The following is a 72,089-nucleotide window of genomic DNA, read 5'->3' on the forward strand; positions in this document are numbered from 1 at the left end:
CAATATCAAACTAATTATAAAAAATTAAAATATACAATAATAATTAATAATATGTTATATTTTTCTAATATTGCAATATAAAAAAAATTATATTAACCTAAAAATCTAAATTTTAACAATTTCATTCAAATTTCAAATATTTTCAAAGAAATTTCAGTATTTTATTTTTAAAATTTTCATATTTTTATCATATTAAATATCTATATAAATTTAAAACACTTATTTATTAAATATATGATAAAAATTAATAATATGTGATATTTTTTCAAATATTACAATAAAAAATTATATAAACTTAAAAACATAAATTTTAGCAATTTCAACCCGATTTAAAATATTTTCAATAAGCATATATAAAGAAATTTCAATATTTTATTTTTAAAATTTTCATATTTTTTATCACCTTAAATATTTCTATATAATTTTTATTTAATATACTAATTTTCCCCCCATTTTTATCTCTATAAATTAATTTATAAGGAAAATATGTAATACTTTTTTTTAAAAAAAATATTTTTAGAATACCAACTTAATTATAAACCATTAAAATATACGATAAAAATTAATAATATGTGATATTTTCTAATATTGCACTAAAAAAGTATATAAACTTAAAATTTATAAATTTTAATAAAGGATAAATATATTTTTTAAATAAAATATAGAATAATAGATAGGATAATAGATTAACTATAAAATGCTATTTTTTTTATGATAAAGGTTAGTATTTATTAAATGCTTTTATTATTATGCACACCGTTCAATTATAATCACTTAGTTTGAGAATTATGTAAATTTTACCTTTTTTCATGATTTTTATCTATTATAATTGATTTAGAGAATAAAAGAATAGGGAAAATCAATATAGATCCGTCATAGCAATCATTAAAGAACCTTATATTTACAAGAGAAAAATGAAACCCCATAGCGGGAGAGAGAGTATGCATATAATATCCAAACAATGGCTATTGTATGTTGGAAAGCATCAAAGTTAACAGCCCTATCAGAAAAGAGACGACCCACTACGCAAAATCTCCATTCTCCGTGTTGCCCTACATTAGTATTGTCATCTCCCTCACCAATAAGGACCTTCCTTTGTAATTCCGCCTGATCTAATTGGCTGTAAGCTGTATGATCAAATCATTAGCACTTGGTGGTTGAGCCAACTAAATGTGGCAGGAATCAAGAACGCAAGCGCAATGGCAAATTTAAATGATCTATTTATGTGGTTCCTCTTTTTGGACCGAGTATATAGCAGGCAGCTGTGACTTCAGGTCGAGAAAGTGTTTAGCTTTATTTCATTACATGAGGGCTTAGCATGTAGTCATATTTGGTGATGCAGTGTTTTTCTTTCATAGCTGGGAGATTTGCAGAGGCTCACCTGGACAAATAAACCAGGATTGTTTCTTAACAGGTTGGTATTTGTATATTTTTATATAAATCTTTGGTTATCATCTGTTTAAGTTAAATCTTTAGCCTTCTTGTATTTCTTAAGACAAGTAACAGATGAGATTTTTTTCGTATAAACTAGTATAAGAAAACTCTCCACCAGAAGATTTTTGGAACTATGATTTTACAACGCTTTGTTGTATATATGTACAGCAGGACAACATTCTCAATGAGATTGCCATGTGGCCAACTCTCATTTCAGATAATAAAATATATCTTCTGCCTTATTATGTGTTGTATTTCCTTTAATTAATTATCATACTTTAATTAGTAAATATCCTTTTTTTTTTCTCTTTTTCTGAAACATACTGAATCTCTAGTTCATAGAAGGCCAAGTGTCAGTACAAGAATGGGCCCCACTATTAAGCTTCTGAAAAATGTTATACTTTGTAATACAAAAAGGTCATTTAATAGGCAACAAATGATGAAAGACCCCATCTCCATAAGCTGAGAAAATAAGAAAAAACTTCAATATTGGAAGATCAAATCTAAAGACAACAATGAATTTCGGTGAGGAACAGCATCTATATAAAGTTGGTGAAGCTTTATCTTGGTATTTTCCACATATATATATTCACGTAAGAACTAATTGAATGGAGTGTTTAATAGCTGAAATTAACGAATAATTAATTAATAAATTTTTAAAATTATTTAGAATGTTTAATATATTTTTTAAAATTAATATATTAACTAATTAGTAAATCTTTTTCTTAAAGATTAATTAGAGACAATAATATTTTATTTATTTCACATACTACTAATGATTTAAATAAACTGTATTTACATTTGTCCACCATCAATTATGAATTCAAGGGCTAATATATTTAATTCAAGTATGAATTGTGAAATTGAAAATTAATCTACGTGACTATATAACTGATATTGCTCGGTACTATGTTCACTCAAACTATAGACACGAGTCGCTCGTAATTTCCAGTGATAAAATCTGATTTTATACTTATCATTTAAATCAATGCTTGACATCTGGATGATAATATTTAGATTCGGATCAATAATTTTTCATTCGGATAGAAACACATCATTTAGAAAATATCATTCAAACGTTAACTCTTTGACTATCTTATGAATAACTAATCAATATTAACCTGTTAATTATATATAGTGGTGAACAAAGTGAGTAATATTCAGTTGAAATTAAAAAAATTGATTGAATTAAATTAATTTAAAATTTTAGTTTTATTTTTTATGCAATTCAATTCGGTTTGATTTTTAATTTTAAAAATTTTAATTATTTCAGTTCGATTTGATTTTAATAAAAAAATTTAAAAAATTAAATCGAACCGATTAGTGATAATAATACGTTATTTTCAATAATATAGAGAAATTAAATAATATTAAGATTAAAATATTTTAATTAAATTTTAAATACTAAAAATAAATAGTAAAAAATAAAATATTTATTAAAAATTAAAACTGATCAAATCAAATCGAATTGAATTGAATGAGATCGATTCAGTTTGATTCGATTTTTAATTAAAATCAGTTTGATTCGATTTTTATAAATACTAAAATTTTAATTTTTAATTTATTCAAATCGATTTGATTTTAAATCGAACCGAATGAATAATCATCCCTAACTATATGCATATAATGTTAATGAGGATATTTAGTTTAACTTTTTCACCTAGATAATACATTTTGAAAGAGCTATTTTATCTGTTTGGTAAACTCTTTGAAAAGGCAGCTGATTCATTTTAGAAATTTTTTTTATCAGACTGATAATTAATTAGACCTTATTTTTTATTTAAATAATATTATTCTTTTAGTATATATTAATTATAAAATTTATATATTTAAATAAATTATTTATAAATATAAATATAAAATATTATAATAAATGTATTAACGGTAATCTTTATTTTTTATATAATTAAAATATTTATATATATATTTAAAATATTACTTATTGAAAATATAATAAATTTAATATGACTAAAATAATTAACATACAAAAAATTATAAAAATAAAGTCACAAAAAAATTACTGAATTAACTAAAATACTGAAGAATAATTTTTATAATCATCGCAAGGACAAATTGATACTTTTAGCTATTTTTTGTACGTTCATCACTCTCTTATAAATGAGGACAAATAAATTTTATTATTATTATTATTATTTTTTTCACTCATTTAAATATGAAGAGATTTTTTTTTAATTTTCTTTCTCTTCCCATTTCTATCCAAACAAAGTGTTAATTGGGAAATTTTGTTTTTAACAAAATATATTATTAAGGCACAAATGCAGATGGCTACAGAAATATTGACAGGCAAAAACCGCTCCTTCAAAGCTCGTATGTCCCCTGGTGATAGCCGGAGAACTGCCCAATCTCTCTCCTCCATGCAACTGGCGAGCAAACCAACAAAACCACTACACTCACCAAAACCATCGTTTTCTCTTTTGAAATCTCTTTCAGGGAAAAAAAAAGAAAAAAGAAATCTCTTTCTTTCTCCTCTAAAACCTCACCTGCAATGGCTTTCTTCTCATTTGGGCTATACCATCTCCAACCAACCAATTTAAGAAACAATCCGTCCGCTTTCCTTCTTCCCTTAATCTGTCTTCACTTCATTCTCAGTTTTGTTTGGCTTTATCTCCACTTAGATTAGGTTCAAGATTGCTTGGCAGTGGTCTTCTTGCAAGAGCTGAAGATAAACAAAATAGGTACTTTTGGTTCCTCTCTTCGCCATATAGTTTTTGCTTTCCCTCCCGCGATTACATTATAGGTACTTTTGGTTCCTCTCTTCTCTCTCTGTTCTTCCTCTGTGTCTGTATCTCCCTCAAACCCTTCGATTCGATCCAATCTGAGAAGCCTATGTGAATCTTTATCGTAATTTGGGGAAATCTAGGGTTTTTGCTTCTGAGTTTTGTTTCATTTTCTCGTGATGTGTTGGTAAATTGTTGATTGGAGATTGTTTTTATGATTGTTCGGGCGTTAGGGTTTGAGGATCTGAGTAAGGTTACGTGTTAAGTGGGCGTTTTTTTTGGTAAATTCAAAGATGTTTTGGCGTGGCGTCGCCGGTGAGTGCTTTTTTTTTCTTTTTCATTTCTTGAATTGTTTCTTTCATTCTTGATTCGCATCACGTATTTATGAATGCATCTTCGTGTTAGTTTAGCTTTTTTGTTTCCTTATTGTCCCTTTTTTTTTTCCTTCCTGGTTGCTGGGGAGTGTGGAAAAATAGAAGCAAATGGATATTTTGAATTCCAGTGGTTTACTGTGTCTCGGACCCATCGTAGACTGAAACTTTTGTCTGATTCATATGTATAACGTATTTCCCTTTTCTTTAACGGAGGTGGCGCTGGGTGGGGAAGGTTGATCATACATTTTGAATTTTTTTTAAGGCAAACTAATAATTTTCTTTCACTAGATTTGTTAAAACGAAGAAGTAGCTACTTAGGGGGATCAGGTGTGCCATGTTGCCCACCTCATCCATGGGTAGCCTTCAACGCCCAATGTAATAATGGCAGTAAAACGAGACCAAATCAACTTGAAATTCTTTTTATCCAATGCATTCACACGCAAATGTTTTGGATGTTCTAGGAAGAAAACTGTGTTTCTATAAATTGTTGACACTTTAGACCTTTTGCTGATAGAGTTACACGTTTTGAAGTTGGTTTTCTTGGAACATGCTTCCTTGAATTTCTAAGGTTTCCAATTTCAGAAATTCATAATGTGATGCTGTACTTGTTTAACGACTTTGAAATTTGAAGGCATTATAATTGGAATATTGGAGATTGTACCTTCTTAAAATCTTAATTTATTAGCGGTGTGCATCTGGGGATTGTAAAGTCAGCATGATGAAAAGTCAAACTGCATTACTCTTTGTGATCACAGTATATGGGATAAGACCTCTGTTGGGAGTCACTATCATTTGTAAATTGTTATTGATCTGCTAGTGCTAACCACAATATTCATGTCTTTGCTGTTTGGACTTAAGTCTCACGCTCTCACTTTTGGTTGCATATCTATGTATAACATGGATACAACTGATTAACCACCTCTATCTTTTGGCGTGTGGGGGTGGGGGACCATGCTTGTGTGCCCACGATAAAAAGAATACTATAGAACTTCTTCTGTTATCCACACACACAGGAGTTAGGATATGGCGGTCGCTGGCACTTTGGGTGTGCTCACCATTATCTACTTTTGACATCTTTCTCTGTGTCTTATGTTATTCAGTTTATCTCTTCTGAGTGATGTAATTATCAGTCTGCCTGAGTCAACTCTGTGAAACTTGTGTAATCCAATGTCCTTTTTGTAACCCTAAATGCTTGAAAGCCCTTCTTGCTCTTAACTGTGAAGTTTGGATGATTGGATCCCTTGTTTTGTTTAGTATTATGAATTTTGGTTTGGCTTTTGTAATTTATTTGATAGTTGCCTAATTTTCTGTACTTACCATTTTATGTTTGGATGTGTTGTATAAATGCAAAGGGTGAGTCTTAAAATTTTTTTGTTGGATAATTTTGTGAATGTTTAAGGTGGAGACAATTTTGGACAAGGACAACTTTACACTCGAGGAGCTGCTTGATGAGGATGAAATTATTCAAGAATGCAAAGCTCTAAATGGACGTCTTATCAATTGGTAATGTCTTTTTATGGCTAATTGCTCTGTGCTTCTCCTTGCTTTTTCTATAAAAGTTCTCTTTAAGAATTTTGTTAATTGAGGAGATTTTTGTAATTTATTTATTGAAATTATATTTAAATAGAATTATAAATAAGTAAAATAGAATTATAAACAAGTAAAATTTAAAATTTAAATTAATCAAATATATTTAATTAGAAATTTAAATTTAAATATTTTATATAGTATACTTTTTTTAATTTGAAAAAGAGCGTTTTAATTTTTTAATGACTCTGTCTTTAAACAATGTAAATTTAAATTAATCAATATATTTAATATAAATTTAATTTTATATGAAAATAATTTTAATAACTATTAAATTTGTATAAATTAAATTAAAATGAATATATGAATTTAAATTATAAAAAAAAACTTAATTTAATTATTATCAAATTTATCTAATATTAAGTGTAAGCTCTATATATATTAAATGGCTCACATTAGCAAGTGATCCAAAACCAATGAGTTTTATCTTTTTAATATACATTAAATAAACGCAAATAGAAGCCAATTAGAGATAGTCTAATTTCATCTTTTTGTATTTAAAGAGTAGAGAGCAGGTGCTTCAGTGTACTTTTTAGGGCTAATGGTATAAAATATTATGAACTTTGCACGCTCTGTTGATTGTGTTGCTTATGTGGGGTTGAGAACTTGAGATGGAATACAAGTAGACAACACAGACTCATTTGTAATTCCTTTCTCACTATTGACACTTGATATAATGAAAGTTGTACAAATATGGCAAGTACATAATAGATATGTGGGTTGTAATTAATATTGCATGAGAAGAACTTTATATTGGTATAATTATTAGAAGCATTGATCTGAGTTGAAAATTGTGTTTGTGATTGAATGAAGTTTGGGGGTTAAAGGTTGAGAGTTCATTGAAGTGAAATTTTATTATTCATAGATGGAATTAGAACCAGTTTAGGATGGAGACTCTAGAGTATTTTTGGTAGGAAAAAATGTCATGAAATACATGACAACAATTAATTGCAAAAATAAGAGAAGCACCACGGAACGTGACATCTCCATTTCGGTTAGTTAAATAATCTTATAGGGGTGTTGCAGTTAGTGGTATTAGAGCTAACGTTTAGGCCGTTCTAGGTATTTAGGAGAAGGAACAAGTATAAGCAAATGTATATACCTTATAAGTTAAGGTCAGGATACAACTCTACTATAGGTTTTTGTAAGTTGTCTAAGAATGTTATTTGACATTCAATATGTGTTAGAAGATAGAGGTGATAGTCTAAAGTCGTGATCGCAATAATCTATTCAATGTTACAAATGTGTGTATTGTAAGCTGCAGATTACATTATGGACATTGGAGCATTGAGTGGAAATTGTGTGCATCGCTTTTAAGAATCTGCTAGGATATGGTAGATGCCTTATATCTGATGCAGTTGTATCATGACAAGTTTCTAATTGCTATAAAGTGACTTCTAATAAAAGTTTATATCCTTTTAAAATAAAATACTAGAGACATCAGCAATAAGGTATAGGAAAATTCTACGATAGCGACAATGAACTCGAAAAACATAATTGTTTTTGTGTTGTTTCTCATTAAAAAGAGGAATTTTATAAACATTATGATATAAGAGAAATGAAAAAAAGGAGAGCCATGATTAGATGAAATAGGCTAGAACATGTCAGTGACCAATCATCTTGTTCACTTTTTACTGTAATGATTGTTTGATATCGAAACATAGTCATAACCTTTGAGGGAAATAAATTTGGATTATCATAATACCAGATTGAAGGGTTTTAAAGAAAGATTAATTATTTATAGGATTATAGATAAAAATAAAGCCACAAAAGAAATCATTGAATTAGCTAAGATATAGGAGAACAATTTTCATAAAGGGACCATGAGTGAATTAGATCCTTAATATTGTCAAAACTTGTCTATAACTTAGGATAAAAGCATACAGAAGTACCTAAAATGAATAACTTGGAAAGCTTGTCAAAGAAACGGCAATTAGCATGCTAATAGGTGCAATTTATGATATAAAACAACACTTGAAAGGCAGTGTCACAGTCTAGATATAAAATGCAAGTTGGCATTTAAAGTTATAAAGTATAGACGAAGTGTCGCAACTACCCAAAATCCTCATTCACTAGCGGACTAAATGAAATTGTTGTTTGAAAAAAAAAAGGATAATGGCATAAAAAAATCCGAAATTTTATTGCTTGGCACAATAAATTAGGATTTAAAATATTTAGCGATTCTTTTCAAATTTGAATTGAAAGTGGGGAGCATCTGTCGGTAGCAAGCCACATTGTATTTTTTCATTACTTGACGGTGGACTCTATGCTACACCTTGAATAACCAAGGTGAGACATTAATTCTCGTCCTTCGCACAAAAAATTAGTCTTCTCGCTTCACTACCATTTTGGCCTCAAAAAAGGAGATATTGCCTTCGTTCTTTCTCCTAACTCTATTCACCTTTCGATCCTTTATTTCTATATCTTCTCTCTCGGTGTCGTTACCTCTCCTTAGAAATCAAATATCTTTAAACCTGAGATTCTTCACCAAATTCAGCTGTCGAAACCTGTAATTGGGTTCGTCACGTCGAATGGTGCTCATTCAATTCCTAATCTCAGAACAATCATACTCGACTCTCCCGAGTTTGAATCGCTAATGATGAGTCTAGCTCACTGTGGAGAAATGGAAGGAAAAAAGGTTTACTAATTGGACCCTGTGACGATTCTCTATCCTCACGGACTACTGGTCGAGTTAATGGAGTGATTTTGACTCATCGAAATTTCACATATATGGTGGCTACAAGTCATGCGGTTTACACGACTCGGATGGCAGCTGCAATTTCCTTTTTCCCGTTGCCTCATTTTCATGTTTATGGTTTGTGTTATTTCGTGACTGCTTTAACTATAGGAGCGGCGGTGGTGTCCATGGTTAAATTTGATATGAAGGCAATGTTGACAGTAATTGAGGAGAGTAAGGTCACTCACGTAGCACAGACTGCACCGGCGGTGGTGCTGATGACTAAGGATCCTAGGTTGTTAGACGACTATGATTTGAGCTCTCTAGATATTGTAGCCTGCAGAGTTGCTTCGCTTAGGAAAAGCGTACTTAAACTATTTCGGCAATAATTTCCAAATTTGACTTTAAGTCAGGTTAGTTAGACACCAAACTTGGATTTTTAGCATTAACCGGTGGTTAATTTCTCACATTGGTTATTCAATGTGTAGCGTATGATCCACCGTTAAGTAATAAAAAAAAATATATAAGGAACGTCACGTTAGCCACCGGCAAATGCTCCCCCACTTACATTTCAAATTTGAATTGAATCGCTAAATGTTTTTAAATTCTAAGTTATTGTAGCAAGTAAAATCTTTTTAATTAAAATGCAAAAAATCTTTAAAGGTTTAAATTTTTTATGCCATTATCCAAAAATATATTAATAAATAATGTGGTCACTCAATCCATTATTCCTTTCTCATTGTTGACACTTGGTATCTATGAAGTGTTGATTTGAGTTGAAAATTGTGTTTGTGGTTGAAGGAAGTTTAGGAAAGTTAAGATTGAGAGTTCACTGAATTGAAATTTTATCATTCACAGATGGAATGAGGACCAATATATAGAGGAGACGGTGTCGAATTTTCGATAGGAAAACACCTTTTGATTAAAATTTAAAATCCTCAAAGATTTGGAATATTTATGCCATTGTCCCTAAAAATATTACTAAACAAGACACACTCATTCGCGATTCCGTTCTCACTATTGAAACATGACATAATGAAAATTGTACAAATATGGCATATACATAATAGATATGTGGGTTGTAATTAATATTGCATAAGAATAATTTTGTTTTGGTATAATTATTAAAAGCGTTGATCTGAGTTGAAAATTGTGTTTGTGATTGAATGAAGTTTGGGGGTTAAAGGTTGAGAGTTCATGGAAGTGAAATTTTATTATTCATAGATGGAATTAGAACTAGTTTAGAAAGGAGACTCTATAGTATTTTCAGTAGGAGAAAATGTCATGAAATACATGATAATAGTTGATTGAAAAAATAAGAGAAGCACCACCGAACCTGGCATCTCTATTTCGGTTAGTTAAATAACCTTATAGGGGTGTTGCAGTTAGTGGTATTAGAGCTAATGTTTAGGCCGTTCTAGGTATTAAGGAGAAGGAACAAGTATAAGCAAATGTTTATACGTTATAAGTTAAGGTCAGGATATAACTCTACTATAGGTTTTTGTAAGTTGGCTAAGAATGTTATTTGACATTCAACATGTATTAGAAGATTGGGGTGATAGTCTAAAATCGTGATCGCAATAATCTATTCAATGCTGCAAATGTGTGTATTGTAAGCTGCAGATTACATTATGTACATTGGAGCATTGATTGGAAAGTTTGTGCATCACTTTTAAGAATCTGCTAGGATATGGTAGATGCCTTATATCTGAAGTTGTTTCATGACAAGTTTCTAATTACTATGAAGTGACTTCTAATAAAAGTTTATATCCTTTTAAAATAAAATACTAGAGACATCAGCAATAAGGTATAGAAAAATTCTATGATAGCGATAATGTACTCGAAAAACATATTTGTTTTTTGTGTTGTTTGTAATTAAAAGGAGGAATTTTATATATATTATAATACAAGATAAATGAAAAAAAGGAGAGCCATGAGTAGGTGAAATAGGCTAGAACATGTCAGTGACCAATCTTCTTGTTCACTTTTTAGTGTAACGATTGTTTGATATCGAAACATAGTCATAACCTTTTAGTGGACTCTACACTACACCTTGGATAACCAAGGTGAGATATTAATCCTTGGTTAGTTAAGTTAAAATTCTTAATTGGTGTAGAAAAACATAAAACGCTCTCTTCCATGCCGTCACTCTCTGTCGAATTTATTTTCCCGACTTCGTCCTTCGCACAAAAAATTAGACTTCTCGCTTCACCACCATTTTGGCTTCAGAAAAGTAGATATTGCCTTTGTTCTTTCTCCTAACTCTATTCACCTTTCGATTCTTTATTTCTGTATCTTCTCTCTCGGTGTCGTTAGGTCTCCTTAAGAATCAATTATCTTTAAACATGAGATTCTCCACCAAATTCAGCTGTCAATACCTGCAATTGTGTTCGTAACGTCGAATGCTGCTCGTATAATTCCTAATCTCAAAACAATCGTACTTGAGGGAAGGTTTACCGATTGGACCCTGCGATGTCTCTATCCTCACGGACTACTGGTCGAGTTGATGGAGTGGTTTTGACTCATCGAAATTTCACATGTATAGTGGCTGTAAGTCATGAGGTTTACACGACCTGGATGGCAGCTGCAACTTCCTTTTGCCTTATTTTCATGTTTATGGTTTATGTTATTTCGTGAGGGCTTTAACTATGGGAGCGACGGTGGTGTCCATAGGTAAATTTGATATGAAGACAATGTTGACAGTAATTTAGGAGCGAAAGGTCACTCACGTAGCACAGACTGCACCGGCGGTGGTGCTAATGACTAAGGATCCTAGGTTGTGAGACGGCTATGATTTGAGCTCTCTAGATGTTGGAGACTATAGCGTTGCTTCGCTTAGGAAAAGCATAGTTGAATTGTTCCGGCAACAATTTCCAAATTTGACTTTAAGTCAGGTTAGTTAAATACCAAACTTGGATTTTTACCATTAACTGGCAGTTAATTTCTCACATTGGTTATTCAATGTGTAGCGTATGATCCACCGTTAAGTAATAAAAAAATACAGATGGAACGTTACTTTAGCCACTGGCAAATGCTCTCCCACTTACATTTCAAATTTGAATTGAATCGCTAAATGTTTTTAAATTCTAAGTTATTGTAGCAAGTAAAATATTTTTAATTAAAATGCAAAAAATCTTTAAAGGTTTAAATTTTTTATGCCATTATCCAAAAATATATTAATAAATAATGTGGTCACTCAATCTATTATTCCTTTCTCATTGTTGACACTTGGTATCTATGAAGTGTTGATTTGATTTGAAAATTGTGTTTGTGGTTGAAGGAAGTTTAGGAAAGTTAAGATTGAGAGTTCACTGAATTGAAATTTTATCATTCACAGATGGAATGAGGACCAATATATAGAGGAGACGGTGCCGAATTTTCGATAGGAAAAAACCTTTGGATTAAAACTTAAAATCCTCAAAGATTTGGAATATTTATCCCATTGCTCCGAAAAAATATTACTAAACAAGACACACTCATTCGCGATTCCTTTCTCACTATTGAGACTTGACATATAGAAAATTGTACAAATATGGCATGTACATAATAGATATGTGGGTTGTAATTAATATTGCATGAGAAGAGTTTTATTTTGGTATAATTATTAGAAGAGTTTATCTGAGTTGAAAATTGTGTTTATGATTGAATGACGTTTGGGGGTTAAAGGTTGAGAGTTTATTGAAGTGAAATTTTATTATTCATAGATGAAATTAGAACCAGTTTAGAAAGGAGACTCTAGAGTATTTTCGGTAGGAAAAATATCATGAAATACATGATAATAGTTAATTGAAAAAATAAGAGAAGCACCACGAAACGTGACATCTCCATTTCGGTTAGTTAAATAACCTTATAGGAGTGTTGCAGTTAGTGGTATTAGAGCTAACGTTTAGGCCGTTCTAGGTATTAAGGAGAAGGAACAAGTATAAGCAAATGTATATACCTTATAAGTTAAGGTCAGGATATAACTCTACTATAGGTTTTTGTAAGTTGGCTAAGAATGTTATTTGACATTCAACATGTATTAGAAGATAAAAGTCGTGATCGCAATAATCTATTCAATGCTGCAAATGTGTGTATTGTAAGCTGCAGATTACATTATGTACATTGGAGCATTGATTGGAAAGTTTGTGCATCACTTTTAAGAATCTGCTAGGATATGGTAGATGCCTTATATCTGATGCAGTTGTTTCATGACAAGTTTCTAATTACTATGAAGTGACTTCTAATAAAAGTTTATATCCTTTTAAAATAAAATACTAGAGACATCAGCAATAAGGTATAGAAAAATTCTATGATAGCGACAATGTACTCGAAAAACATATTTGTTTTTTGTGTTGTTTGTAATTAAAAGGAGGCATTTTATATATATTATAATACAAGAGAAATGAAAAAAGGAGAGCCATGAGTGGGTGAAATAGGCTAGAACGTGTCAGTGACCAATCTTCTTGTTCACTTTTTAGCGTAACGATTGTTTGATATCGAAACAAAGTCATAACCTTTTAGGGAAATAAATTTGAATTATCATAATACAAAATCGAAGGGTTGTAAAGAAAGATTAATTAGCTAAACATTATGTAAAAGTGGATTGAAGATACAAGAAGAATACACACATAAAATAAGTGATAGTTATAAGATGGTAGGTATGATTAAGGGGTTAGTTTAGATAGTTATTGTTTATTAAAAGTTTATCTGTTATATTGGTGATATAATTAGATTTTAAACGCTTTAATCGGTACAAGTAATTATTATTGATGATTATATTGATATTTGTTTATATATAAATTTGTGTGTGTATATATATATATATATACATGTTTTGAATATTGATATCTAGTTTCTTAATAATATTGTGCAAAATATAGCTATGAAAATATAATTATTTATGTTTTCTTAGTTATTTACTGGATTCTAAATATAATGTGATAATGTGGTTGATTATTAGCTAGAATAAATTATGTTAGTATAAACTTTATGTTATTATCTATTGTTAAGAGCTACGTAGACCTGATCCTCTATTGGAGGTACGTAGGCAGCCTTCGGGTGCGGTCCAAAGATAATAAATGTTAAGACTTTAATTAGCAAATAGCAACGGTGTAAATTCAAGCTATATTAGTAGATTTTCAAGTCGAATAAATTACTTAATGAAAATTTAATAAGTTTAGTATAACTAAAATAATTAGCATGCAAATAATAATATTTATAAGATTATAGATAAAAGTAAAGCCACAAAAGAAATCACTGAATTAGCTAAGATATAGGAGAGCAATTTTCATAAAGAGACCATGAGTGAATTAGACCCTTAATATTGCAAAACTTGACTATAACATAGAGTAGGAGCATACTGAAGTACCTAAAATGAATAACTTGGAAAGCTTGTCAAAAAAAGGCAATTGGCATGCCAATAGGTGTAATTTATGATATAAAACAACACTTGAAAGGCAGTGTCACAGTCTAGATATAAAACGTAAGTTGGCATTAGAAGTTATAAGGCATAGACGAAGTGTCGCAGCTACCCCAAATCCTCATTCACTAGCAGACTAAATTAAATTGTTGCTTGAAGGAAAAAGGATAATGGCATAAAAAATCCAAAATTTTATTTCTTGGCACAATGAATTAAGATTTAAAAATATTTGGCGATTCTTTCCAAATTTGAATTGAAAGTGGGGGAGCATCTATCGGTAGCAGGCCATATTGTATTTTTTTATTACTTGACGGTGGACTCTACGCTACACCTTGGATAACCAATGTGAGATATTAATCCTTGGTTTGTTAAGTTAAAATTCTTAATTGGTGTAGAAAAACATAAAACGCTCTCTTCGATGCCGTCACTCTCTGTCGAATTTATTTTTCCGACTTCGTCCTTCGCACAAAAAATTAGACTTCTCGCTTCACCACCATTTTGGCTTCAGAAAAGTAGATATTGCCTTTGTTCTTTCTCCTAACTCTATTCACCTTTCGATTCTTTATTTCTGTATCTTCTCTCTCGGTGTCGTTAGGTCTCCTTAAGAATCAATTATCTTTAAACATGAGATTCTCCACCAAATTCAGCTGTCAATACCTGCAATTGTGTTCGTAACGTCGAATGCTGCTCGTATAATTCCTAATCTCAAAACAATCGTACTTGAGGGAAGGTTTACCGATTGGACCCTGCGATGTCTCTATCCTCACGGACTACTGGTCGAGTTGATGGAGTGGTTTTGACTTATCGAAATTTCACATGTATAGTGGCTGTAAGTCATGAGGTTTACACGACCTGGATGGCAGCTGCAACTTCCTTTTGCCTTATTTTCATGTTTATGGTTTATGTTATTTCGTGAGGGCTTTAACTATGGGAGCGACGGTGGTGTCCATAGGTAAATTTGATATGAAGACAATGTTGACAGTAATTTTGGAGCGAAAGGTGACTCACGTAGCACAGACTGCACCGGCGGTGGTGCTGATGACTAAGGATCCTAGGTTGTGAGACGGCTATGATTTGAGCTCTCTAGATGTTGGAGACTATAGCGTTGCTTCGCTTAGGAAAAGCATAGTTGAATTGTTCCGGCAACAATTTCCAAATTTGACTTTAAGTCAGGTTAGTTAAACACCAAACTTGGATTTTTACCATTAACTTGCAGTTAATTTCTCACATTGGTTATTCAATGTGTAGCGTATGATCCACCGTTAAGTAATAAAAAAATACAGATGGAACGTTACTTTAGCCACCGGCAAATGCTCTCCCACTTACATTTCAAATTTGAATTGAATTGCTAAATGTTTTTAAATTCTAAGTTATTGTAACAAGTAACATCTTTTTAATTAAAATGCAAAAAATCTTTAAAAGTTTAAATTTTTTATGCCATTATCCAAAAATATATTAATAAATAATGTGGTCACTCAATCCATTATTCCTTTCTCATTGTTGACACTTGGTATCTATGAAGTGTTGATTTGATTTGAAAATTGTGTTTGTGGTTGAAGGAAGTTTAGGAAAGTTAAGATTGAGAGTTCACTGAATTGAAATTTTATCATTCACAAATGGAATGAGGACCAATATATAGAGGAGACGGTGCCGAATTTTCGATAGGAAAAAACCTTTGGATTAAAACTTAAAATCCTCAAAGATTTGGAATATTTATCCCATTGCTCCGAAAAAATATTACTAAACAAGACACACTCATTCGCGATTCCTTTCTCACTATTGAGACTTGACATATAGAAAATTGTATAAATATGGCATGTACATAATAGATATGTGGGTTGTAATTAATATTGCATGAGAAGAGTTTATTTTGGTATAATTATTAGAAAGGGCATTATGGAGCAAGCTGAATTCAAACAGGCGCGGTCATAATGATCCTTGGTGTTTACCCCCTCGACAGTTGGGGCAATAACTGCCGAGAAGGTAAAGGGGCAATTGATGACCGCTGGGTTTCTCCACCCCGGTCAAAGGCCAAGCCCGCGAGAAAGGCTCATCATCCGAAAGCCCACACATCCTCTGCACTGACAGGTCCGGCCCATTCGATCCTCGATACCAGGCCCCCTCTGAATTTCTCAGCCAGGTCGGCCCAGCCTTCACTGCTCCACGGGCCGGCCCCCTTTGGGCCCAGCTTTGTTCCTATCTTCCGGCCTAGCCCGGAATCAGGAGGAAGATTCATCCACCTGCCTTGTAGGTCCATATACACACGAACAGGGAGAATCAAAGGCCATTACGCATAGAGCAGAGATCTGATTCCCTCGTATGCCCGTATCAACGTAGCAGGGACAGGTGGACCAATGATAGACGTTCTGTTAGCACGTCACTAGCAGACAAAAGGAAACATATAAAAGGGGAAATATTCTCCTCTATGTAGAAGTTTTTCCAGTTTTACAGAACCTATTGTAAACCCTATTTTCTGGATCTCAGATCATCAAAATATAATTAATTTAAATAGAAAATCAATCTAACCCATTAAATTAAATTTTTTATAATATTAATAAATTCTTACATTATTTTAAATTAAAGAAAATAGTGAATAAATAGAATGTTAATATAATAATAATATAAGTTTTTAGTTGCTATAAATAGATATGCAAATTGTAGTTTCATATTAAAAGTTAATTAAGAATTGATATATTAATAGATTTAGTTTATTAAATTTATAAATACTAATTAAAAGTATACATATTTTGTTTATTAATATATAGAATGAGGATTTATTCAGATTGGAAAAAAAAGTAAATAATTGACATTTTAATCAATATTATATGTAAATCTTTATTTAAATAGTAATTTTAAAATATTAAGTTGTTTCTTAGAATTTTATTTAAAATAATAATAAAATAAAACTTAATTATAAATAGAATTAAGTATTTTAAGTCTATATAAATTTTAAAATATTTTAAGTATAAAAATTAAAATAATTAATTAAAATTAAATAATTAATTAAATTTAATCCTGCATATTAATAGAATACTTCATATATAGAATTTATCAATTAATTATTATATACAAATTAATTTTAAGTATAATTTTAATAAATTCTCATTTAAATAGGTTTATACCTACTTTGCTTTGAGATAGATATTTTAAATGGAAAATGTTCTATTTATAAATATTAAAATGTAAACTTCGATTTAATTTTTTAAATCATTGAATAAAAATTAATTATAATAAAATAGAATTCCTAAACGTGGAATTAAAATTCATATTTAATTATAGAATGAAATAATAAAGTGTATTTCAAATAAATTTAACATAAATACAAAATAATTAAAATTAATTTTTGATTAAATAAAATTTAAATATAAATAATTTGATAAAATATAATTAATTTAAATAGAAAATCAACCTAATATTAAATTAAATTTTTTTAAGAATATTAATAAATTCTTATGTTATTTTTGAATCAATCAAAATAGTTATTGTCCTTTTTTTTCTGCTTTTATATAGTATAAATTGTTAGCTGTAAGTTATAATTTTTTATTTAAAATTAATTTATAAATATTAAAATAAAATATCTTTTAATATAATTATCATACTATAATTTGTTTTCAAAAATATAAGCTTCCATTTAATTTTTCAAACTATTAAATAACAAATAATTATAATAAAATAAAAGTCCTAAAAAATAAATTAAAATTCATATTTAATTATAAAAGAAAACAATAAAGTGTATTTCAAATAAATTTAACATAAATATAAAATAATTAAAATTAATCTTTAACAAATTATAATTTAAATATAAATTACTTTAATCGGTTAAAATTTTATTTTGTAAATTTATATTTTTTAATAACTAATTAATAATTTTTAACTATTAAATTATTTTTTAGAATTTAATTTAAAATAATAATAAAATAAAACTTAAATATAAATAGAATAAAAATTATAGAATAGATAGATATAGATTATAGAATTACTAAATAGATAGATAGATGTAGATTATAGATATTATATGTATACTCTCTCTCCCGCTATGGGGTTTCATTTTTCTCTTGTAAATACAAGGTTCTTTAATGATTGTTATGACAGATCTAATCATTATCATTTTTCTATTCTCTATATTTCTCTTTTGTCCCTCTCTCTTTTCATCATTTTTAAATCCTAATTTCAATCATTCTAGTTTCATCTTTTTTTTTAATTTTATTTTTTCTTTTTTCGGCATGACTCAACCACCAAGTGCTAATGATTTGATCATACAGCTTACAGCCCAATTAGATCAGGCGGGATTACAAGGGAGGGTCCTTATTGGTGAGGGATATGACAATACTAATGTAGAGCAACACGGAGAATGGAGATTTTGCGTAGTGGGTCGTCTCTTTTCTGATAGGGCTGTTAACTTTGATGCTTTCCAACATACAATGGCCATTGCTTGGAGACCTGATCCTGGGATGTTTGTCAAAGAACTGGACAATAATGTTTTCATTTTTTAGTTTTTCCATGCCTACGGCATTACAAAGGTTTTGAATGATGGTCCATGAACTACCTAATTAGGAGTAAATTACGTAATCATAGGGATTTGTATAACTAACAGATCTGATATATATTATTTTGTGTACATGTTTATTTTATTTCCTTAGAATAGGATTCCTTCTTTTTTCTCTCCTGATTTTGTATTGTAAATATATCTATATATAACCTCCTTTTCAGAGAAGAATACACAACAACTGAATCATTCACAGATTCCATCGTTCAACAAGATGAAATTACTAAAATTTAGATTTTTAGGTTAACATAATTTTTTTATTGTAATATTAGAAAAATATCACATATTAGTAATTGTTATAGTATATTTTAATTGTTTATAATTAGGTTGATATTGTAAAAATATTTTTTTAAAAATTATCGTATGTTTTACTTGATAAATTAAGTTATAGAGATAACAAAAAGGAAAAAATTTAATAAACTAGTACTTTAAATTTATATGAATGTATATAAAATAAAAATTATATAGAGATATTTAACATAATAAAAAACGAAAAATTTAAAAATAAAATGCTGAAATTTTTTTATATATGCCGATTAAAAATATTTTAATTTGGGTTGAAATTGCTAAAATTTAGATTTTTAAGTTTATATAATTTTTTATTATAATATTAAAAATATATCACATATTATTAATTGTTATTTTATATTTTAATTGTTTATAATTTGGTTGGTACGATAAAAACAATTTTTTAAAAAATTATTATATATTTTGCTTATAAATTAATTGATAGAGATTGAAGTGGGTAAAAAGAAATTTAATAAATAAATAATTTAAATTTATATGGATGCACGTTATAAAAATTATAGAGATATTTAATGTGATTGAAGTGGGTAAAAAGAAATTTAATAAATAAATAATTTAAATTTATATGGATCTACGTTATAAAAACTATAAAGAGATATTTCATGTGATAAAAAATATGAAAATTTTAAAAATAAAATGCTGAAATTTTTTTATATATGATGATTGAAAATATTTTAAATTTAGATGATATTGCAAAAATTCTGATTTTTAAGTTAATATAATTTTTTTGTTGCAATATTAGAAAAATATTATATACTATTAATTATTATCGTAAATTTCAATTGTTTATAATTAGATTGGTATTGTAAAAATATTTTTTTAAAAAATTATTATATATTTTACTTTATAAATTAATTTATATGGATCGAAGTGGATAAAAAAAAATAATAAATAAGTGATTTAGAATTTAATAAATAAGTTGTTTAAATTTACATGAATATAAGTTGAAAAAATTATATAAAAATATTTAATGTGATAAAAAAATATATAATTTTTTATTGTAATATTAGAAAAATATCACATATTATTTTAATGGTTTATAATTAGGTTGGTATTTTAAAAATATTTTTTTAAAATATATTTCTTTACTAATATTTAATTAAGTGATATTTTTTATTACAATATTAAAAAAATATCACATATTATTAATTGTTACAGTATATTTAAATCATTTATAAAATTTAAGTTTTATATTAATTTTTATTACAATATTAAAAAAAATCACATATTATTAATGGTTATCGTATATTTTAATTATTTATAATTAGATTGGTATTGTAAAAATATTTTTTTAAAAAAATATTATACCGTTTATCTAATAAAGGATAAAAAAATTAATAAATAAATACTTTAAATTTATATGAATGTATGTTGAAAAAATTATATCGAGATATTTAACGTGATAAAAAATACAAAAATTTTAAAAATAAAATGCTGAAATTTTTTTATATATGTTGATTGGAAATATTTTAAGTTGGGGATGAAATTGCTAAAATTTATATTTTTAAGTTTATATAATTATTTTATTGCAATATTAGAAGAATATCACATATTATTAATTGTTATCCTATATTTTAATTGTTTATAATTAGGTTGTTGGGGTAAAAATATTTTTTTTAAAAATTATTATATATTTTACTTGATAAATTAATTTATAGGGATGAAAGTGGATAAAAGAATTTAACAAATAAGTTGTTTAAATTTATATGAATATACGTTGAAAAAGTTATATAAAAATATTTAATGTGCTCAATGAAAATATTATTTTAAGTTTGAATAAAATTACTAAAATTTAGATTTTTACGTTAATATAATTTTTTATTACAATATTAGAAAAATATCACATATTATTAATTGTTATTGTATATTTTAATTGTTTAGAATTAGGTTGATATTGTAAAAATATTTTTTAAAAAAATATTATATATTTTGCCTGATAAATTAATTTATAGGGATAAAAATGAAAAAAAAATTAATAAATTAGTGTTTTAAATTTATATACATATTAAATAAAAATTATATATAGATATTTAACTTGATAAAAAAATATAAAAATTGTAAAAATAAATTCATGAAATTTTTTTATATATGTTGATCGAAAATATTTTAAGTCGGGTTGATATTGTTAAAATTTAGATTTTTAAGTTTTTATAATTTTTTTATTGCAATTGATAACCGCCTGATTTTCCTAGCCCAGGAATAAGGACGGATCCAAAAGAAGACCACAAGTCCAAAACCCGTCAGACCATATGCTCGAAAGACGGCCCGATTTCACAAGCCCAGAACAGCAACGCAGGGCAATTCGGATTAGATACGAGCACAGGCCCAATAGGGAAGCAGGCCCAGTCACTCACCAACCCTGTTCGCACGCGTGACAGGGAGAATTAAATGGCCGCTTGGCATAGAGAAGGGGTCTGACACGTCCGTACGTACAGGCCTGAGTGACATGGACAGGTAGCACTATAGACTAGGGGTCTTCTCTCTTTTTAGGGCTCTCTCGTCTGGAGGCTCAGAGGGCTTCTTCTTCCTTCTCCTTCCTGGACTCCATTTTTATTTTCTCTCTGCAACTCTTGCCTAAATATACTACTTTAATTCATGAAATCTGACTTGAACATCGGAGGGTCTCCATCGGGGAATCCCCGGTAGACCCCTGACCGTTTTTCCTTGTTTTGCAAGTCCTTTCATCAGATAGAACATTGAGAGACCCATTTGATGGACCCATATGATGGACCAAGAAGGAAGCCAGATCTATCATGGACTAAGAGGAGAAAAAGATTTATGAAATGGCGCCGTCTGTGCGAAACGAAGGAGATCTTTTCGTCACCGGAGTTCCTAAATCCACCCATTGAGATCCACATGAAGGTATGAAACCTTATGCGAAAAGAAAGCTGGAGATTTACAATAACCCAGCTAAATAACCTAGCTGAAAAGAAAGATCCAGCTGGTTCACGAATATCTTGATAGTCTTTTAGATAGTTTATTTTAACATTTATTGAATTTTATTACTACTAACCTTTTCTTTGAGATCTGACGAAGTGAAACTTCAGATGATGTGTATATTTATTGAAATTGTGAGGTCGGCCGTGTATATGTTGTAAATGTGAGATGTGCAGGTCGGCTGTAAAGTCCCAGATCAGCAAGTTAGAGAAAAAATTAATAAATAAAAATAAGCGAGGTCGGACTAGCATTTCAGGTCGAGTAGGGCACAATCCATAGTCATCTAACTTGATTACACAGCAGCGCCCCTCAAATATCGGGACAACATGGAGACAATAAGAAATGATCAAATGTCCGGGTTGATCGAGGTGGATGAACTTGGACTCTGTATGTCGCCCCACTTGAAGACGAGGTGAGCTGAAATACCCCGGTCGGCATAGTCAGCATTAGTCCGTCTGATCGTCGAGAGGACGACTGATCAAGCACCACTAGTAGGACCATCAATGGTTTCACTGGACAAAGCATCGAAAAGACACTTGATCAAAGCATTGTCTGATCTGCGTGGTCAAGCACGTAGATCAGACACTCAAGGTCTGGACAGGTCAGTTGGGTTATGAGGTCAGCAATCCTTCAACCTTTGATTGAACAGGCCTGCCTTAGTACCAGGACGCTTGATCGAGGCATCGAGGAATCTGTACGGTCAAGCACGTAGGTCGAAAAATCAAGAGCTCAACAGGTCGGTCAGGGTACCAGGTCGGCAAGCCTTCAACCAGGACGACAAGCATTCAAAATTGAATTTTGTACAAGCTGACAATGCTACCCGATCGGCAGATCTCAAGAGAAGGCTAAACAGGTTGGGTCCTCGACAACCATTTTGCTAAAGCCCTAAAAAAAAAGAAGAAGAAGAGAAAAGAAGAAACCTAAAACCAGCCAGCCACCAACCAAGCTAGGTGACGGGGGCTCGTAACCCAAGGGGGTGGGTCCAAAAGGGAGGCCTGCTCAAGCAAGTTCTGCAAAGTAAGCAGCGTCAACGCTCGGCCAGCCTATAACCCCTCCACAAATTCATGCACACAATTGATTTAGTGGCGCGGCGAGCGACTCTCACCACCTGAAGAGAGGGAATTTCTTTCTCTCTCTGAGTAAAATCGGGATGGTGGGCTCGGCTAAATTTCTGGCACGCCCATTCTCCAGACCTGGAGTTTGAATCAAGGTATTCAAGCGCTCGTACAGTGGAGGATTCCGCGTGAGGCTGGCTTCACAGAGCAGCGGCTACCTGGGTCTACACAATCAGATGGGAAACTTTGGACCACCAGATCTGAAGAATGGCCTCCATGATGAACTAGGTCTTTTGAATAATTGAAAATCCATTGATCAGACACCATGAGTGGATCGGCGTGAACCCGCACACCATGGATCAGCGCGAACCAGCACTCACTCGATCTTCGAGAACCTGCACTCATCTAAAGTGCTGCTCGCCATATTTTGGATAATTATGCCAATTAATGTTGAAGTAAGGTACACATAACTTGCCACGTCTCATTAGCATTATTACTGTTGGAAAAAGTTACAAGCCCTTAATCACTTATTTTAAATGCCCATGATATATATGCTCTAGTCACCCAAATTGTACTTTGCTGTGTCTATTTATTATTTTGCTTCAGAATTTCAAGAATGTCTTTAATTATTGACAATTATTTTTAATTAGACATTATTGAATACAAATGATTTCATAGATTACTAAAAGGCATGCTTCGCATGTAAATAGTAAGACTAAATTTAATTAAAATATACTTCTATGAGTTTAGATATCCTGATAATTACTTACATTTTATAGATTGAAAAAATCCTGGAGAAATTTACGCATGCAAATATTATTTATTGAACTTTTGAATTGCATGAATTAATATTGTTAGTTAGAGCTAATATTTATGTTCACCCGAAATATGAAACTAAGTGACATGTGCGACATATTATATATTGATGAATATTATTGAATTAACAAATGAGCATCCTCGTTATATGCGCTCTGTGCAAGCTTTTATTTTGCAGAAAAATCCTGAATCTCGCTCAAAGATCTCAGGCAGGCACAGAGCCCGAATCTTGTGCAAAATCTCAAGGAGGTACAAGATCGGCGGATCTAAAAGATCTCCCGGAGCAAAAACGGCCAGGATCCCGTAAGATCTCCTGGAGCAAAAACGGCGAAGATCTCAAAAGATCTCCCGGAGCAAAAAACGGCCGGCGAAGATCTCAAAGATCTCCCAAAGCGACAAAAGCCGGGATCCCCAAAGAATTTTCCGACGTCGTATGCTCACAGCAAACAGCGGTATACAATGACAACACACAAAAATAACTCATAAGAACATAGTTCCGACCTCATATAAAAGATTGGGGCACGAGACCCTAAATGAAAAGCTAAACTCCAACCTCCCAAAGGAGCTCGAGTCATAAGGTAAAGAGACTTTGATCTCGCACAATAGCCAAAAGCGCCAAAGTGCCATGCTGACCTCAAGAGGGTGCTGGAATAGAAATGAAAGAGTTCGAATCCGACCTCTCAGAAGAGCTCGGATTCAGGCTAATAAGACCTAGATCTCGCAAAATAGCCAGCATATAACGAAATTAAACTAAGGCGCCCCAACGCCTGTATCATGTAGCAATACGACCTACTAACGGCCAAAACAAGGCTCGCAGTGCCAAAACGCCAAAGCACCATGCCGATCTCAAGAAAATGAGCTCGGTACTGGTAAATCCAATAGGCAGACCGAATTAAGGCGAGGCGAATCCTAAGCAAAATGCATACCAAAATACATAACCAAACAAAGAATGAGGGGCAATCATAAGAGGCATCAACCTCGAGAATCAATTGCTGGCACTAAACCAGCTCAGCTAGCCTAGAGAGAGGTCTAAGCAGCCAAGAGCCCGTAAAACGCTCGAGGGCAGACAACCCATAAAACACTCAAGGGCAGTAGAAAGCCCTGACTCATTAGAATACAAAAGAATCGAACCGCAGTATGGTCAAGTCCAAAACAAATAGTCCAACCTCTTCAATCCAGAGTCGATCTCCCCAGAAGCTTGGAGGGGCCTCATATCTGGACCGGCGAGGCTACAAGTTTATAAAAGAAAAGTTGAAGCCGAACAAATAAGCAGTCAGACTGAGACATAGCCCATATAAGGCTCGACAAGAAAACAAGAAATTAAGTCCGACTTCACAAAAGAGCTCGGGGCACAAAAGTGAAGAAAGTGAAATTCCGAACTCCCGAGCTCGCGATACAGGCAGCGTCACAGGCTATAGGCATAAAAGCCTAAGCAAAAAAGCAAAGAGCCGAGCTCCCAGCTCGGATGAACTCGCAACATGAAAACACTCAAGTAGAACAAAGATAAGTATAGAAGAAATAACAGAGAACCGAGCTCCCTTTATGAAAAGGCCCACAAATGCAGAAACACATAAAAGGATAAACGAAGGCGAAGGACTGTGCTCACAGCTCGGATTAACTCAGCATAAACAAACATTTAACAAGGATAACCCAGGAAGAGGAAAACGACAAAAGACCAAGCTCTCTATCCCAGTGGAGCACACAGCTCAAACCGCACTGACTGCCAGAAGGTTATCTCAAGAGGAACAAGGTATTATATATCCGAGCTCGCAATAATGACGAGATCGTGAGTTAAAAACAGAAATGCCCTCATGGGAATAAGAAAAACTCGCAAGTCATAAGCTTAACCAGACTCTGAGCTCTTAGCCCGGATCAGTTCGACTAGCAGAGTCTCAGTAGAGCCGGCCTAGTCCATCAATTAAGAAAAATTGACAAAGCCAGAAGATAGTCTAAGTGAAAAATAATGATGAGGTACATGTCGAGGTGAAATATCATTCATCATCGAATACACATCTCCATATCACCATACATTCAAAACATCAAAGTAAAGAGACAAAAAAAAAAGGCAAGGAAAGAACACTTTCGACAAGAGCAATTCTCAGGCCACACGGTCATGAATGGAGTTTAAGGATTTACCCCCTCGCCAGTCATGGACTAATTGCCGAGGAGGTAAAGGGGCAATTGATAACCGCCTGGTTTTTCTAGCCTAGACATAAGGACGGATCCAAAAGAAGGCCACAAGTCCAAAGCCCGTCGACCATATGCTCGAAAGACGGCCCGATTTCACAAGCCCAGAACCAGCAACCCAGGGCAATTCAGATCAGATACGAGCACAAGCCCAATAGGGAAGCATGCCCAGTCACTCATCAACCCTGTTCGCACGCGTGACAAGGAGAATTAAATGGCCGCCTGGCATGGAGAAGGGGTTTGACACGTCCGTACGTACGGGCCTGAGTGACATGGACAGGTAGCACTATAGACTAGGGGTCTTCTCTTTTCTTAGGGCTCTCTCTTCTGGAGGCTCAGGGGGCTTCTTCTTCCTTCTCCTTCCTGGACTCCATTTTTATTTTCTCTCTGCAACTCTTGCCTAAATATACTACTTTAATTCATGAAATCTGACTTGAACGTCGGAGGGTCTCCACCGGGGAATTTCCGGTAGACCCCTGACCGTGTTTCCTTGTTTTGCAGGTCCTTTTATCAGATAGAACATTGAGAGACCCATTTGATGGACCCATATGATGGACCAAGAAGGAAGCCAGATCTATCATGGACTAGGAGGAGAAAAAGATTTATCAGCAATATTTAAAATATATCACATATTATTACTTATTATTGTACATTTTAATTGTTTATAATTATGTTTGTATTATAAAAAAAAATTTAAATTATTATAAATTTTGCTTAATAAAATAATTTATAGCGATGAAGTGATAAAAAAATTAATAAATAAGTCCTTTAAATTTATATGAATGCACATTAAAAAAATTATATAAAGATATTTAATATAATAAAAAATATTAAAATTTTAAAAATAAAATGCTGAAATTTCTTTATATATATGATTGAAAATATTTTAAATTTGGATGAAATTGCTAAAATTTAGACTTTTAGATTAATATAATTTTTTATTGCAATATTAGAAAAATATTACATATTATTAATTATACTTGTATACCGTGATAGGGGTTGATTATGAAGTAATGTTTAACATTATAAATTAATATAATAAATTAGTTCTTTAAATTAATATGAATATATATTAAATAAAAATTATATAGATATATTTAACGTGATAAAAAATATAAAAATTTTAAAAATAAAAGGCTAAAATTTATTTATATATGCTAATTGAAAATATTTTAAATAGGGTTGAAATTACTAAAATTTAGGTTTATAAGTTTATATAATTTTTTTATAAAAATATTAGAAAAATATCACATATTTTTAATTGTTATCATATAAATTAATTGTTTATAATTAAGTTGGTATTATTAAAATATTTTTTTAAAAAATATTATATATTTTAATTAATAAATTAATTTATAGGGATTGAAGTGGATAAAAATATTTAATAAACAAGTGCTTTAAATTTATATAAATAAAAAAATTATATAGAGACATTTCATTTGATAAAAAATATAAAAATTTTTAAAAAATGTTGAAATTTCATTACAGTTCAAAATATTTTAAATTTGGATGAAATTGCTAAAATTTAGATGTTTAAGTTAATATATTTTTTTATTGTAATATTAGAAAAATATCACATATTATTAATTTTTCTCGTATATTTTAATTATTTATAATTAAGTTGGTATTTTAGAAATATTTTTTAAAAAAATATTATATATTTTACCTGATAAATTAATTTATAGAGATAAAAATGAAAAAAAATTAATAAATAAATGCTTAAAATTTATATGAATGTATATTAAATAAAAATTATATAGAGATATTTAACTTGATAAAAAAAATAAATATTTTAAAAGTAAAATTCTGAAATTTTTTATTACACCAATTGAAAATATTTTATGTCGAGATTAAAATTGCTAAAATTTAGGTTTTTAAGTTTATATAATTTTTTATTGTAATATTAAAAAATAATAGATATTATTAATTGTTATTATATATTTTAATTATTTATAATTTGGTTGATATTATAAAAATATTTTTTAAAAGAATATTATATATTTTTTCTGATAAAATAATTTATAGGGATAAAAATGAAAAAAAATAAATTAGCGTTTTAAATTTATATGAATATATATTAAATAAAAATTATATACAGATATTTAAGGTAATAAAAAAATATAAAAATTTTAAAAATAAAATACTGAATTTTCTTTATATATGCTGATTGAAAATGTTTTAAGTGGGGTTGAAATCGTTAAAATTAAGTTTTAAGTTTATATAATTTTTTATTTTAATATTAAAAAATATCACATATTGTTAATTATTATCGTATATTTTAATGGTTTATAATTAGGTTAGTATAGTAAAAATATTTTTTAAAAAAATAATTTTCTTAGTGATAAATTATTAAATGAGATTTTAAATCTATTGATTTTACGTAAATTTTGTAATTTTTATATAGGGATGCAAAGAGAAATAAAAATAAATTGATATATAGGAAAAGGAGTTTATTATGAAGCAATGCCCATACAAAGATATTTAATGTGATAAATTAATATAATAAATTAGTTCTTTAAATTTATATGAATATATATTACTAATATAATAAATTAGTTTTTTAAATTTATATGAATAGATATTAAAGAAAATTACGTCATAAAAAAATATAAAAAATTTAAAAATAAAATAATAAAATTTATTTATATATGCTGATCGAAAATATTTTAATTCGAAAATATTTTAATTCGGATTAAAATTGCTAAAATTAAATTTTTAAATTTATATAATTTTTTATTATAATATTAGAAAAATATCACATATTATTAATTGTTATAGTATATTTTAATGGTTTATAATTAGGTTTGTTAGTGTAAAAATATTTTTTAAAAGAAATAATTCCTTAGTCATATTTAATTATTGAGATTTTATATTTATTGATTTTAGGTAAATTTTATAAATTTTATATAGAGATGCAAAGAATAGCAAAAATAAGTTGATTATGAAGCAATAGCTATATTAAGATATTTAACGTGATAAATTATTATAATAAATTAGTTCTTTAAATTTATATAAATATATATTAAATAAAAATTATATAAACATATTTAACGTGATAAAAAAATATCAAAATTTTAAAAATATAAGACTGAAATTTTGTTTATATATATTATGTTGTCCCTTGAGGCAACTTAAGAGGGGGGTGAATTGGGTTTATAAAAAATTTAATGGCAAAGACAAGAAATTAGAAGAGAATAAGGTAGAGAAAAATCAACACAAGGATTTATAGAGGTTCAGCTATCCAAGCCTACGTCCTCTCCTCAAGGTCCACCTTGAGAGTTCAACTTCACTAACAAATCTTCTTTGGGTGAAGATCAAAACCCTTACAATCTTAGAGCAAGCCTTTGCTCTTTACAAATCTCTTTTTCCACTCTAGAGCAATTCTTTGCTCAATGCCACACTCACAACAACAGAATCTCTCAACAACCTTTACTCACTCAGAAGAGCCAACCAATTACAACTCAAAACAAGCTTTCAAGAAATCAATGCTTTGGCTCAAGGCTTTTGAGAGAGAGAATGAAAAATGCTGTAATCTCAATAAATATTTGCTTAGATGGTTGTTGTAACCCCTTAACATCAAAAGCAAGTTGTATTTATAGTTCTATCATAAATATGGTCGTTGGGGATGCATTAAATGCAAATAGAGCCGTTTATGTTCAGAAATAACCGTTATACCGTGCCCAGAAAAACTCAGGTTCGGCGGCCTAAGCTTAGAGTTCGGCGGCCGAACCATTTGAGGTGAAGAAACTATTCCTTTAAAAAAGAACTTTCGGCGGCCTAAAGTCAGAGTTCGGCGGCCGAACTTGGGTGACTTTCGTCTCTGTTCCTCTCTTTCGGAAGCCGAACTTTAGGCTTCGGAGACAGACCCAAAACACACTTTCGGCGGCCGAAGGTTAAATGTTCGGCGGCCGAAGGTTAAATGTTCGGCGGCCGAAAGTGTGGGACTTTCGTCTCTGTCCCTCACTTTCGGAAGCCGAAGGTTACACTTTGGGGGCTGGTTGAAAAACCCACTTTCGGCGGCCGAAAGTCAATGTTCGGCGGCCGAACATAGGGGACTTTCGTTTCTGTCCCTGACTTTCGGAAGCCGAAGGTTGTGTTTAGGGGGCACAAAAAATCCTTCTTTAAAACTTTGAAAAAACATAACTTAGGCTACAAAAATCCATTTTTCAATCCGTTTGAATTTTTATAACCTATATTTTTAGAACTTTCATTTTGATGAAAAATAATTTCAAAATCACTTCTGTTGGAAAATTTCATTTTGATCCCTAAAAGTCAAGTACTTAGAAAAATTGGCCATATCTAAAAGAACTTTTAGAAAAGAAGGAACCTTGAGCCATCACAATCAATTACTTGAAATTCACAATGAATAGAATATAACAAAGCATAAACAAAAATAATTTATTATCCCTTTCTTGTGGTATGCTTCCATATTTGGCACTTTTCACTTTTGTGACTGAAGCAATATCATTTGTTTCAATAAGGGACCTGCAAGCTCAATACAAACACTCTTGGAAATAATTAGTAGCACACCAATTGTTTATTAATCATCAAAACAAGGATTAGGACATTTAGGTCCAACAATCTCCCCCTTTTTGATGATGACAAACAATTGGTAAACATTAGGATAATAATCATAAGTGTAGTGTGTGCATTTTAAAAAAATTCTCCCCCTTAATGTGCTCCCCCTGTTAAAAATACTTTATGCCATATTTAAAAAGTAAGAAGGCACATAAGGGAGGTTTTGACTCAATGCAATGCTATGAGATGTAATGGATCCTATATGAATGAATGAGTCCCAACAAAAATGCATCTCAAATGAATACACACAATATCCACAAACCAAGAGAGAAAAATATTTAATCCAAACGAGTCAAATAAAAATAGCCAATATCCATAAAAATAGCCAATATGCATAAAAATAGCCAATATGTACACAAGTAATGTTATCTCTCCCCCTTTTGACATCATCAAAAAAAATACCACAATATCAAAAGGAAAAGAACAAAAAAAACAACTAGAGAAACAACAAAAAATATGTCACTGAGGAGGCTGAGGAGGTGGCACTCCAGATGACTGCTGAAGGAAGTCCAAAATCTGTCTCTGCTGCTCGATCATGGTCTGCTGCTGGTCTGTAAGTCGTGCTAACTGCTCCTCCATCTGAGTCTGGCGATCAGATATCTGAATCTAGCGATCAGACATCTGAGTCTGGCGATCAGACATCTGAGCAACCTGCAGCTCCAGATGACCCATGGCATCATACAGATCAGATACAGTCCGAGAAGATGTACCCTGCTCGGTGGACCGCCCGGTACTGGTATCGCCTCTGGGAGCTCGCTCTGTCTCAATGTCAGCAGGAGAAACATCATCTGACTCCTCATCAGAACTATCATGTGGCTGTGCTGCCTCGTGGGCTGCCCTGCGGGCTGCAAAATCTCTCCTAGAATTATAAAATTCATTGCCTCTTCTAACCAGACCCATATGGTGGAGGGTAGCCTCAGTGTAGGGGATGTACTCACTAGACAATGGTAAGGCAGACTCTGTGCCTGGGTCAACCCCTAGGGCTCGGAGAAGAAGAGTAAGATGACGGCCAAAGGGGAGACAACCTCGACTCAGCCTAAGGGAGTCTGCTATAGAGTGAATCATAATATGTGGCAGGTTAAGGGTTCGACCCTCTAGCAGACAAGATACTACAAACATGTCAGAGTAGGAGAGTGCAGTCCTATGACCTGATCTAGGGAGAATTTCATAGGTGACTATGTGGTGAACAACTTTAGGGAGAGTGTTGAGGTCACAGGCCTTAAGCTTAGAGGGCTCCTCACGATCTACGTCTCCTGAAATAATCCTAGTCTGGTGAAGGGAAGAGACCTCACCAGTGATCCACTTATGAGTGGTAGAGACAACAGCCCCAGAATTGGGGATACCTAGGTGACGAGCAATGATGTCAGGAGTGAGGTAAACTCTCTGACCATTTACAAAACTGACTAGGTGAGGGGGAGTGTGACGGGTGAAGGTGTGTAGGTTTGCATAGAACTCCCTAACAATCCTAGGATGGGTGTCTGATGGAGTGATAAGAAGGTGCTCCCATCCCTGGACAATGAAGGGCTCTAGGAAACCCTGAGTACGAAAAAGCCGAATGCTGTTGGGATGAACTGTTCTCCCAGGATGAACAAACCTGAGAGAAAAAGGCTAAAAAGCAGGATCACCCTCTCTGACTACAGGAAACTCAAAGGGTGGAGAGGCAGGAGGGTCTGAGGAGGGAGACCTAGGAGGCTGCCTACTAGACTGACCTCTAAAGTATGGGTGTCTACGGGCTGTGGATTTTCTACCCATTTTAACCAAACAAAAGCTACAGAGGCATATGAAGAAAAAGAAAAAAAAAAAAGCAACATTGCCACAAAAACTCAGCCCATAAACACACAAAAGCCAACCAATAAGAATCACAGTCTTATATTTAAAACTTGATATATATAAAAACCCAGCTAACAAGATAACACAGCTAATCACAACAACCCAGCTAATCAGTTACTGCACCAAGGCCATATTCAGAGCCAAGGTCATGTTCAAAACCAGAGAAAAATTCTGATGCTTCACATTTGCAAAAACATAAACAAGTATCTAAGACAAAACCAACCAACTCAATCCAGCTAACAAAATGCATTATAAGGAGAGCAAAAAGAAATATTATATGTATATATATATTTTACACTGCCTAATTAATTTTCTTTTTTTGTTTGCTGCTTTCTACAGCTATCAACAACCCAGCTAACAATATATACATTTTAACAGAGTAATAAAAAAAAAGGCAGTTTTATAAATATACAACAAAATAACCCAGCTATCAAATTAACAAAAAAGAATTAACCAACAGATTTTATATATATATATATCAACAAAAACTCAATAAAAACACAATCCTAATCATATTAGGAACTAAACACAAGATAAATCATTAAAAAATAAGAAAAAAAAAACCAAACAAAAAGAGAAAACAGAAACTTACCCAAACTGAAAGAGCTCGAAATGGGTTATTTTTGGAGAAAAGAAGGTGTTTTTGTGAGTTTAGGAGAAGAAAATGAGAGAAAAAGGAGATTTTTGGGCAAAAATGGCTTGGATCAGGCGATTTTCGAAGAGGAAGATGAAGAGAGCTTCGAGAGAGGGAGAAAAACTTCGGGGAGAGGGAAAGAGTCGCGCGAAGAAGATGATGAGCTGTCGCGGGGGCTTTTAAGGGACGCGCAGTTTCGGCGGCCGAACTAATCTTCGGCGCCCGAACCTGGGCAAGTTTAGGAGGCCGAACTTAATCTTCGGCGGCCGAACTTGACAATGGTCGGCGGCCGAATAAAATGTTAGGCGGCCGAAAAAGAAAAAGAAAAAAGATAGAAAAATTCCCGCTTTTCATATTGCCCTTGAAATTGAAGGTTAGGGGGCCGAAAGTGCCTCCGAACCTGGAATTTTTGGGCTTCCCCTCCCCCTTTTTTTTTGTTTTAAAAAAAATATCAAACAATTTTGACATGAAAAAAAATATATATATATATACACTCAACAACCACCATCTAGCATTCCCAATTCCCTTTTAATGAAGTTAAATCTTTCTTCATTTAAAGGTTTAGTGAAAATATCAGCTAGTTGGTTGTTTGTATCCACAAACTCAAGAACAACATCACCATTTAACACATGATCACGAATGAAATGATGTCTAATGTCAATATGCTTAGTTCTAGAATGTTGAATGGGGTTCTTGGTTAGATTGATTGCACTTGTATTATCACATTTAATAGGAATGTGATCAAGAGATACTTCAAAATCTCTTAATTGTTGTTTAATCCAAAGGATTTGACTACAACAAAGACCCGCCGCCACATATTCGGCTTCGGCGGTTGATAGTGCAACCGAATTTTGTTTCTTGCTACACCAAGAAACAAGAGATTGTCCTAGAAGTTGACAAGTACCCGAGGTACTCTTCCTATCAAGAATGCTTCCGGCAAAGTCGGCATCCGAGTAGGAACATAAACTAAATGATGAACTTCTGGGATACCATAACCCCAAATGCAATGTGCCATGTAAATATCTAAGCATGCAAATGAGACTCTTTAGGACATGATTGAAAACGTGCACATAAACATACGGAAAACATGATATCCGGTCTAGATGCTGTGAGATATAAAAGGCTTCCGATCATACCTCTATAGAGCTTTTCATCAATAGGCTTACCCTTTTCATCCTTATCAAGCTTGGTGTTTGTGCTCATTGGAGTTCTACTTGGCTTGCTATTCTCCATTCCAAACCTTTTGATTAGCTCCTTTGTGTATTTGGCTTGGTTGATGATGATGCCATCCTTAGCTTGTTTGATTTGAAGCCCAAGGAAGAATTTGAGTTCTCCCATCATGCTCATCTCAAACTCACTTTTCATAACTTTTGAAAACTCTTCACACAAACACACATTAGTAGCACCAAATATAATATCATCAACATATATTTGTACCACAAGGATGTCATTTTCATGATTTTTGACAAAAAGAGTTGTATCCACTTTGCCTTTTGAAAAACCATTTTGCAAAAGAAAATTACTTAGTCTTTCATACCAAGCTCTAGGAGCTTGTTTTAAACCATATAAAGCTTTAGACAATTTAAAAACATGATTTGGAAAGGCATGATTTTCAAACCCCGGAGGTTGCTCAACATAAACCTCCTCCTCAATAAAACCATTTAAAAAGGCACTTTTCACATCCATTTGAAAGAGATTAAAATTCATGTATGATGCATATGCAAGCAAGATTCTAATGGCTTCTAATCTAGCTACGGGGCAAAAGTTTCATCATAGTCTATGCCCTCCTCTTGGTTATAGCCTTTAGCTACCAACCTAGCTTTGTTTCTAATGATATTGCCATCTTCATCAAGCTTATTTCTAAACACCCATTTGGTGCCTATGGTGGGGTGATGTTTTGGTCTAGACACTAAGGTCCAAACCTTGTTCCTTTCAAATTGGTTGAGTTCTTCTTGCATAGCAAGAACCCAACTCTCATCACCAATAGCCTCATCTATAGATTTAGGCTCTATATGAGATATGAATGCAATATAATTGCATACATGTCTAAGAGAGGATCTAGTAGTTACCCCTTGTGATGTATCACCAATTATTTGATCCTTGGGGTGATCCTTCTTGTAGGCCCAATCCTTTGGCAAGTCATGTTGGACTCCTTGACTTTGTGTAATTTGCATTTGTTGCTCTTGAGGTCCAACTTCATCTTCCTTTGCCTCTATTGAATCCTCATTGGGTTGACTTTGATCTCCATGAGGTTGAGGATCTTCAGTGGTCAACTCATCAAGGTTACCTACAAGATCATCATCACAAGATACCTCCTTTCTAGGAGCAAAGGGATTAGATTCATAAAAAACAACATGCATTGACTCTTCAACTATCAAGGTTCTTTTATTGAATACTCTATATGATTTACTCGATATAGAGTATCCTAAGAAAATACCTTCATCGGTTTTGGAGTCAAATTTGCCTAGATTATCCTTATTGTTTAATATGAAGCATTTACAACCAAAAACTCTAAAATAACTAACTCTAGGTTTCCTTCCATTCCAAAGCTCATAAGGAGTTTTATTTAAGAGAGGTCTAATTAAAACTCTATTTGAAACATAACAAGCCGTATTTATGGCTTCCGCCCAAAAATAAGTAGGTAAATTATACTCTCTTAACATAGTCCTCCCCATATCTAAAAGAGTTCTATTTTTTCTTTCAACAACACCATTTTGTTGGGGAGTCCTAGGAGATGAAAAATTATGAGTGATCCCTAACTTATTGCAAAAAGTTTCAAATTTTTCATTTTCAAATTCTCTACCATGATCACTCCTTATAGAAGAAATTTGAAAACCCTTTTCATTTTGAACTTTCTTTGTAAAACTTTTAAAAGCATCAAAACAATCATCCTTATGAGCAAGGAACACAACCCAAGTATACCTAGAGTAGTCATCAACTATAACAAACCCATAATGCATGCCACCAAGACTAGCTACTCTAGTTGGACCAAATAAATCCATATGCAAGAGTTGCAAAGGTCTAAAAGAGATTACCTTATTAATAGCTTTAAAGGAACTCTTAACTTGCTTACCCATTTGACATGCATCACATACTTTGTCCTTTTCATATTTGATCTTTGGAAGACCATCAACTAGCTCATCTTTGCTCAAATTTTTGAGGAGATCCATGCTAGCATGAGAAAGCCTTCTATGCCAAATCCAAGAGTTATCACTAATAGACACAAAGCACTTCATATCTTGGTTAGTCATAGCTTGTAAGTCAATAAGATAAATATTTTCAACTCTTTCACCAATAAACAATATTTTGTTATCCGACATTCTAGAAACAAAACATGATTTTGGTTCAAAGATAACTCTACAACCTTTATCACATAATTGACTTACACTTAACAAATTATGCTTCAAACCATCAACTAATAGAACTTTATCAAGAATAGGAGAGTTTTCCTTACCGACTTTACCTATACCAACAATTTTACCTTTTCCATTGTCTCCAAAGGTTACTTGTCCACTTCCGTCTTTCTTTTCAAGAGAGATGAAGTGACTTGAATTTCCGGTCATGTGCCTTGAACATCCACTATCTAGATACCATTTGCTTTCAATTTTTGAGGATTTCAAGCACACCTAAAAGAAAGAATTCAAACACTTTTAGGTACCCAAATGTACTTGGGTCCTTGGGGGTTAGTCATTCCACTATCCAATTTCCATATGCTACCATATCCAAGATGCAATTTTCTAATAGAGCACTTATAGTTGGTATGACCAAACTTGCCACAATAGTGACAATGACCATTGAACCTTCTTACTCTAGGTCCATAGGTGAGTGAGTGTGTTTGAGTTCTCATGTGGCCATTTCTCCTTTGCTTATTAAAAGCATGTGAGCAAGAGATATGATTAGAGTGGTGATTTTGTGAACTAGAAGTGTGTGTTCTATAATGATCATTTCTCTTATATGCAAATTGCCTAGGTGTGTGTCTTATATGAGTGTTGTAACTAGTGAATTGGTGTACATGTGCATTCCTTGTGGGTGCATTCCTCATAGACATATTGCTACTAGAAACTTTAGGCACATTTCCATTTGAGCTAGAAACCTTAGGTTCATGTGAGTTGGTAGCTTTAACAAAAACGGTTTTAGAAAAGTTTGCTTGAGTTGATTTATCATAGCCAAGGCCATACTTGATGCTAGGAGACCTTTGAGAGTCTAAAATTTCATCAAGTTTGTCCTTGCCTTTTAAAAATTTTGAAAGAGAATTTTTCAACTCAAGAATTTTATTTTCTAGTGAGAGCTCATCTAAGGATTTTTGTAAAGAATCATTTGAGGGTAAAGGTTCCTTAGGTGAGTTCTCACTTTCCTTTTTAAAGCTAGCTAACTCACATTTCAAAATTTTATTTTTCCTATGACTCTTTTCAAGCTCATCATTCATCAATTTTAAAGCACCTACAAGTTCATCATATGAAAACTCAACATCATCATCATTTAAAGTAAAGTCATCAAGAGTAGTTACCTCATCGGAGCTTTCCTCTAGAGCCATGAAGCACATGTTGGCAATTTCATCACCAACCTCCTCCTCTTCGGTATCACTTGACTCATCCCATGTTGCTTTGAAGGCCTTCTTCTTGAACTTCTTGATAGGCTTCTTCAACTTGGGACAATCCACTTTGTAGTGACCCGGCTTATTACACTCATAGCAAATGACTACTTCCTTTTTGCTTGATTCACCCTTTTCCTTTCTAAAATTCTTCCTTGGGATGAACCTTTTATTTTGGAGAAGCAACTTCCTTATTCTCCTAGTTACCAAAGCCAATTCTTCCTCATTTATCTCTTCTTCTTCCTCACTAGTATCTTCGGAGGCTACCCTTAGAGCAATGTTCTTTTTCATCTTGCTAGGTTCCTCCACTTGCTCTCTCTTTAGAGTCATCTCATAGTCAATGAGATTCCCCAAGAGTTCATCCAATTGCACTTTGGTCAAGTCTTTGGCATCCTTTAAGGAAGTTACCTTTGGTAGCCATTCTTTAGGTAGACATCTAAGGATTTTCTTCACCAACTCTTCATTTGTGAATGTCTTCCCAAGAGATTTCATCCCTCCAATGATCTCAATGAACCTATCATACATTTGGCTAATAGTTTCATCGGATTTCATCTTGAACAACTCATATTGATAGATGAGGGATTCCATCTTGTTTTCCTTGACTTGATTGGTACCTTCATGAGTGACAACCAAAGCATCCCAAATTTCCTTGGCGGTGGACTTCATGCATACTTTGTTGTACTCACTTCTACTAAGAGCACAAAACAAGATGTGAATGGCTTTGTCATTGAGGGCTACCCTTCTCTTCTCTAGCTCACTCCATTCACTCTTAGGTTTTTGCTCTTGGTTTCCATCAATGAATCTTGTGGGAAAGAAAGGCCCATTCTCTACAATGTCCCACAAATCAACTCCTTCCGATTTAAGGAAATAATACATTCTATTTTTCCAATATAGAAAGTCATTTCCATCAAAGAAAGGTGGTCTCACAACCGATTGACCTTCTTGAGAATTGAGGGCTGCCATTTGATCTTTACTCCAAGATAATTATATCTTCAAGAAAGGGAGACTTAGCTCTGATACCACTTGTTGTCTCTTGAGGCAACCCAAGAGGGGGGGTGAATTGGGTTTATAAAAAATTTAATGGCAAAGACAAGAAATTAGAAGAGAATAAGGTAGAGAAAAATCAACACAAGGATTTATAGAGGTTCAGCTATCCAAGCCTACGTCCTCTCCTCAAGGTCCACCTTGAGAGTTCAACTTCACTAACAAATCTTCTTTGGGTGAAGATCAAAACCCTTACAATCTTAGAGCAAGCCTTTGCTCTTTACAAATCTCTTTTTCCACTCTAGAGCAATTCTTTGCTCAATGCCACACTCACAACAACAGAATCTCTCAACAACCTTTACTCACTCAGAAGAGCCAACCAATTACAACTCAAAACAAGCTTTCAAGAAATCAATGCTTTGGCTCAAGGCTTTTGAGAGAGAGAGAATGAAAAATGCTGTAATCTCAATAAATATTTGCTTAGATGGTTGTTGTAACCCCTTAACATCAAAAGCAAGTTGTATTTATAGTTCTATCATAAATATGACCGTTGGGGATGCATTAAATGCAAATAGAGCCGTTTATGTTAAAAAATAACCGTTATACCGTGCCCAGAAAAACTCAGGTTTGGCGGCCTAAGCTTAGAGTTCGGCGGCCGAACCATTTGAGGTGAAGAAACTATTCCTTTAAAAAAGAACTTTCGGCGGCCTAAAGTCAGAGTTCGGCGGCCGAACTTGGGTGACTTTCGTCTCTGTTCCTCTCTTTCGGAAGCCGAACTTTAGGCTTCGGAGGCAGACCCAAAACACACTTTCGGCGGCCGAAGGTTAAATGTTCGGCGGGCGAAAGTGTGGGACTTTCGTCTCTGTCCCTCACTTTCGGAAGCCGAAGGTTACACTTTGGGGGCTGGTTGAAAAACCCACTTTCGGCGGCCGAAAGTCAATGTTCGGCGGCCGAACATAGGGGACTTTCGTTTCTGTCCCTGACTTTCGGAAGCCGAAGGTTGTGTTTAGGGGGCACAAAAAATCCTTCTTTAAAACTTTGAGAAAACATAACTTAGGCTACAAAAATCCATTTTTCAATCCGTTTGAATTTTTATAACCTATATTTTTAGAACTTTCATTTTGATGAAAAATAATTTCAAAATCACTTCTTTTGAAAAATTTCATTTTGATCCCTGAAAGTCAAGTACTTAGAAAAATTGGCCATATCTAAAAGAACTTTTAGAAAAGAAGGAACCTTGAGCCATCACAATCAATTACTTGAAATTCACAATGAATAGAATATAACAAAGTATAAACAAAAATAATTTATTATCCCTTTCTTGTGGTATGCTTCCATATTTGGCACTTTTCACTTTTGTGACTGAAGCAATATCATTTGTTTCAATAAGGGACATGCAAGCTCAATACAAACACTCTTGGAAATAATTAGTAGCACACCAATTGTTTATTAATCATCAAAACAAGGATTAGGACATTTAGGTCCAACATATTAATTGAAAATATTTTAAGTCGGGTTGAAATTGCTAAAATTTAGATTTGTAAGTTTATATAATTTTTTATTGCAATATTAGAAAAGTATCACCTATTTTTAATTGTTATAGTATAATTTAATTATTTATAATTAGTTTGGTGTTATAAAAATATTTTTTTTAAAAAAAATATTATATATTTTCCTTGATAAATTAATTTATAAGGATTGAAGTGGATAAAAATATTTAATAAATAAGTGCTTTAAATTTATATGAATAAAAAAATTATATACAGATATTTAATGTTATAAAAAATATCAAAATATTATAAAAAAATGTTGAAATTTCATTCCGTACTAAATTGAAAATATTTGAAATTTGAATGAAATTGCTAAAATTTAGATTTTTAAGTTAATATATTTTTTTTATAATATTAGAAAAATATCACATATTATTAATTTTTTTGTATATTTTAATTATTTATAATTAAATTGGTATTTTTGAAACATTTTTTTAAAACATATTATATATTTTACCTGATAATTTAATTTATAGGAATAAAAATGGAAAAAAAATTAATAAATCAGTGCTTTAAATTTATATGAATGTATATTAAATAAAAATTAGATAGAGATATTTAACGTGATAAAAAATATAAATATTTTAAGTCGAGATTGAAATTATTAAAATTTAGGTTTTTAAGTATATATAATTTTTTATTGTAATATTAGAAAAATAACACATATTATTAATTGTTATTATATATTTTAATTGTTTATAATTTGGTTGATATTATAAAAATATTTTTTAAAAGAATATAATATATTTTGCCTGATAAAATAATTTATAGGGATAAAAATAAAAAAAAATTAATAAATTAGTATTTTAAATTTATATGAATGTATATTAAATAAAAATTATATAGAGATATTTTACATGATAAAAAAATATAAAAATTTTAAAAATAAAATACAGAAATTTCTTTATATATGTCGATCGGAAATGTTTCAAGTGGGTTAGAAATTGTTTAAATTAAGTTTTTAAGTTTATATAATTTTTTATTTTAATATTAAAAAATATCACATATTATAATTAGGTTGTTATAGTAAAAATAATTTTTAATGATTTATAATTAGGTTGTTATAGTAAAAATATTTTTTAAAAAATTAATTTTCTTAGTGATAAATTATTAAATGAGATTTTATATCTATTGATTTTACGTAAATTTTATAGTTTTAATATAGGGATGCAAAGTAACAGCGATACTTACATATATAATGTGGTTAGTTCTTTAAATTTATATAAATATATATTACTAATATAATAAATTAGTTTTTTAATATGGTTAGTTCTTTAAATTTATATAAATATATATTAAAAAAATTATATATAGATATTTAACGTGATAAAAAAATATAAAAATTTTTAAAATAAAATACTGAAATTTCTTTATATATGCTGATCGAAAATATTTTAAGTTAGGTTAAAAATGCTAAAAGTAAATTTTTAAATTTATATAATTTATATAATTATTTATAATTAAGTTGGTATTTTAGAAATAATTTTTTAAAAAATATTATATATTTACCTGATAAATTAATTTATAGGGATAAAAATAGAAAAAAATTAATAAATGAGTGCTTTAAATTTATATGAATGTATATTAAATAAAAATTATATAGAGATAATTAAGGTAATAAAAAATATAAAAATTTTAAAAATAAAATTTTGAAATTTTTTTATTACGCAAAATATTTTAAGTCGAGATTGAAATTGCTAAAATTTAGCTTTCTAAGTTTATATGATTTTTCATTATAATATTAGAAAAATAACACATATTATTAATTGTTATCATATATTTTAATTGTTTATAATTTGGTTAATATTATAAACATATTTTTTAAAAGAATATTATATATTTTGCGAAATAAATAATTAATTATTTAAAATTAGGTTGGTATTATTAAAATATCTTTTAAAAAAATATTATATATTTTACTTGATAAATTAATTTATTGGGATTGAAGTGGATAAAAATATTTAATAAATAAGTGCTTTAAATTTATACGAATAAAAAAATTATATTCTTTTACAAAAATATAAAAATATTTAATGTTATAAAAAATATAAAAATATTATAAAAAAATGTTGAAAGTTCATTATGTATGTAGATTCAAAATATTTGAAATTTGGATGAAATTGCTAAAATTTAGATTTTTATAGATATTTAACGTAATAAAAAATATAAAAATTTTAGAAATAAAATGGTGAAATTTCTTTATATATATACTGATTGAAAATATTTTAAATCGGGTTAAAATTGTTAAAATTAAGTTTTTTAAGTTTATATAATTTTTTTGTAATATTAGAAAAATATGGCATATTATTGATTATTATCTATATTTTAATTGTTTATAATTAGGTTGGTATTTTAAAAATATTTTTTTAAAATATATTTCTTTAGTTATATTTAATTAAGTGAGATTTTATATTTATTGATTTTACGTAAATTTTAAAAATTTTATATAGGGATGGAAAGAATAGCAAAAATAAATTGATATACAGTTATAGGAGTTGATTATGAAGTAATGGCGATGCAGAGATATTTAACGTGATAAATTAAAATAATAAATTAGTTCTTTAAATTTATATGAATATATATTAAATAAAAATTATATAGAGATATTTAGCGTGATAAAATAAATAAAAATTATAAAAATAAAAGGCTAAAATTTCTTTATATATGCTGATTGAAAATATTTTATGTCTAATTGAAATTGCTAAAATTTAGGTTTATAAGTTTATATAATTTTTTTATTATAATATTAGAAAAATATTACATATTTTTAATTGCTATTGTATAATTTAATTGTTTATAATTAGGTTGGTATTCTAAAAATATTTTTTTTTAAATATTATATATTTTACTTGATAAATTAATTTATAGGGATTGAATTGAATAAAAATATTTAATTTATAGGGATTGAATTGAATAAAAATATTTAATAAATAATTGCTTTAAATTTATATGAATAAAAAAATTATTTAGAGATATTTAATGTTATAAAAAATATAAAAATATTAAAACAAATGTTAAAATTTCATTACGCATGTAGATTGAAAGTATTTTAAGTTTGGATGAAATTGCTAAAATTTAAAATTTTAAGTTAATATAGTTTTTTTGTTATAATATAAAAAAATATCATATATTATTAATTTTTTTCGTATATTTTAATTATTTATAATTAAGTTGGTATTTTAAAAATATTTTTTTAAAAAAATATTATATATTTTATCTGATAAATTAATTTATAGCGATAAAAATGAAAAAAATTAATAAATCAGTGTTTTAAATTTATATGAATGTATATTAAATAAAAATTATATAGAGATATTTAACCTGATAAAAAAATATAAATATTTTAAGTCGAGATTGAAATTATTAAAGTTTAGGTTTTTAAATTTATGTAATTTTTATTGTAATATTAGAAAAATAACAAATATTATTAATTATTATTGTATATTTTAATTGTTTATAATTTGGTTGATAATTATAAAAATATTTTTTTAAAAAATATTATATATTTTGCCTGATAAAATAATTTATAGGAATAAAAATAAAAAAAAATAAATTAGCATTTTAAATTTATATGAATGTATATTAAATAAAAATTATATAGAGATATTTAACGTGATAAAAAAATATGAAAATTTTAAAAATTAAATATGAAATTTCTTTATATATGCTTATGGAAAATATTTTAAGTCGGGTTAAAATTGTTAAAATTAAGTTTTTAAGTTTATATAACTTTTTATTTTAATATTAAAAAAATATCACATACTATTTATTGTTATCGTATATTTTAATGGTTTATAATTAAGTTGATATTGTAAAAATATTTTTTTTTAAAATAATTTTCCATAAATTATTAAATGAGATTTTACATGTATTAATTTTACGTAAATTTTATAGTTGTTATATAGGGATGTAAAAAATAGTAAAAATAAATTAATATATAGGAAAATGAGTTAATTATGAACCAATTGCGATACAAAGATATTTAATATGATAAATTAATATAATAAATTAATTTTTTAAATTTATATGAATATATATTACTAATATAATAAATTAATTTTTTAAATTTATATGAATATATATTATTAATATAATAAATTAATTCTTAAATTTATATAAATATATATTAAAGAAAATTATATATAGATATTTAACGTGATAAAAAATATAAAAATTTTAAAAATAAAATGGTGAAATTTCTTTATATATACTAATTGAAAATATTCTAAATCGGGTTAAAATTGTTAAAATTAAAATTTTAAATTTATATAATTTTTTATTATAATATTAAAAAAATATCACATATTATTAAATGTTTCTATTTTATTTTGTAAAAAATATCACGTATAATTGAATGTAGCTTGGGTTACCATTTTTTGTCTAAATAATATTATTGTCTAAATAATAATATTTATCCAATAGCTACAAACAAAGTCTTTTTTTATTTTAAATATAAGCTTCAAATTTTTTTTTTACATCAGTAAATATCAAATAATTTTAATAAAGTAGAATTCTTGGAATTAAAATTCATATTTAATTATAAGAGGAAATAAAAAGTGTGTTTCAAAGAAATTTAATATAAATATTAATTAATTGAAATTAATCTTTGATAAAATAGAATATTAAATATAAATATAAATTAATATAATATCATATTAAATCAATTAAAAACATAATAATATAATAAAATATAATTAATTTAAATAGAAAATCAATCTAACCCATTAAATTAAATTTTTTATAATATTAATAATTTCTTACATTATTTTAAATTAAAGAAAATAGTGAATAAATAGAATATTAATATAATAATAATATAAGTTTTTAGTTGCTATAAATAGATATGCAAATTATAGTTTCATATTAAAAGTTAATTAAGAATTGATATATTAAATTTATAAATACTAATTAAAAGTATACATATTTTGTTTATTAATATATCGAATGTTATATGTAAATCCTTATTTAAATAGTAATTTTAAAATATTAAGTTGTTTCTTAGAATTTTATTTAAAACAATAATAAAATAAAACTTAATTATAAATAGAATTAAGTATTTTAAGTCTATATAAATTTTAAAATATTTTAAGTATAAAAATTAAAATAATTAATTAAAATTAAATAATTAATTAAATTTAATCCTGCATATTAATAGAATACTTCATATATAGAATTTATCAATTAATTATTATATACAATTTAATTTTAAGTATAATTTTAATAAATTCTCATTTAAATAGGTTTATACCTACTTTGCTTTGAGATAGATATTTTAAATGGAAAATGTTCTATTTATAAATATTAAAATGTAAACTTCGATTTAATTTTTTAAATCATTGAATAAAAATTAATTATAATAAAATAGAATTCCTAAACGTGGAATTAAAATTCATATTTAATTATAGAATGAAATAATAAAGTGTATTTCAAATAAATTTAACATAAATACAAAATAATTAAAATTAATTTTTGATTAAATAAAATTTAAATATAAATAATTTGATAAAATATAATTAATTTAAATAGAAAATCAACCTAATATTAAATTAAATTTTTTTAAGAATATTAATAAATTCTTATGTTATTTTTGAATCAATCAAAATAGTTATTGTCCTTTTTTTTCTGCTTTTATATAGTATAAATTGTTAGCTGTAAGTTATAATTTTTTATTTAAAATTAATTTATAAATATTAAAATAAAATATCTTTTAATATAATTATCATACTATAATTTGTTTTCAAAAATATAAGCTTCCATTTAATTTTTCAAACTATTAAATAACAAATAATTATAATAAAATAAAAGTCCTAAAAAATAAATTAAAATTCATATTTAATTATAAAAGAAAACAATAAAGTGTCTTTCAAATAAATTTAACATAAATATAAAATAATTAAAATTAATCTTTAACAAATTATAATTTAAATATAAATTACTTTAATCGGTTAAAATTTTATTTTGTAAATTTATATTTTTTAATAACTAATTAATAATTTTTAACTATTAAATTATTTTTTAGAATTTAATTTAAAATAATAATAAAATAAAACTTAAATATAAATAGAATAAAAATTATAGAATAGATAGATATAGATTATAGAATTACTAAATAGATAGATAGATATTATATGTATACTCTCTCTCCCGTTATGGGGTTTCATTTTTCTCTTGTAAATACAAGGTTCTTTAATGATTGTTATGACAGATCTAATCATTATCATTTTTCTATTCTCTATATTTCTCTTTTGTCCCTCTCTCTTTTCATCATTTTTAAATCCTAATTTCAATCATTTTAGTTTCATTTTTTTTTTAAATTTTATTTTTTCTTTTTTCGGCATGGCTCAACCACCAAGTGCTAATGATTTGATCATACAGCTTACAGCCCAATTAGATCAGGCGGAATTACAAGGGAGGGTCCTTATTGGTGAGGGATATGACAATACTAATGTAGGGCAACACGGAGAATGGAGATTTTGCGTAGTGGGTCGTCTCTTTTCTGATAGGGCTGTTAACTTTGATGCTTTCCAACATACAATGGCCATTGCTTGGAGACCTGATCCTGGGATGTTTGTCAAAGAACTGGACAATAATGTTTTCATTTTTTAGTTTTTCCATGCCTACGGCATTACAAAGGTTTTGAATGATGGTCCATGAACTACCTAATTAGGAGTAAATTACGTAATCATAGGGATTTGTATAACTAACAGATCTGATATATATTATTTTGTGTACATGTTTATTTTATTTCCTTAGAATAGGCTAAAATTTTAAAAATAAAAGGCTAAAATTTTCTTTATATATATTGATTGAAAATATTTTAAGTCGAGTTAAAATTATTCAAATTTTGATTTTTAAGTTTATATAATTTTTTATTGCAATATTAGAAAAATATCACATTATTTTTAATTGTTATCGTACAATTTAATTATTTATAATTAGGTTGATATTATAAAAATATTTTTTAAAAAAATATTATATATTTTATTTATAAAGATTAAAGTGGATGAAAGAAATTTAATAAGTAAGTGATTTACATTTATATAAATGCACTTTAAAAAAAATTATATAGAGATATTTAATATGATAAAAAATATAAAAATTTTAAAAATAAAATGCTGAAATTTCTTTATATATACTGATTGAAAGTATTTTAAGTCGGGTTAAAATTGTTAAAATTAGGTTTTTAAATTTATAAAATTATTTATTGTAATATTAAAAAAATATCACATATTATTAATTGTTATTTATATTTTAATGGTTTATAACTAGATTGTTATTTTTAAAATATTTTTTTAAATACATTTCTTTAGTGATATTTATTTAAGTGAGATTTTATATTTATTGATTTTATGTAAATTTTGTATATATAAGGATGAAAAAATAGCAAAAATAAATTGATATAGAGTAATAGGAGTTGATTATGAAGCAATAACAAAAATAACAAAGATATTTAATATATTAATATGATAAATTATTTCTTTAAATTTATATGAATATATATTAAATAAGAATTATATACGGATACGTGATAAAAAATATAAGAATTTTAAAAATAGAAGACTAAAATTTCTTATATATACTGATTGAAAATATTTTAAGTCGGGTTGAAATTGCTAAAATTTAGATTTATAAATTTATATAATTTTTTTATTACAATATGAGAAAAATATCACATATTTTTAATTGTTATCGTATAATTTGATTGTTTATAATTAGCTTGATATTATAAAAATATTTTTTTAAAAAAATATTATATATTTTACTTATAAATTAATTTATAGGGATTGAAGTGGATAAAAATATTTAATAAATAAGTGCTTTAAATTTATATGAATAAAAAAATTATATAGAGATATTTAATGTTATAAAAAATATAAAAATATTTAAAAAATGTTGAAATTTTATTACGTATGTAAATTGAAAATATTTGAAATTTGGATGAAATTGCTAAAATTTAATTTTTTAAGTTAATATAATTTTTTTGTTATATTAGAAAATATCATATATTATTAATTTTTCTCGTATATTTTAATTATTTATAATTAAGTTGGTATTTTTAAAATATTTTTTAAAAAATTATTATATATTTTACCTGATAAATTAATTTATAGGGATAAAAATAAAAAAAATTAATAAATCAGTGCTTTATATTTATGTGAATGTATATTAAATAAAAATTATGTATAGATATTTAACGTGATAAAAATTATAAATATTTTAAGTCGAGATTGAAATTGCTAAAATTTAGATTTTTAAGTTTATATGATTTTTTATTGTAATATTAGAACAATAACACATATTATTAATTGTTATTGTATATTTTAATTGTTTATAATTTGGTTGATATTATAAAAATATTTTTTTAAAAAATATTATATATTTTGCCTCATAAAATAATTTATAGAGATAAAAATAAAAAATTAATAAATTAGCGTTTTAAATTTATATGAATGTACATTAAATAAAAATTATATAGAGATATTTCATGTGATAAAAAATATAAAAATTTAAAAAATAAAATATTAAAATTTCTTTATATATACTGATTGAAAATGTTTTAAGTCGAGTTGAAATTGTTAAAATTAAATTTTTAAATTTATAAAAATTTTTATTTTAATATTAATAAAATATCACATATTATTAATTATTATCGTATATTTTAATAGTTTATAATTAGGTTGGTATTATAAAAATATTTTTTTTAAAAATAATTTTCTTAGTGATAAATTATTAAATGAGATTTTATATTTATTGATTTACATAAATTTATAGGAAAAGGAGTTAATTATGAAGTAACGGCGATATAGAGATATTTAATGTGATAAATTAATATAATAAATTAGTTTTTAAAATTTATATGAATATATATTACTAATATAATAAATTAGTTCCTTAAATTTATATAAATATATATTAAAGAAAATTATATATAGATATTTAAGGAGATAAAAAAATATAAAAATTTTAAAAATAAAATGCTGAAATTTCTTTATATATAAATGCTTATTGAAAATATTTTAAGTTATGTTAAAATTGCTAAAATTAAATTTTTAAATTTATATAATTTATATAATTATTTATAATTAAGTTGGTATTTTAGAAATATTTTTTTTAAAAATATTATATATTTACCAATAAATTAATTTATAGAGATAAAAATATAAAAAAAATTAGTAAATCAGTGCTTTAAATTTATATGAATGTATATTAAACAAAAATTATATGGAGATAATTAAGGTAATAAAAAATATAAAAATTTTAAAAATAAAATTCTGAAATTTTTTTATTATGCCAATTGAAAATATTTTAAGTCGAGATTGAAATTGTTAAAATTAGGTTTTTAAATTTATATAATTTTTTATTGTAATATTAGAAAAATAACACATATTATTAATTGTTTATAATTTGGTTGATATTATAAAAATATTTTTAAAAGAATATTATATTTTTTACCTGATAAAATTGTATATTAAATAAAAATTATATAAAGATATTTAACGTGATAAAAAAATATGAAACTTTTAAAAATAAAATACTGAAATTTCTTTATATACGCTGATTGAAAATATTTTAAGTCGGGTTAAAATTGTTAAAATTAAGTTTTTAAGCTTATATAATTTTTATTTTAATAATAAAAAAATATCAGATATTATTAATTGTTATCGTATATTTTAATGGTTTATAGTTAAGTTGGTATTATAAAAATATTTAAAAAAAAAATTTTTTTAATGATAAATTATTAAATGAGATTTTATATCTATTGATTTTACTCAGTTTTTATATAAAAATACAAAGAATAGTAAAAATAAATTGATATATAGGAAAATGAGTTGATTACTAAGCAATGGTGATACATAGATATTTAATGTGATAAATTAATATAATAAATTAGTTCTTTAAATTTATATGAACAATTATTATTAATCTAATAAATTAGTTCTTTAAATTTATATGAATATATATTAAAGAAAATTATATATAGATATTTAACATGATAAAAAAATAAAAATTTTAAAAATAAAATGCTGAAATTTATTTATACATGCTAATCGAAAATACTTTAAGTCGGGTTAAAATTATTAAAATTAAATTTTTAAATTTATATAACTTTTATTGTAATATTAGAAAAATAACACATATTATTAATTGTAATAATATGTCTATTTTTTAAACAAAATAATTCCATAGTGATATTTAATTAAATGACATTTTCTTTAATTAAATGATATTTAATTTAGTAAATTTTATATAGGGATGCAAAGAATAGCAAAAATAAGTTGATTATGAAGCAATAGCTATGTTGAGATATTTAAAATGATAAATTAATATAATAAATTAATATAATAAATTAGTTATTTAAATTTTTCTATAAATATAATAAAAAAATTTAAATAACTAATTTAATATCTATAAATATGTTTATAGATATTATATGTATACTCTCTCTCCCGCCATGGGTTTCATTTTTCTATTTACAAGGTTCTTTAATGATTGCTATGACAGATCTACATTGATTTTCCCTCATTCTATTATTCTCTAATCATTATCATTTTTCTATTCTCTGTATTTCTCTTTTGTCTCTCCCTCTTTTCATCATTTTTAAATCCTAATTTCAATCATTCTAGTTTCATCTTTTTCTAAAATCCTTTTTTTTTCGGCATGGCTCAACCACCAAGTCTAATGATTTGATCATACAGCTTACAGCCCAATTAGATCAGGCGGAATTACAAGGGAGGGTCCTTATTGGTGAGGGAGATGACAATACTAATGTAGGGCAACATGGAGATTTTGCGTAGTGGGTCGTCTCTTTTCTGATAGGGCTATTAACTTTGATGCTTTCCAACATACAATGGCCATTGCTTGGAGACCTGATCCTGGGATGTTTGTCAAAGAACTAGACAATAATGTTTTCATTTTTTAGTTTTTTCATGCCTACGGCATTACAAAGGTTTTGAATGATGGTCCATGGAGTTTTATGCAACACCTATTAATTTTGAAGGAGCTAAAACCACGAGAAAACCCTAGAGCTGTTGAACTAACGCATATGGAGATATGGATACAGGTGCATAATTTACATAGTTGTTTTATGTCTCAAACTATTGCTAGAACTGTTGGTGAGTATATGGAGAGTTTTGTATCATCAAATGAGAAGAACTTCACTGGTTTTTGGAAGGAATACATGCGAGTTAGGGTTAGCATAGATGTTCGTCAACCATTGAGAGGAAGATGCAGTTGTCTAAGAGGGGTGTAGATTGGTTTTGGGCGGACTTCAAATATGAAAGATTTCCCACCTTTTGTTATTTCTGTTGAGTGATCGGACATACTGATAGATTTTGTTCAAAGCTCTATGATCTACCTCCTATTTCCAGAGATAAATACATGTATGGCCCTTGGTTGCGTGCTAAGTTTAAGAAACCTTTTCAGAGTGATTCTCGATGGCTGAAGATAGAAGCCGATTATGATTCATGGATGACCGGAGGGTTGACAGGTGGTTCAAATGGTGTTCTGATGGTGATAGACCCGATGAATCAAGGGCGGGACATAAGGAGTTGAATGTGCCTCAAATTTCTTTTCAAAATTCAAAAGGGATATCGGGTCATAAAGATAAGGGTGTGATTAGTGGAGATGATGTTGGCCCTATTGCAATAAAGCACATTAGTGGAGTTAATTTAGAAGCTGATTCTCTACTAAATGTTAAAGATTTGGGAGTTAAGGTTAATGACCCAAAGAGGCATAGGCATGAGGAGCACACTAATGAAGACGTGGAATTGGTTAGTAGTGGATTTGAAGATGAGTTTGTTCCGGAGTCTGTCAATCCAACTACAAAAAATGATTTTAGGGTACTCTGAACTGGAATTGTTGTGGGCTTGGGAACCCACATACAATTCGGGTCTTATGAGACCTTATTACTCAAAACCAGCCCGAGTTTGTCTTTCTGATAGAAACAATGATCACGAAAGACAAAGTGTTTAAGGTTCGGAATAAATTAGATTTCACGGGTTCTTTTGTCGTTGACTCAATGGGCCTTAATGAAGGAGTTGCTATGTTTTGGAGGGATGTGGATAGTGTCCGGATGATAAGCTATTCAATGAGACATTGATTTGGAGGTACAGGCTGAAGGTTTTGGTCGTTGGAGGCTTTCTGGTTTTTACGGGTATCCAGGATGGAATAGATGCAGAGAGAGTTGGCAGCTCATGTGTTCTTTACTTGATAAATCAACACTTCCATGGATTATTCTTGGTGACTTTAATGATTTACTTTATGCCTCTGAAAAGGAAAGTCGCAATTCTCAACCACAATGGTTATTAAATGATTTTCGAAATGCTCTTCAATTTTGTGGTTTATTTGATCTTGATTATGTTGGTACTTAAAATGACTCGTGAAAGGCTAGATAAGGCAGTGGGTAGTATGGCATGGTCACATATGTTTTCTCAAGCAATTTTATATGTGATGGAAGCAATTAAGTCTGATCACTCTCTTTATTTCTTTCACTGTCTAATACTGTGACTCGTTATGCAGTCAAGCATTTTCGATATGAGAATGCATGGAGTTGTGAACTTGATTGCAAGCAAGTTATAAAGGAAAGCTGGGCGGTTGCAATGCCAGTTCCAATCGCTGGACGTATGGAGGATTGTGGTAAGAAACTTCAACAATGGGCCTCTTCCTTTCATAAAGATTTTAAAGATAGATTGGAAGACTGTAGACGGCGTTTAGCTCTTTTACGTCAGAATTGCAAGAATCCAAATCATCTTGATTTAAAGGAGGTTGAAGAACATTATGCTCAATTCCTATTACAATAGGAAGTCTATTGGAGTCAGAGAGCGAAGCAATAGTGGTTAGCCCATGGAGATGCCAATATAAAATACTTCCATGTTATGACTAATCATCGAAAAAAGAAGAATCTATTTACTCATTTAAAGAATGAAGTTGGTATGTGGGTTGATTGGTCTGATGGTTTACCACAGGTCATTGTCGATTATTATAAGAACCTATTTACTGCTCATGGAGGAGATGTGACGCTAGTGATTTCTTGTGTTGATCGAATTGTTACTGAACAACATAATGAGCTCCTTCTCGCACCATACACAGCTGAGGAAGTTCGCCTTACTTTGTTTTCTATGCATCCAGAGAAATCACCAAGGCCAGATGGTTTTAATCCATGTTTTTTCCAAACCCATTGGGATATTATTTATAATGATTTAATTGATGCTTGCTTGAATTGTTTGAATTTGGAGGGTCCATTACCAAGGGGTAATCGGACAAACATTATTTTGATTCCAAAAAAGAAAACTCCCGAGTTTGTCTCTGATTTACGCCCCATATCACTATGTAATGTTGTCGATCGTATTGTATGTAAGATGATGGCAAATTGACTGAAACTTGTTTTGCCGGATGTTATTGTTGCGGAGAATCAGAGTGCTTTTATCCCTCACCATCTTATAACTGACAATATTATTGTTGCACATGAGTGTTTTCATGTGTTAAACAGGAAGAAACAAGGACGATAGAGTTTTTTTGTCTCTAAAGACAAATATCTCTAAAGCATACAATTGAGTTGAGTGTGCTTTCTTAGAAGTTATGTTGTTAAAATTGGATTTTGTGGATATTTGGATTTCTAAGATTATATCAGTGGTTTCTTCAGTAACATACTATATAGCCCAAGATAGTGAAGAATTTGGTCCAATTGTCCCTTCTCGTGGTCTTCGCTAGGATGATCCTTTATCACCATAACTATTCATTGTATGTGCACAGAGTTTGATGGCTCTCCTTTCCAAATATGAGCGTGAAGGTCTGCTACATAGTATTAAGGTGGCGAAGTTTGGTTTAACAGTCTCACATTTACTATTTGCATATGATAGTTTATTCTTTCTACATGCTAATGTTGATGAAGCAACTAGATTAAAGACTATTTTAACCATTTATGAGATAGCATCAGGGTAGAGTATTAACTTAACAAAATTGTTGTGTGTTTTAGTACTAATGTTGATTCGGCAAATCAAAATTCTATTTTCTAGGTGCTGGGTGTTTCAGAAGTTTAGTCTTATGAGGTGTATTTGGGTATGCCCACTATTATTGGAAAAAATAAAAATCGAGTTTTTCGCTTTGTCGTTGATAAAGTAGCAAAACGATTGGACGGATGAGAGACAAAGTTGCTCCCTAATGTAACGACCCGGAAACCGGTACCCCTCAGTAACGGTCCGAACCATCACTGGCACTAGGATCCAGATCGGCTTAAGGCCGCCGGGACCCGTAGTCAGCCAACTATACTCTCTGTGTACCTGATAAATCCCATACATGATACAAAACGACTCAACAATCCTGTAAAACTCTGTAGGCTTAACTGCTGCTATTCAGATATGTCAATCTGAAATGGCCCTCAGGGCCTATACCAGGGACTACTATCTGCTGTGGGTCAAGGGATTTAAACCCTTTTAATCTGTAACACATCCCATTGGTATCTCATCAAAGCCATATGTTAAGCCCAACTCACACATTTCTCATTAAGAAACGTAAAACAGGATTCATGTACAAGGGATTAACCATACATCACACTATGGCAAAGACACTAGAGAAAGCACAAGTCTAGTCAGTATATGACAGTACATATCTATACATTACATTACAACTAATCTTTTAATTACATCATGTCCACTATGCTATTACAAACATACATTCATGCATAACTTTCCTCTGTACTCTTGCTTTGACTTCCCATAGCTATCTCAGCACCTGCAAAACTGGGGTTAAGGGAGAGGGATGAGCTCTAGAGCCCAGTGAGGAGGAACAGTAAAACAGTTCATTAATTACATGTTATCATGAAATGCGTCACATCACAAACAAATCATCAAACGGATGAACTTGTCACCTATAGCCCCCTACTATAAACAACCATACCCTACGTGCTAGGGAGGCAGAGCCATCACCTAGACTTCTATGCCCCAACTGTGCTAGGGAGGTAGAACCATCACCCAGTCTTCTCTTTACTGTATCATATCACAACAAATCCAATAATGCTAGGGAGGCGGAGCCATCACCCAGTCTTCTCTTATGCTGTATGTCTATATGTAACTGAGTACCAGGAGCGACCTGGACTATCCAGGAGCGACCTGGAATGGCTATCTCATGCCATATCTCTGTCGTCGTATCTTATCTCATGTCAAGGGCTAAGGATCATCCAACGTTCATCTACATAAACAACATCTTATATGCAATGCATCATCATCGTGAATTCTAATGCAATACAACCTAATACATAACATGGCAGGTTATGATGCATGGATCATGCTAGAATCGTGTCATTTCTCAAAATAAAATATTCAGTTTAGTTCCACTCACCTCTGCTCTTCTGGCAGATACTGTACTGACTCTGATATCTCTAACTCTGTTGACCTCCTCGAACTCTCGGGTCCAATCCTACACAAATGGACTCGAATGAGGTGTCACACATACTTTGAATAGCTCTTACACAAATCCCCATAATCCCCGCTAAACCTCTGAACATAATCACATAACTCATGCAAAAGAAGGCTGGACAGAACACATTCGGCAGCAGGTTCGGCGGCCGAATGTCCTCTCCAGAGCCAAAACTCAAGTATCTTCGGCGACACCTTCGGCGGCCGAATGTGCATGACAGATCCGAAAGTCCATTCTTTCGGAGGCAACCTTAGGCAGCCGAAACTACCTCCACAAGGGGTTCGGCGGCCGAATCTTCACTTCGGCGGCCGAACCTGAGTTCATCCAGAACTCAGCTTCGTGCATGAACAAGCCTGTCAAGCAACTCCACTCCACAACAGGTGCGGCGGCCGAACCTTCACTTCGGCGGCCGAAGCTGGGTTCTCCAGCAGGCAGAACCTTGCTTCCTTTCATGCACAACGTCTCCAACACACTCTACCATGCATAACTCAACTCCTCAACTTGCACATACTTTGGTATATGCACCAAGGGGTCCCAACTACCTATTAACCCCAACAAAACAACTAACACAACACATAATCATGCTTTCACCATTAACACATCAAAACTAAACTCTAAACCCTAAACATACAACTCTACCCGTAACAAAAGCTGTTAAAACCATAAAACAAGTATCAAGACCTCTCTTACCTCCTGAAACTAGAAGAGGAACAACTGGAACTCACCAAATCCCCTTCACAAGCTTCAAACCACCAAAACCTCTCTTTTCTCTCAAAACCTTCAAAACCTCTTGCAAACGAGCAACCCTCTGCATGAGCTGCTTAAAAGCTTGCAGATGAGTCAAGGGAGACGTGGCCTAACCTCTGATCATGATCTGGAGGTGAACACCTGGCCAAACCACGGACTGAGGAGCGTGCACAACTAACCGACCACCTCAGCTTCGGCTGCCGAAACTGCATGCAAAACCATGCAACTTTCGGGGGCCGAACATTACCTTCGGGGGCCGAACATTAGGCACTTTCGGCGGCCGAACTTAACCTTCGGGGGCCGAACATGACAGAAACTCCTTTGGCCAATTCTCCATCAAACTCAACTCGTTTTCTACCCTAAACCTTTAAAACACTTGAAAACATTTGAGAAAACTTTCTCGTACCCTTCCAGAGACCTCTGACATCCTCAAATTCCACCGGACGGTAGGAATTCCGATGTCTGAATCTAGCCGGGTATTACATTCTTCCCCCCTTTAAGAACATTCGTCCTCGAATGTTCACACAACAAACACATATGCAAAGAAGCAACTAAGGAAAGCTTAACACTTTCCTCTGAGAAGAGATACAGATACTATTGGAGTAAAACTCCCGGGTTATCTAACTTCCTGATTCTTAACTACTTAATCTGTGTCCCCACTCCCACTGCTTACTGACCACTCCTGTCTGTACACAGTCAATTTGATTCTCTTCTCTAACCCTCTTTAACTTTTCAGTTCTATTCATACTACTCTGGTGATACTACCTCTTTACTCAACCCGGTCAGAGGAGCAATAACTCTAAGGAAATACTACATGCCTTGCCTCTAGCTTTAACTTTCTCAAGTATGTCCTGACATCGAACTCAGATTATAGAACTTGGCCTCTATGCCATGTTCTCTTAAAATCTACACCACTTCGTCGATAATGGGCATGCTTCTCTCGTTTTCTGCACTATTCTACGCTTTTGCTACGCCACTCTGACCCTTGCTCGTCTTTCTTCTTCGTTACTATACTGGCTTCTTCTTCTTCTTTTTGTGTTTTTAATGCTCTCTCTCTAAGTCTCACCATCTAGTTCCCATCTCTTAGCTTTATCGTGGAGGATAATCAACTCCAACTAGCTGTCTCCATTGATCAGTACTCCTATGTGGGAATATCCGTCCTTGGTAGTGACTTTGTGCAACTGTTCACAGTTGTGATAAAGTCTCTAGGTTTCCTCCTTCCGTTCTTACACCGACACTGGTATATTCCAGGGTGTGTAGTACTAAGTCAGATGGAATCCTTCGCTACCACGTTCACACTGCTCTACTATCTTTTCACTTATGCAACTGCTTTTCTCGTTCTTACATGCTACAGGTACCATTTCAAAGGAAGAGGTGAAAATGAGTCTAGTCTCCACCTTCACTTAACTTTCAGACGCTATATTGTTTTACCAATGGTAACCCTGTTAGCCTGTCTGGGATAACACATATAACTCTCTTTCTCTCTTTCTGATTATGATTACTGAGACTGGTTCCCTGACCTGGCTCCTATGTTCTCACCCAAGAGCAAGAAAAACCCCTGATTACCTTGCCTACACAATTCACGAGCCTGTAGGGCTGATATCAAACTGCTGGGAATGCTATGTTGTCCCCTCTAAGGACTAACTCTGATCCATCCGAGCCTCTGAACTCTGAACTCTCCTACCTTGTCTTTGCAGACTTAGGTAGTACCTCGAGTAGCTAGCCAATCCGCCCTAGATTGACATCACTAGTCAACTCTAGAACCATAAGGTCAGCTGGATTGCATCCACTACTCTCATCATACGCAACAGACTCTGAACTGAACCGACAGACTGACTCTGCCACAGATGGATCACACTCGGGTCTACCAACCCACAGAAAACTCTCTAAACCCAGAAGTTATCAAACCCTCCTCTATCTATGGCTCTCAAAACAACAAGGAAAGAAACATCAGGGTCCACTATCACTTACACATCTGAACACCCTCAAGTGACTGTATCTGATGTCACCGTGTTCGATGTGTTAGCCTCCTACTGAGTCAGGATGAAGATCCAAGCGAAAGCTACTGAATCTTCCCTCGGGAACCGACCAAAGAAAAGGAGAACTCTCTTCTCCTGCCTCACCCACTGTCCTGAAAAATGGCTAGAGCTATAGGCTGAATAACACTACTAGAAGTCATCTGCTGGGACTGTGCCAATCAGGGCCGCAGTAGGACACTCACATAGTATGAGTCCTTTCTGCTCGCATCTATACATGCCGTAGTCCCATACCATCAGACTACTTTTGTGTAAACGCCACGTCTCACGGATCCAGAACTATCTGAACTAGAGCTCAATCGCCATCTAATCCCAGACTATACTGAAATCTCTTTCTAACCTTTCGTACTTTACCTTTATTCTATTCTATTCTTTCTCTGCTCTATATTATCTCATTTACTCTTTTCTTTACTTTTCTCTTACTTACTTTTATTCTTTTTCTTACTCTTCACTTTCTTACGCTATTCTCTGCCTTATGTCTTTACTTGAGGTCTACACTCAGAGATGAGAGATCACTCTCTCTCTACCTGGATTTCAAATCCACGGCTATAGCTCTCGAGCTCTTTCCTGGTTCACTAACCTTTAGCGACTCACTCGCCTCTAAACCTTTATCTCTGACTATCTAACATGACACTTTACTATTCTCACATCAACTGCTCTGCTAGTAAGATCCAGAAAACCATACACATCAGAACACGCAAAAATGAGCTTACCTGGCACCACTGTGTTCCGTGTGTCTGTCTCTGGCTGATCCTGGGTGAAAATCCGAGCTGGAACTAACGGACGTCCACTGAAAGAACTTCCTGAAGAAGGGACTATCCCTCTTTCTCTATCTCTGCTCTGTCCTAAGGTTGGCGCTTCTGGTGGAATGATATGGTCTGAGGATGTCTGCGGAAACTGGGCTGACAAGGTCATAGTGGGACACTCTCGTGCCATGTGCCCCTCCTGTCCGCACCTGAAACATGCTGTTGTCCCAGCCCGACAGACTCCTTTGTGCCTCCTACCGCACCTCGGACAGCTAGAACTATCCCAACCAGAACTCGAACCCTCGCGACAACCCATGCCAAACTGTACCCTATTCCAGAACTCTCTTTTCTTTGACCCTTTCAGGCCTCTCACTTTCTTTTTCTTCGTTGTAGCAGCCTTACCCAAAGGGAAATGAACACTATTCTCTGGGTCATTTTCTATACTCATGTTTTCTATCTGCCCTGGCTGCTCACAGTCACTCTCTTTATACTCCCTTGCGCTATCTGAACAAACCCATCCGGCAAACTCTATAGCAAACTGTTCCCAGGATAAGCTTTCTACCCTCGGGTTCACATATTGGGTGAACCATTCCCTTGTCTTTTCACAGTTCAATGTAACCCCTGCCATCTGAATGGCTCTACTCTCACTGGCTCCCAACTCATCAGTTATCATCTTGACCATTCTAAGATACTCAACAGGGTCATCACCTGTCTCAAACTTAGGGCCATCTAACCTCAAATAATCTATCATCTTTACCTCACTTCCTCCAGGTGAACTAGGCTTAGATATTTGGACAATTGGGGCTACTGGTTCTACTGGTGGTGGAGGAGGTGTAACATTCTCTGAGGTAGGGTTTGCTGAACTTGGATAACCAAAGAAAGGTGGGAACATGGTATACTGTGGATATGGTGGGTAAAAGGAAGGATAGGGCATAAAGGTGGGATATGGGTTATACCTAGGAAACTCTGATGTACCTCTCATCGGGTACTCTGCCCCCCACTGGTAGGGTGGATACTGAGGTAGAACAAATCTCGAGGCCTGAGTGCCTCCTTGGGACTCACCCATATCTCCTCCCAACCTACTCCTGCCAAAGCTACCCTCTCTACTCTGCTCATCCTCCTCTATTTCTCGCCTAAATCCTGACATCGCACTTTGGACAACTCCCCTTCTACTCTCATCACTAGACCTTCTAGGGTCCCTTGATGTACCTTCTCTGCTTAAGCTATCTGATGTTGCCTTTTGCAGAACGGGGAGATGAGCATCCATGTCCTCATCCTCCGGCGGAGCTCCTGTCAATCTAGCAGATCGACGAGTTCCTCTCATCCTGCCGCTGAAAAGCACAACATCACACAAAAATATTATCAAATGATCCATGTGAAAACACATGAATTCTCAACACATATCAAACATATCAATACTGCACATGCAACTTATCATGGCATTTCACACCAGCATGCAAGACAGGACTCCACATCCTATACTCGTGGACATGATTTTACCTATTGTGCTTCCCTTCCTATACCAGACAACACCTCTTTCCGATGTGGGATATCTCAACACACCGTACTCTTGAGGCCCTATGCTCTGATACCAATCTGTAACGACCCGGAAACTGGTACCCCTCAGTAACGGTCCGAACCATCACTGGCACTAGGATCCAGATCGGCTTAAGGCCGCCAGGACCCGTAGTCAGCCAACTATACTCTCTGTGTACCTGATAAATCCCATACATGATACAAAACGACTCAACAATCCTGTAAAACTCTGTAGGCTTAACTGCTGCTATTCAGATATGTCAATCTGAAATGGCCCTCAGGGCCTATACCAGGGACTACTATCTGCTGTGGGTCAAGGGATTTAAACCCTTTTAATCTGTAACACATCCCATTGGTATCTCATCAAAGCCATATGTTAAGCCCAACTCACACATTTCTCATTAAGAAACGTAAAACAGGATTCATGTACAAGGGATTAACCATACATCACACTATGGCAAAGACACTAGAGAAAGCACAAGTCTAGTCAGTATATGACAGTACATATCTATACATTACATTACAACTAATCTTTTAATTACATCATGTCCACTATGCTATTACAAACATACATTCATGCATAACTTTCCTCTGTACTCTTGCTTTGACTTCCCATAGCTATCTCAGCACCTGCAAAACTGGGGTTAAGGGAGAGGGATGAGCTCTAGAGCCCAGTGAGGAGGAACAGTAAAACAGTTCATTAATTACATGTTATCATGAAATGCGTCACATCACAAACAAATCATCAAACGGATGAACTTGTCACCTATAGCCCCCTACTATAAACAACCATACCCTACGTGCTAGGGAGGCAGAGCCATCACCTAGACTTCTATGCCCCAACTGTGCTAGGGAGGTAGAACCATCACCCAGTCTTCTCTTTACTGTATCATATCACAACAAATCCAATAATGCTAGGGAGGCGGAGCCATCACCCAGTCTTCTCTTATGCTGTATGTCTATATGTAACTGAGTACCAGGAGCGACCTGGACTATCCAGGAGCGACCTGGAATGGCTATCTCATGCCATATCTCTGTCGTCGTATCTTATCTAATGTCAAGGGCTAAGGATCATCCAACGTTCATCTACATAAACAACATCTTATATGCAATGCATCATCATCGTGAATTCTAATGCAATACAACCTAATACATAACATGGCAGGTTATGATGCATGGATCATGCTAGAATCGTGTCATTTCTCAAAATAAAATATTCAGTTTAGTTCCACTCACCTCTGCTCTTCTGGCAGATACTGTACTGACTCTGATATCTCTAACTCTGTTGACCTCCTCGAACTCTCGGGTCCAATCCTACACAAATGGACTCGAATGAGGTGTCACACATACTTTGAATAGCTCTTACACAAATCCCCATAATCCCCGCTAAACCTCTGAACATAATCACATAACTCATGCAAAAGAAGGCTGGACAGAACACATTCGACAGTAGGTTCGGCGGCCGAATGTCCTCTCCAGAGCCGAAACTCAAGTATCTTCGGCGACACCTTCGGCGGCCGAATGTGCATGACAGATCCGAAAGTCCATTCTTTCGGAGGCAACCTTAGGCAGCCGAAACTACCTCCACAAGGGGTTCGGCGGCCGAATCTTCACTTCGGCGGCCGAACCTGAGTTCATCCAGAACTCAGCTTCGTGCATGAACAAGCCTGTCAAGCAACTCCACTCCACAACAGGTGCGGCGGCCGAACCTTCACTTCGGCGGCCGAAGCTGGGTTCTCCAGCAGGCAGAACCTTGCTTCCTTTCATGCACAACGTCTCCAACACACTCTACCATGCATAACTCAATTCCTCAACTTGCACATACTTTGGTATATGCACCAAGGGGTCCCAACTACCTATTAACCCCAACAAAACAACTAACACAACACATAATCATGCTTTCACCATTAACACATCAAAACTAAACTCTAAACCCTAAACATACAACTCTACCCGTAACAAAAGCTGTTAAAACCATAAAACAAGTATCAAGACCTCTCTTACCTCCTGAAACTAGAAGAGGAACAACTTGAACTCACCAAATCCCCTTCACAAGCTTCAAACCACCAAAACCTCTCTTTTCTATCAAAACCTTCAAAACCTCTTGCAAACGAGCAACCCTCTGCATGAGCTGCTTAAAAGCTTGCAGATGAGTTAAGGGAGACGTGGCCTAACCTCTGATCATGATCTGGAGGTGAACACCTGGCCAAACCACGGACTGAGGAGCGTGCACAACTAACCGACCACCTCAACTTCGGCTGCCGAAACTGCTTGCAAAACCATGCAACTTTCGGGGGCCGAACATTACCTTCGGGGGCCGAACATTGGGCACTTTCAGCGGCCGAACTTAACCTTCGGGGGCCGAACATGACAGAAACTCCTTTGGCCAATTCTCCATCAAACTCAACTCGTTTTCTACCCTAAACCTTTAAAACACTTGAAAACATTTGAGAAAACTTTCTCGTACCCTTCCAGAGACCTCTGACATCCTCAAATTCCACCGGACGGTAGGAATTCCTATGTCTGAATCTAGCCGGGTATTACACCTAAGGCTGGTAAGGATGATCTTATTTGGATGGTTGCCCAAACGGTACCAAATTATCTTATGTCTCTGTTTTTATTGCCACTAGATGTTTGTCATAAAATATAGAATATGATAAATTCATTTTATTGGGCTAGTCAGGATTAGCATGGGGCATTAGATGGCAGAGCTAGACCCGTTTATATTATTCTAAGGAGCAAGGGGGTTTGGGTACAGGAGAATACATGAATTTAACCTTGCACTTCTTGCAAAGCAAGGATGGAGGCTTCTTGATAATCCATCTTCACTTGCTGCTATTGTGTTAAAGGAAAGGTATTTTCCAGATTTCACTTTTTGGGAGCCTAATCTATCTTATTTATGGAGAAGTATTTTGGGTGCCCGCTATATTTTAGTTCAGGGCTGTCGGTGTCAAGTTAATAATAGCTTGACAACTTTAGTTTGGAATCATCCTTGGCTTCCTAATACTAGTAATCCATGGATTACGTTGTCAGTTGTGAATGGACTTGAGGATTTAACGGTGTCCTCTTTTATAGTTTCGGATTGTGGTAAGTGGGATGTAGGAATCATTGTCAATTTTTTTAATTAAACAAATTCCATTATCTTTAAACTCGAAGCAAGATAAATGGGTTTGGTCTTATGAAAGGAAAATAATATATACAGTTGCTAGTGGATATAAGGTTGCAATTCAAGCATTAAATAATGCTCCTCTTATGGTTGGTGATGTTTGGTCCTTGATTTGGAAAGCCACCGTCCCAAGAAAAGTGAAATATTTTGCATGGCGTTTTAGTTTAGATTTGATCCCTTGTGCCACGAATTTGTTAAAGAAAAACGTCAATGTCCCTTTGCTATATCCATTCTATGTTGGTTATGATGAGACTGCTGTTTATTTGTTGTTGCAATGTCAGTTTTCGAGGCAGGTATGGGTAATGACGAAGATTGGAGATATACAGGTGGACTCGATATCTGCTGTTTATTTTAGGGAGGCTTTGAGTTGGTTGGGGAGGTAGCAGTTCAATGTTTCAATCATAGAATCAGATTTTCAGATACTTGTCAATGTGATGGCTACTAATTCTTTGATTTCTCCTATTTTGGTATGATAGTTGATGATTGTAGGTTGTTAATGTTGAGTTTGCCACGATTGGCTATTAAGTTGGTGAAAAGATCAGCGAATCAGACTGCTCATTTTGTTGTAAGAGCAACTATTTCAATGACTGATTTTAAATGGGCTTGCATGAAGTTCTTAATAATGATATTAATAATATTACTGGGTTGAATAATCAACTTGTGATGGATTCAGATGCTCAAGTCTCGTACGGATGCTATCATTAATCCCAACTAAAAAATTATTTAGTTTTATTTCATTTCAAAAAAAATATATATATAAATATTACATATAAAAAAATTTTGCCACATTAAACTATTCTAACATAAGAAAAATAAGGGACTAAATGAAAAGTTAATAATTTGTAATATAATCTATAATTTTAACATCAACAACCTAAAAATTACGAAAAATGATATAGTTATATGATCTTATCTTTGATTATGATACATAAAAATCAAGGAAAATAATAAAATTTACATGATTTTGTTCCACTAAATCAATTATAATAGATAAAAATCATGAAAAAGGGTAAAATTTACATAATTCTCAAACTAAGTGATTATAATACATAAAAAAAATTAATAGGAGGTTCTCGACCTATCCCTGAAAACTCAGTTATGGTAGCCAAACGAATTCAGCAAGGACTATCATCTAGCTCAACAAAAACTCAAAGTGTCAAGTTTAATAATTTGGTCTGTAGTTACTGTGGCAAGACAGGGCATTTAAAACAAAGATGCTATAAAATCATAGGCTATCCTGAATGGTAAGGCTTCACAAAAAAACCAAGGAAGAAGGTTGCAGGAACACCTATGATAACAGCCACAACAGAGGTCCAATAAAATATGGAGAACAAATCATAATCTATAGCTAACGTTACCCACCCAAGGCAGTTACATGTGACCTAGGATGTATCCTTTCGTGAATCAGAACCATACTATTCTGGGGAGTTACACTTCCTTCTCTTCCGGGAAGAGCTTTAGTGAAGAGAATGTGCCACAAGAAAATATGACAGATTTCTTAGAACTAGAGGAAGTAAGTGAAAGTTTTCAGCATAATAGTAAACTAGGTCTCCCTAAAAGATGTGATGAAAATTTATTAGTTCCTTCTGGAAAATTGCAAATACCAACGTCTGCTAAAGAATCACCAACATCTGAAGAGTTGCCCATGATAACACCATTGACCAAAGAATCAACTCAGAATATTCTAGACACCAACATTTCTACTCAGGATGCCTCAACAACTCTAAAATGAACAAAAGGCTGCAATTGAGATTGTACAGAATCCCGTACAACACGATCGCACCAAACATGTTGAAGTCGATCGGCATTTTATCAAGGAAAAGCTAGACCAGAAGATTATACCATTCCCATTTGTCAAGTCAGAAGACCAGTTAGTTGATAAACTCACAAAAGTAGTGTCATGGAAGATATTCCATGATATGGTTGACAAGTTGGGCATGATAGATATCCATGCTCCAACTTGAGGGGGAGTGTTGGAATGAACTGCCTAATTAGGAGTAAATTATGTAATCATAGGGATTTATACAACTAACAGATCTGATATATATTATTTTCTGTACAGGTTTATTTAGTTTCCTTAGAATAGGATTCCTTCTTTTTTCTCTCCTAATTTTGTGTTGCAAATATATCTATATATAACCTCCTTTCCATAGAAGAATACACAACAACTGAATCATTCACGGATTCCATCGTTCAACAAGATGAAATTACTAAAATTTAGATTTTTAGGTTAACATAATTTTTTTATTGTAATATTAGAAAAATATCACAAATTATTAATTGTTATATTATATTTTAATTGTTTATAATTAGGTTGATATTATAAAAATATTTTTTAAAAAATTATTATATATTTTACTTGTTAAATTAATTTATAGGATCGAAGTGGATAAAAAAAAATTAAAAAATAAATGCTTTAAATTTATATGAATGTACGTTGAAAAAAATTATATAGAAATATTTAATGTGATAAAAAAATGAAAATTTTAAAAATAAAATGTTGAAATTTTTTTATATATTGAAAATATTTTGAGTCGAGTTGAAATTGCTAAAATTTAAAATTTTAAATTTATATAATTTTTTTATTGTAATATTAACAAAATATCACATATTATTAATTGTTATCGTATATTTTAATTATTTATAATTAGGTCAGTATTGTAAAAATATTTTTTTAAAAAAATAGTATATTTTACCTGATAAATTAATCTATAAAAATAAAAAAAAGAAAATATTTAATAAATTAGTGCTTTAAATTTGTACGAATATATGTTGAAAAAAATTATATAGAAATATTTAATGTGATAAAAAATATGAAAATTTTAAAAATAAAATGATAAAATTTCTTTATATATGCTGATCGAAAATATTTTAAATTTGATTGAAATTACTAAAATTTAGATTTTTAGGTTTATATATCTTTTTATTGTAATATTAAAAAAATATTACATATTATCAATTATTATCGTATATTTTAATTGTTTATAATTAGATTGGTATTAAAAAATATTTTTTAAAAAATTATTATATATTTTACTTGATAAATTAACTTATAGAGATAATGAAAAAATTTAATAAACTAGTACTTTAAATTTATATGAATGTATATAAAATATTTAAATTCTTTTATATATGTCGATTAAAAATATGTTAACTCAGGTTGAAATTGTTAAAATTTAAATTTTTAAGTTTATATAATTTTTTTATTATAATATTAAAAATATATCACATATTATTAATTGTTATTTTATATTTTAATTGTTTATAATTTGGTTGGTACGATAAAAATAATTTTTTAAAAAATTATTATATATTTTGTTTATAAATTACTTTGTAGAGATTGAAGTGGGTAAAAAGAAATTTAATAAATAAATAATTTAAATTTATATGGATGTACGTTACAAAAATTATAGAGATATTTGTAAAAAGAAATTTAATAAATAAATAATTTTAATTTATATGGATCTACGTTATAAAAATTATAGAGATATTTCATAAGATAAAAAATGTGAAAATTTTAAAAATAAAATGCTGAAATTTTTTTATATATGATGATTGAAAATATTTTAAATTTAGATGATATTGCAAAAATTTTAATTTTTAGGTTAATATAATTTTTTTATTACAATATTAAAAAAATATCACATATTATTAATTGTTATCGTATACTTTAATTATTTATAATTATATTGATATTGTAAAAATATTTTTTTAAAAAATTAATATATATTTTATATAATAAATTAATTTATAGGAATCAAAGTGGATAAAAAAATTTAATAAATAAGTGCTTTAAATTTATACTAATGTATATTTAATGTGATAAAAAATATAAAAATTTGAAAAATAAAATGCTGAAATCTCTGATCGAAAATATTTTAAGTTTAGATGAAATTGCTAAAATTTAAGTTAATATAATCTTTTTATTTGCAATATGAGAAAAATATCACATATTATTAATTGTTATTGTATATTTTAATAGTTTATAATTAGATTAGTATTGTAAAAATATTTTTTAAAAAATATTATATATTTTAATTGTTTATTCATTTATAGGAATAAAAATAAAAAAATTAATAAATTAGTACTTTAAATTTATATTAATGTATATTAAATAAAATTATATAGAGATATTTAATGTGATAAAAAATATAAAACTTTTAAAAATAAAATGCTGAAATTTTTTTATATATACTGATTGAAAATATTTTAAATCGGGTTGAAATTCTTAAAATTTAGATTTTTATGTTTATATATTTTTTATTGTAATATTAAAAAAATATCACATATTATTAATTGTTATCATATATTTTAATTGTTTATAATTAGGTTGGTATTGTAAAAATATTTTTTAAAAAAATTATTATATATTTTACTTGATAAATAAATTTATAGAGATGAAAGTAGAAAAAAATTAATAAATAAATATTTTAAATTTATATGAAAGTAGATTGAAAAAAAAATTATATAAACATATTTAATGTGATAAAAAAATATGAAAATATTTTAGATCAGGTTGAAATTGTTAAAATTTATATTTTTATATTTATATAATTTTTTTATTGCAATATTAAAAAAATATTACATATTATTAATTGTTATCATATATTTTAATTATTTATAATTAGGTTGGTATTGTAAAAATATTTTTTTTAAAAATTATTATATATTTTACTTGATAAATTAATTTATAGGGATGAAAATAGATAAAAAAAATTTAATAAATAAGCACTTTAAATTTATATGAATGTAGGTTGAAAAAAATTATATAAACATATTTAATGTGATAAAAAATATGAAAATTTTAAAAATAAAATGCTGAAAATTTGTTATATATGCGTATTAAAAATATTTTAAGTTTAGATGAAATTGCTAAAATTTAGATTTTTAAGTTAATATAATCTTTTTATTGCAATATAAGAAAAATATCACATATTAATAATTGTTATAGTATATTTTGTTTATAATTAGGTTGGCATGGTAAAAATATTTTTTTTAAAAAATATATATTTTAATTATTTATTCATTTATAATAATAAAAATTAAAAAAATTTAATAAATTAGTACTTTAAATTTATATCAATGTGTATTAAATAAAAATTAAATAGAGATATTTAATATGATAAAAATTTATAAAAATTTTAAAAATAAAATGCTTAAATTTTTTTATATATACTAATTGAAAATATTTTAAGTCGGATTGAAATTGTTGAAATTTAGATTGTTCGGTTTATATAATTTTTTTATTGTAATATTAAAAAAATATTACATATTATTAATTGTTACAGTATATTTTAATTGTTTATAATTAGGTTGAGATTATAAAAATATTTTTTAAAAAAATATTAAATATTTTACTTAATAAAATAATTTATAGAGATCGAAGTTGATAAAAAAGAATAAAAAAATAAATACTTTAAATTTATATGAATATGAATGTACATTGAATAAAATTATATAGAGATATTTAATGTGATAAAAAAATATAAAAATTTTAAAAATAAAATGTTGAAATTTTTTTATATATATTTATTGAAAATATTTTAAGTTTAGATTAAATTGTTAAAATTTAGATTTTTAAGTTAATATAATCTTTTTATTTAAATATGAGAAAAACACCACCTATTAATAATTATTATTGTATATTTTAATTCTTTATAATTAGGTTGGTATTGTAAAAATATTTTTTAAAAAAATATATATTTTAATTATTTATTCATTTATAGGAATAAAAATAAAAAAATTAATAAATTAGTGCTTTAAACTTATATTAATGTATATTAAATAAAAATTATATAGAGATATTTAATATGATAAGAAATATAAAAATTCTAAAAATAAAATACTGAGATTTTTTTATTTAATGTGATAAGAAATATAAAAATTTTAAAAATAAAATGTTGAAATTTCTTTATATATCCTTGATTGAAAATATTTTATTTCAGAGTTGCAAATTTAGGTTTTTAAGTTTATATCATTTTTATTTAATATACATTAATATTTAACAAATATTAATATTTTAAGTTGGGTTAAAATTGCTAAAATTTATATTTTTAAGTTTATATAATTATTTTATTGCAATATTAAAAGAATAACACATATTATTAATAGTTATCATATATTTTAATTGTTTATAATTAGGTTGTTGGGGGGTAAAAATATTTTTTTAAAAAAATTATTATATATTTACTTGATAAATTAATTTATAGGGATGAAAGTGGATAAAAGAATTTAATAAATAAATTATTTAAATTTACTTGAATATACGTTGAAAAAGATTATATGAAAATATTTAATGTGATAAAAACATATATGCCCATGGAAAATATTTTGAATTTGAATAAAATTGTTAAAATTTAGATTTTTTACTTTAATATAATTTCTTATTGCAATATTAAAAAAATATCACATATTATTAATTATTCTTATATATTTTAATTGTTTAGAATTAGGTTGATATTGTAAAAATATTGTTTTAAAAAATATTATATATTTTGCCCCATAAATTAATTTATGGGAATAAAAATGGAGAAAATTAATAAATTAGTACTTTAAATTTATATAAATGTATATTAAATAAAAATTATATATAAATATTTAACGTAATAAAAAATATAAAATTTTTAAAAATTAAATGCTGAAATTTCTTTATATAGGCTAATCAAAAATATTTTAAGTCGGGTTAAAATTGCTAAAATTTGATTTTTAAATTATATAATTTTTTATTGTAATATTAGAAAAAAACACATATTATTAATTGTTATAGTATATTTTAATGGTTTATAATTAGGTTGGTATTGTAAAAATATTTTTTAAAAGAAATAATTCCTTTTAAAGTAATAAATTAATATAATAAATTAGTTATTTAAATTTATATAAATATATATTAAATAAAAATTATATAAACATATTTAATGTGATAAAAAAATATAAAAATTTTAAAAATAAAAGGCTGAAATTTTCTTTATATATATTGATTAAAAATATTTTAAGTCGAGTTAAAATTGCTAAAATTTTAATTTTTAAGTTTATATAGTTTTTTATTGCAATATTAGAAAAGTATAACATTATTTTTAATTGTTATCATACAATTTAATTATTTATAATTAGATTGGTATTATAAAAATATTTTTTTAAAAAATATTATATATTTTACTTGATAAATTAATTTATAAAGATCAAAGTGGATAAAAAAATTAATAAATAAGTGATTTAAATTTATATAAATGCACTTTAAAAAAAATTATACAGAGATATTTAACGTGATAAAAAATATAAAAATTTTAAAAATAAAATGCTGAAATTTCTTTATATATACTGATTGAAAATATTTTAAATCGGGTTAAAATTGTTAAAATTAGGTTTTTAAGTTTATATAATTATTTATTGTAAAATTAGAAAAATATCACATATTATTAATTGTTATTTATATTTTAATGGTTTATAACTAGGTTGGTATTTAAAAATATTATTTTAAAATATATTTCTTTAGTGATATTTATTTAAGTGAGATTTTATATTTATTGATTTTATGTAAATTTTGTATATATAGGAATGCAAAAAATAGAAAAAAAAATTGATATACAGTGATACGAGTTGATGGTGATGTAGAGATATTTAATGTGATAAATTAATATGATAAATTAGTTTTTTAAATTTATATGAATATATATTAAATAAGAATTATATACAGATATTTAACGTGATAAAAAAATATAAAAATTTTTAAAATAGAGGACTAAAATTTCTTTATATATGCTGATTGAAAATAATATAAGTCGGATTGAAATTACTAAAATTTAAGTTTATGAGTTTATATAATTTTTTTATTACAATATTAGAAAAATATCACATATTTTTAATTGTTATCGTATAATTTGATTGTTTATAATTAGCTTGTTATTATAAAAATATTATATATTTTACTTATAAATTAATTTATAGGGATTGAAGTGGATAAAAATATTTAATAAAGTGCTTTAAATTTATATGAATAAAAAAATTATATAGAGACATTTAATGTTATAAAAAATATAAAAATATTAAAAAAATTGTTGAAATTTTGAAAATATTTGAAATTTGGATAAAATTGCTAAAATTTAGTTTTTTTATGGCAATATAAATTTTTTGTTATATTAGAAAAATATCATATATTATTAATTTTTCTCGTATACTTTAATTATTTATAATTAAGTTGGTATTTAAAAAATATTTTTTAA

The 72,089-nt window shown here is 29.9% G+C and overlaps 1 long non-coding RNA gene across 5 annotated transcripts; it reads left to right on the top strand.

Moving 5' to 3' along the window:
• Positions 1-3,697: 3,697 nt before the first annotated feature.
• LOC122723533 lies at positions 3,698-46,956 on the top strand. 5 transcript variants are annotated; one of them, XR_006350466.1, is made up of 4 exons: positions 3,698-4,130; positions 4,406-4,487; positions 5,946-6,049; positions 46,601-46,956. It is a non-coding gene; the product is annotated as an uncharacterized LOC122723533 (long non-coding RNA). The 5 variants fall into 5 exon arrangements; XR_006350465.1 differs by lacking the exon at positions 46,601-46,956 and adding an exon at positions 21,256-21,403; XR_006350467.1 differs by lacking the exon at positions 46,601-46,956 and adding an exon at positions 21,261-21,368.
• The last annotated feature ends 25,133 nt before the right edge of the window (positions 46,957-72,089 follow it).

The sequence above is a fragment of the Manihot esculenta genome, chromosome 4 (assembly GCF_001659605.2).
Source record: "Manihot esculenta cultivar AM560-2 chromosome 4, M.esculenta_v8, whole genome shotgun sequence".
Classification (NCBI taxonomy): domain Eukaryota; kingdom Viridiplantae; phylum Streptophyta; class Magnoliopsida; order Malpighiales; family Euphorbiaceae; genus Manihot; species Manihot esculenta.